The sequence below is a fragment of the Armigeres subalbatus genome, unplaced genomic scaffold (genome assembly GCF_024139115.2).
Source record: "Armigeres subalbatus isolate Guangzhou_Male unplaced genomic scaffold, GZ_Asu_2 Contig611, whole genome shotgun sequence".
Lineage (NCBI taxonomy): Eukaryota > Metazoa > Arthropoda > Insecta > Diptera > Culicidae > Armigeres > Armigeres subalbatus.
In genome coordinates, this window is record NW_026943382.1 from 12,151 (window position 1) to 84,239 (window position 72,089).

At 45.6% G+C, this 72,089-nt stretch overlaps 1 protein-coding gene across 1 annotated transcript; it reads left to right on the forward strand.

Annotated features, from left to right (window-relative positions):
- Nucleotides 1-14,199: 14,199 nt before the first annotated feature.
- LOC134204474 (chondroadherin-like) lies at nt 14,200-53,494 on the forward strand. Its single transcript, XM_062679292.1, is given in 4 exon segments — nt 14,200-14,438; nt 36,622-36,831; nt 36,833-37,105; nt 52,739-53,494. Coding segments are annotated over 4 exon segments (1,356 nt in total). The 5' UTR covers nt 14,200-14,321.
- The last annotated feature ends 18,595 nt before the right edge of the window (nt 53,495-72,089 follow it).

Below are 72,089 nucleotides of genomic sequence, written 5' to 3' on the forward strand. Positions count from 1 at the left end.
CGGATTGACTGGATTGACTGGATTGACCTGGATTTTGGGATTGATCTGACTGGACTGACTGGACCGATCGGACTGGATTGACTGACCTGATTTGGATCGATTTGATTGACTGGATTGACTTGATTGATTGACTGATCGACTTTGACTGATTTGGATCGATTTGGACTGGATCTGGACCGACTGACTGGATTTGACTGGACCTGGACTGGATCTTGGACTGGATTTGGACTGGACCTGGACTGACCTTGGACTGACCTGGACCTGGACTGATTGACCTGGACTGACCTGGACTGGACCTGACTGACCTGATCGATCTGGACTGACTGACTTGGACTGACTGGATTGGACCTGACCTGGGATCGACTGGACTGACCTGACTGACCTGGACCGACCTGACCGATCTGGACTGGACTGGATCTGGACTCGACCTGGACTGACCTGGACTGGACCTGGACCTGGACTGACCTGACCGACTGGACCGATCTGGACTGGATCTGGGATCGATCTGGACTGACTGACTGACCTGGACTGGATCTGGACTGGACTGGACTGGACTTGGACGACTGACCTGGACTGGACCTGGACTGACCTGACTGGATCTGGACTGGATCTGGACTGACCTGGACTGGATCTGACCGACCTGACTGACTGGATCTGGATCGACCTGGATCTGACTGACCTGGACTGGATCTGGACCTGATCTGGACTGACCTGGACTGGACCTGACCGACTCTGATCGACCTGGACTGACCTGGACTGATCTGGACTGGACTTGACTGGATCTGGACTGGATCTGGACTGACCTGGACTGACCTGACTGGATCTGACTGACCTGGACTGACCTGGACCGACCTTGACTGGATCTGACTGACCTGGACCGATCTGGACTGACCTGGACTGACCTGACTGGACCTGGACTGGATCTGACTGGATCTGGACTGGATCTGACTGACCTGACTGGATCTGGACCGATCTGGACTGGATCTGGACCGACCTGACTGACCTGGACTGGATCTGGACTGACCTGGACTGATCTGGACCGACTTGACTGACCTGGACTGGATCTGGACTGACCTGACTGGACTGGACTGACCGATCTGACTGGATCTGGACTGGATCTGACCGACCTGGACTGGATCTGACTGGACCTGGACTGACCTGGACTGGACCTGACTGACCTTGGACTGACCTGGACTGGATCTGGACTGGATCTGGACTGGATCTGGACTGATCCTGACTTGACTGACTGATCTGACTGGACCTGGACTGGATCTGGACTGATCTGGACTGACCTGGACTGGACCTGGACTGACCTGGACTGGACCTGGACTGACCTGGACTGACCTGGACCGATCTGGACTGACCTGGACTGACCTGGACTGGATCTGGACTGACTGATCTGACTGGATCTGGACTGACCTGGACTGGATCTGGACTGACCTGACTGGACTGACTGGATCTGGACTGGATCTGGACTGGATCTGACTGGATCTGACCAATCTGGACTGGATCTGGACCGATCTGGACTGACCTGGACTGACCTGACTGACCTGGACTGACCTGGACTGGATCTGGACTGGATCTGGACTGGACCTGGACCGATCTGGACCGACCTGGACTGACCTGGACTGGATCTGGACCGACCTGGACTGGATCTGGACTGGACCTGGACTGGATCTGGACTGGACCTGGACTGGATCTGGACTGACCTGGACTGGACCTGACCGATCTGGACTGACCTTGGACTGGATCTGGACTGGATCTGACTGGATCTGGACTGACCTGGACTGGATCTGGACTGACCTGGACTGACTGGACTGGATCTGGACTGATCTTGGACTGGATCTGGACTGGATCTGACCGATCTGGACCGGACTTGGACTGGATCTGGACTGACCTGGACTGACCTGGACTGACCTGGACTGGATCTGGACTGGATCTGGACTGATCTGACTGACCTGGACTGGATCTGGACTGACCTGACTGGATCTGACTGGACTGACCTGACTGGATCTGGACTGGACTGATCTGACTGGATCTGGACCGATCTGGACCGACCTGGACTGGATCTGACTGACCTGACCGACTGGACTGACTGACTGACTGGATCGACCTGACCGACTTGGACTGGATCTGGACTGACTTGGACTGACTGGACTGGATCTGGACTGGATCTGGACTGGATCTGACTGACCTGGACTGATCTGGACTGGATCTGACTGATCTGGATCTGACCTGGACTGGATCTGGACTGACCTGACCGATCTGACTGACCTGGACTGACCTGACTGGATCTGGACTGGACTTGACTGGATCTGGACTGACCTGGACTGATCTGGACTGACCTGACTGGATCTGGACTGACCTGGACTGACCTGACCGACCTGGACCGATCTGGACTGACCTGGACTGACCTGGACTGGATCTGGACTGACCTGACTGGACCTGACTGGACTGACTGGACTGACTTGGACTGGATCTGGACTGACCTGGACTGGATCTGACTGACCGATCTGACTGACCTGGACTGACCTGGACTGGATCTGGACTGGACCTGGACCGACCTGGACTGGATCTGGACTGACCTGACCGGATCTGGACTGACCTGGACTCGACCTGACTGGATCTGGACTGGATCTGGACTGACCTGACTGACCTGGATCTGGACTTGGATCTGACTGATCTGGACTGACCTGGACCGACTGACCTGACTGGATCTGACCGATCTGGACTGGATCTGGACTGACCTGGACTGACCTGGACCGATCTGGACTGGATCTGGACTGACCTGGACTGACCTGACTGGATCTGGACCGGACCTGGACTGGATCTGGACTGACCTGACTGGATCTGACCTGGACTGGATCTGGACTGGACCTGGACTGACCTGGACTGGATCTGACTGACTGACCTGGATCTGGACTGACCTGACTGACCTGGACTGGATCTGGACTGGATCTGGACTGGACCTGGACTGGACCTGGACTGATCTGACTGATCTGGACTGACCTGGACTGGATCTGGACCGACCTGACTGGACTTGACTGATCTGACTGGATCAACTGACCTGACCGACTCTGGACTGGACCTGATCTGGACTGATCTGGACTGGATCTGACTGGATCTGGACTGACCTGGACTGACCTGGACTGGATCTGGACTGGATCTGACTGACCTGGACTGGATCTGGACTGACTGACTGACTGGATCTGGACCGACTGGATCGATCTGGACTGGATCTGGACTGACCTGGACTGACCTGGACTGGATCTGGACTGGATCTGGACTGATCTGGACCGACCTGGACTGACCTGACTGGATCTGGACTGGACCTGGATCGATCTGGACTGGACCTGGACTGGACCTGGACTGACCTGGACTGACCTGGATCGACTGGACTGATCTGGACTGACTCTGGACTGACCTGGACTGATCTGATCGACCTGGACTGGACTGACTTGACTGGATCTGGACTGACTGGACTGGATCTTGGACCGGATCTGGACTGATCTGACTGACTGGACTGATCTGGACCGACCTGGACTGGACCTGGACTGACCTGGACTGGATCTGACTGGATCTGGACCGACCTGGACTGACCTGGACTGGACCTGGACTGATCGACCTGGACTGATCTGGACTGGATCTGGACTGACCTGACTGACCTGGACTGACCTGGACTGGACCTGACTCGACCTGACTGACCTGGACTGATCTGACTGGACTGACTGGATCTGACTGGATCTGGACTGATCTGGACTGACTGGACTGACCTGGACTGACCTGGACTGGATCTGGACTGGATCTGGACTGACCTGGACTGGATCTGGACTGGACTTGGACTGACCTGACCGATCTGGACTGGACTTGGACTGACCTGGACTAACGACTCTGGACTGACCTGGACTGATCTGGACTGGATCTGGACTGACCTGGACTGGACCTGGACTGACCTGACTGGACCTGGACTGGATCTGGACCGACCTGGACTGACCTGGACTGGATCTGGACTGGATCTGACTGGATCTGGACTGGATCTGGACTGACCTGGACTGGATCTGACTGACTCTGACTGGATCTGGACTGACTGGACCTGACTGACCTGGACTGGACCTGACTGACTGGACTGGATCTGGACTGGACCTGGATCGACCTGGACTGGATCGGACTGACCTGACTGACCTGGACTGGACCTGGACTGACCTGGACCGATCTGGACCGATCTGACTGGACTTGGACTGACCTGGACTGGACCTGGACCGACTGGACTGGACCTGGACTGACCTGACTGGATCTGGACTGGATCTGGACTGACCTGGACTGGATCTGACTGGATCTGGACTGACCTGACTGGATCTGGACTGACTTGGACTGATCTGACTGGATCTGGACTGACCTGGACCGGACTTGACTGACCTGGACTGGATCTGGACTGGATCCTGGACTGACCTGGACTGGATCTGACTGACTTGGACCGATCGGACCTTGACCGACCTGGACTGACCTGGACTGATCTGACTGACTGGACCGACCTGGACTGGACCTGACTTGACCTGGACCGATCTGGACTGATCTGACCTGGACTGATCTGGACTGACTTGACCTGGACTGACCTGACTGGACCTGGACTGGATCTGGACTGGATCTGGACTGACCTGACTGGACCTGGACTGGATCTGGACTGGATCTGGACCGACTGGACTGGATCTGGACTGACTGGACTGACCTGGATCTGACTGACCTGACTGACTGGACTGACCTGATCTGACTGGACTGACCTGACTGACTGGACTGACCTGACTGGACTGGATCTGACCTGACTGGATCTGGACTGACCTTGGACTGACCTGACTGGATCTGGACTGACTTGACCGACCTGGACCGACTGGACTGGATCTGGACTGGATCTGGACTGACTGGACTGGATCTGGACTGACCTGACTGACCTGGACCGGATCTGGACTGACCTGACTGGACCTGGACTGACCTGACTGATCTGGACTGGACCTGGACCGGATCTGGACTGACCTGACCGACCTGGGACCGATCTGGACTGGACCTGGACTGGATCTGGACTGGACCTGGACTGACCTGACTGACCTGGACTGGATCTGACTGACCTGGACTCGACCTGGACTGACTTGACTGGATCTGGACTGACCTGGACCGACCTGGACCGGATCTGGACTGATCTGGACTGACCTGACTGACCTGGATCTGGACTGACCTGGACTGACCTGGACTGACCTGGACTGGATCTGGACTGGATCTGGACTGGATCTGGACTGGACCTGACCGATCTGGACTGACCTGGACTGACCTGGACTGATCTGGACTGGATCTGGACTGGACCTGGACTGACCTGGACTGGATCTGGACTGGATCTGGACTGATCTGGACTGACCTGGACTGGATCTGGACTGGATCTTGGACTGACCTGGATCTGGATCTGGACTGACCTGGACTGACTGACTGACCTGGACTGACCTGGACTGGATCTGGACTGACCTGGACTGGATCTGGACTGATCTGACTGGATCTGGACTGGATCTGGACTGACCTGGACTGACCTGGACTGGATCTGGACTGACCTGGACTGATCTGGACTGGATCTGGACTGACTCGATCTGGACTGACTCTGGACTGACCTGGACTGATCTGGATCTGACTGACCTGGACTGGATCTGACTGGATCTGGACTGGACCTGGACTGATCTGGACTGGATCTGGACTGGATCTGACCGATCTGGACTGGATCTGACCTGACTGGACCTTGGACCGATCTGGACTGACCTGGACTGACCTGACTGGACCTGACTGGATCTGGACTGACCTGGACTGGATCTGGACTGGATCTGGACTGACCTGGACTGACCTGGACTGACCTGGACTGGATCTTGGACTGACCTGGACTGGACCTGGACTGGATCTGACTGACCTGACTGGATCTGGACTGACCTGGACTGACCTGGACTGACCTGGACTGACCTGGACTGGATCTTGACCGATCTGGACTGGATCTGGACTGACCTGGACTGGATCTGGACTGGATCTGGACTGACCTGGACTGGATCTGACTGGATCTGGACTGGATCTGGACTGACCTGGACTGGATCTGGACTGACCTGGACTGGACCTGGACTGACCTGGACTGGATCTGGACTGACCTGGACTGGATCTGGACTGATCTGGACTGGATCTGGACTGACCTGACTGACCTGACCGACCTGGACTGACCTGGACTGGATCTGGACTGGATCTGACTGATCTGGACTGGATCTGGACTGATCTGGACTGGATCTGACTGACCTGGACTGGACTGACTGGACCTGGACTGGATCTGGACTGGATCTGGACTGACCTGACCAGATCTGACCGATCTGGACTGGATCTGGACTGACCTGACTGGATCTGGACTGATCGACTGACTGGATCTGGACTGGATCTGGACTGACTGACCGACCTGGATCGATCTGACTGACCTGGACTGGATCTGACTGACCTGACTGGATCTGGACTGATCTGGACTGATCTGGACTGACCTGACCTGATTTGACCGGACTTGGAAATCGACTGGACTGACCTGACTGGATCTGGACTGACTGACCTGGACTGACCTGGACTGACCTGACCGATCTGGACCGATCTGGACTGGACCGATCTGGACTGGATCTGACTCGACCTGACTGACCTGGACTGGACTGGACTGGACCTGGATTCGACCTGACTGACCTGACTGGATCTGGACTGGATCTGACTGGACTTGGACTGACCTGACCGACCTGGATCCGGACTGACTGATCTGGACTGATCTGGACTGACCTGACTGGACTTGGACTGGATCGACTGGAATTGACCTGACTGACTTGGACCGACCTGGACTGGATCTGGACTGGATCTGGACTGACCTTGGACTGACCTGGACTGGATCTGGACTGACCTGACTGACTGGATCTGGACTGACTGGACCGATCTGGACTGGATCTGACTGGATCTGGACTGACCTGGACTGGATCTGACTGGATCTGGACTGACCTGGACTGGATCTGGACTGACCTGGACTGGATCTGGACTGATCTGGACTGACTGGATCTGACTGACTGGACTGACCGATCTGGACTGATCTGGACCGGACCTGGACTGGATCTGACTGACCTGACTGGACTGGACCTGGACTGACCTGGATCTGGACTGACCTGGACTGGATCTGACTGACCTGACCGACCTGGACTGGATCTGGACTGACCTGGACTGGATCTGGACTGACCTGACTGGATCTGGACTGACCTGGACTGACCTGGACTGGATCTGGACTGACCTGGACTGGATCTGGACTGATCTGGACTGACCTGGACTGACCTGACTGGATCTGGACTGGATCTGGACTGACCTGGACTGGATCTGGACTGACTGGACTGATCTGGACTGACCTGGACTGATCTGGACTGACCTGGACCGATCTGGACTGGATCTGACTGACCTGGACTGACCTGGACTGGATCTGGACTGGATCTGGACTGGACCTGGACTGGATCTGGACTGGACCTGACCGGATCTGGACTGACCTGACTGACCTGGACTTGACTGACCTGACTGGATCTGGACTGGATCTGACTGACCTGGACTGGATCTGGACTGGATCTGACCGGATCTGGACTGGACTTGACCAATCTGACTGACCTGGACTGGACCTGGACTGACCTGACTGACCTGGACTGACCTGGACTGGATCTGGACTGACCTGGACTGGATCTGGACTGACCTGACCGACTGACCTGACTGGATCTGACCGACTTGGACTGACCTGGACTGGACCTGACCGATCTGGACTGACCTGGACTGATCTGGACTGGATCTGGACTGATCTGACTGACCTGGACTGGATCTGGACTGACCTGGACTGGATCTGGACCGACCTGACTGATCTGGACTGACCTGGACTGACCTGGACTGATCTGGACTGACCTGGACTGGATCTGGACTGACCTGGACTGGATCTGGACTGACCTGACTGGATCTGGACTGACCTGGACTGACCTGGACTGACCTGGACTGGACCTGGACTGACCTGACCGACTCTGATCTGACTGGATCTGGACTGGATCTGGACTGGATCTGGACTGACCTGGACTGGACCTGGACTGGATCTGGACTGACCTGGACTGGATCTGGACTGGATCTGGACTGACCTGGACTGGATGACTCCTGGACTGACCTGGACCGATCTGGACTGGACCTGGACTGGATCTGACTGGACCTGGACTGACCTGGACTGACCTGGACTGATCTGGACTGGATCTGACCGACCTGACTGGATCTGGACTGACCTGGACTGGATCTGGACTGACCTGGACTGGATCTGGACTGATCTGGACTGACCTGACTGATCTGGACAATCGACCTGACTGGACCTGGACGACTGACTGACCTGGACTGACTGGACTGACCTGACTCGATCTGGATCGACTGACTGACCTGACTGGACTTGACTGGACTTGACCGACCTTGGACTGACCTGGACTGACCTGGACTGGATCTGGACTGGACCTGACTGACCTGGACTGGATCTGGACTGACTTGGACTGGATCTGGACTGGATCTGGACTGGATCTGGACTGACCTGGACTGACTTGACTGACCTGACTGACCTGGACTGACCTGGACTGGATCTGGACTGGATCTGACTGACCTGGACTGACCTGGACTGGACCTTGACTGACTCTGGATCGATCTGACTGACCTGGACTGGATCTGGACTGACCTGGACCGACCTGGACTGACCTGACCGGATCTGACCGGATCTGGACTGGATCTGGACTGACCTGGACTGATCTGACTGGATCTGGACTGACCTGACTGACCTGACTGGACCTGGACTGACCTGGACTGACTGACCTGGACTGGATCTGGACTGACCTGACTGGACCTGGACTGGATCTGGACCGATCTGGACTGACCTGGACTGGACTGGACTGACCTGGATCTGGACTGGATCTGACTGACCTGGATCGACCTGACTGGATCTGGACTTCGATCTGGACTGGATCTGGACTGACCTGGACTGGATCTGGACTGACTGACCTGGACTGGACCTGACTGACCTGGACTGGACCTGGACTGACCTGACTGGATCTGACCGATCTGACTGACTGGATCTGGACTGACCTGGACTGGATCTGGACTGACTGGACTGGATCTGACCGATCTTGGACTGACCTGGACTGGATCTGGACTGACCTGGACTGACTCTGACCGATCTTGGACTGATCTGGACTGGATCTGGACTGACCTGGACTGGATCTGGACCGGACCTGGACTGGACCTGGACTGATCTGGACTGACCTGGACTGATCGATCTGGACTGACCGGACCTTGACCTGGACTGACCTGGACTGATCTGGACTGGACCTGGACTGACCTGGACTGACCTGGACCGATCGGGACTGACTGGACTGGACTTGGACCGACCTGACTGGATCTGGACTGGATCTGGACTGACCTGGACTGGATCTGGACTGACCTGGACTGACTGGACTGGATCTGGAACCGACTTGGATCGACCTGGACTGACTGGACTGACTTGGACTGGATCTGGACTGGACCTGGACTGGACTGGACTGACCGGATCTGACCTGGACTGGATCTGACCTGGACTGACCTGGACTGGACTGATCTGACTGACTTGGATCGACTGACTGGACTGACCTGGACTGGATCTGACCGGATCTGGACTGACTTGGACTGGATCTGGACTGACCTGGACTGACCTGACTGACCTGACTGGATCTGGACTGACCTGGACTGGATCTGGACTGACCTGACTGACTGATCTGACTGGACTGACCTGGACTGGATCTGGACTGGACTGGACTGACCTGACTGGACTGGACTGACCTGGACTGGATCTGGACTGGATCTGGACTGGATCTGGACTGATCTGACTGGATCTGGACTGACTGGACTGGACCTGACTGGATCTGGACTGGATCTGGACTGGATCTGACTGATCTGGACCGACCTGACTGACTCTGACTGGATCTGGACTGACCTGGACTGACCTGGACTGACCTGACTGGATCTGGACTGACCTGGACTGGACCTGGACTGGATCTGACTCGACCTGGACTGACCTGACTGGATCTGGACTGGATCTGACTGGACCTGGACTGACCTGGACTGGATCTGGACTGACCTGGACTGGATCTGGACTGGATCTGGACTGACCTGACTGACCTGGACTGACCTGGACTGGATCTGGACTGACCTGGACTGGATCTGGACTGGATCTGGACTGGATCTGGACTGGATCTGACCGACCTGACTGGACCTGGACCGATCTGGATCTGACCTGGATCTGGACTGACCTGGACTGGACCTGACTGGATCTGGACTGACCTGACTGGACCTGGACTGGATCTGGACTGACTTGACCGACTGGATCTGGACTCGACCTGGACTGGATCTGACTGGATCTGGACTGATCTGGACTGACCTGGACTGACTCTGGACCGACCTGGACTGACCTGGACTGGATCTGGACTGGATCTGACTGACTGGACTGGATCTGGACTGATCTGGACTGGATCTGGACTGGATCTGGACTGACCTGACTGACCTGGACTGGACCTGACTGACCTGACTGGATCTGACTGACCTGGACTGACCTGGACTGGACTTGGACTGGATCTGGACTGGATCTGACTGACCTGACCGATCTGGACTGGATCTGGACTGGATCTGGACTGACCTGGACTGACCTGGACTGATCTGGACTGGATCTGGACTGATCTGGACTGGATCTGGACTGGATCTGGACTGATCTGGACTGGATCTGGACTGGATCTGGACTGGATCTGACTGACCTGGACTGGATCTGGACTGACCTGGACTGGATCTGGACTGACCTGGACTGGATCTGGACTGACCTGACTGACCTGGACTGACCTGGACTGGACCTGGACTGACCTGACTGACCTGACTGGATCTGGACTGGATCTGGACCGACCTGGACTGGATCTGGACTGGATCTGGACTGGATCTGACTGGATCTGACTTAGACTGGATCTGGACTGGATCTGGACTGGATCTGGACTGACCTGGACTGGACCTGGACTGGATCTGGACTGGATCTGACTGATCTGGACTGATCTGACTGACCTGGACTGATCTGGACTGGATCTGGATTGACCTGACTGGATCTGACTGGATCTGGACTGGACCTGATTGACCTGGACTGGATCTGGACTGACTGGACTGACCTGGATTGGAACTGGACTGACTTACACTTGACCTGGAGTGGACTTGACTGGATCTGGATTGACTGGACTGATCTGGACTGACCTGGACTGGATCTGGACTGGATCTGGACTGATTTGGATTGATTTGGACTGGATTTGATTGATTTGGATTGATTTGGATTGATTTGGATTGATTTGACTGGACTGACTGACTTGGACTGGATCTGACTGGATTTGGATTGGATTTGGACTGGATTTTGACTGGATTTGGACTGGATTTGGATTGGATTTGGATTGGATTTGGAATGGATTTGGACTGGATTTGGACTGGATTTGGATTGGGTTTGGATTGGATTTGGATTGGATTTGGATTGGATTTGGATTGGAATTGGATTGGATTTACATTGGATTTGGAGTGGATTTGGATTTGTTTCGCTACCTTTTACGTTCAAATTGATTCAAAGTTATGAGATAAGCCAAATCACATGAGTTATAAACTGAGTCCCGTTAAAATCAGGAATGGTCAACTAGCGTAGTTTGCTTAAAGTCCTATTTGTATACTTGAAAATAGACATCGCTTTCCATCATAGATGCGTTTGCAGGCATTAATTCTTGGTTTGGTTCAATATCTCCTGTCGTTAAACTGAATCAGAAATATTATCGATGAACTAAAACCATCAACACGACTTAGAATTTGTTAATTGATGTTTTTTTTGTCAATTTTTCGGTTATCAAATTGCTAAACCTAAACCTTTGACGAGTACCATGAAATTAATAAATAAATACAAGGTATCACCGGAACAGCACTCATACGGTATGATCAAGCATTGCATTGCTTTTGATGCAAAGGCGCTGCTGTTGAAGTGGATACTCAGGGCGTTGTTTCTAGAACGGGAACGTGAAACGCAAATTCATCATGGCTACCATTGATTCGAGTTGATTGTGCAACATTTGGCGCTTGAGTTTCAATATGTTTCGATTACGAGAGTCTTTTAATTAATTTTCTTTAAGAGCTACGTTTGTTTGTCTGTGCTGAGTAGTTTGTTGCCTGGAATCGTTTTGCTGTGAGGCTCGGACCGTTGAACATGCTCTTTTGGATACCTGGACAGAAGCCATGAACAAAATAACAAAACATGATATGGACTTGATTGATATAAAAGATAAAAGAACAGGCAACAATATCAGAAATTAGCACCGAACTATCTTTCTGTAGGATTTCAGTCCCCTTCAAGGGGTGTTGTTCATAGATTCACACCTCAGCATGACAATCGGCGAGCAGCGAGCCACAACTTGGCCACTTCTTGTCATATCTCTGTGGCGTGCTCACGCAACCATCGGAGCCGTTGCCATCCTATTTTGCTTGTTGCTTCGGTTATTTGGGGTCGCACCTTTGGGCGATCCTGCCAGGCTATTTTCTAGATCCTGACCGTCTAAAAATGGTTTGTACTTTGGAAAATTATAAAGTGTTTATGAAAGACCACCGGAAAACGGTGTTCGATCTTAAAAATCTCAAGGTGAGTTCTACGAGCATAAATTTAGTTTAAAATAATTTGGATTGAAATGTTTCAGCTTGGTGGCGTAAGTGTACATGAAGGAGAATTATCGTATGCAACAAAATTGTTCGGAAGGCCCAATATATTATATTGAAGTTTATCTTGGAATAAACTGACTTAGTAGTCATAGCAGGATTACCTGTTGCATCAGTTATCTTGGAATTTGCAAAATCAATAAAGTTGCCGGTTTTCACAAAGCTCTTCAGAAGTTCGAAAATTGTATCCGTAACTTCACCAGTTTACAAGGATTTCGACAAGGTTTACAAGGATAATCTTATAGTAGAAGAAAAATGACTGCTTACCAATATGACAAGCAAACTATGAACATTGTTTGTTGGTATATGATCGACAAACAACGAGCTGGAGTGTAAGCTTGACAAGCAGGAATAAACGAATAAAATGACAGGGGTTCCAGTAATCGTGTCGTGGTTCTGTTATCCATCAGAAAAATGGAACTCACTTCATAATTCTTCGTGTTCCTCTTTCCCCTCATGGCGTTAAGACTTCACCCATAACTGCAAGCATTGCTGCAATGGCACGCTGTTCATCCGTTCGAGTACATCCAGCACCCTTAACTACCCCGATCCATCCGAGTGATGAAAATGTTGACAGAGTCCCAATTTAATTTAAACTTCTTCACTTCCTTCTGGCAAGCCAACCGAAAGATGAGAACACCACCTTGTGGCGGGCGGGAGGATGCTTCTGGACTCGTTAACGAGCACGGTCCGACATCGTCATCGCCGTGTCTTGAGCGGTCTCGTTTGGTTTGGTGTATATTGGAACGACCAGCAGAATGGGCAGACTCGCGACGGGTTTTTGGGGCGGCTGCGAGAGCACTGGGACTGAAGCGAATTTGAATAAATACAAACGAAGCACCCGCGCTGTCGACGGCGTTGCACAGTGTAGTAAATAACTAGTTTTAATCCGGAAAATCGATTCAAACTATCAACGAGTTTTCGAGAGGCTTTCGAGAGTCCGGTTTCTTCTTCAATTTTAAAACACTTTAGTAGGAATGGCTAAACGTGATTTATGAAATGTTTAGAAGATGTTCTAGGATTCTTTCTGCAGACCACTGTGTGCCATCGTACTCTTCTAAGGCGCCATCACATCGTTCTCGTTGATACACCGGAATTGCCATGGACAAAAGACACCGAAGTTACAAAAAAGTGTCGGAAAGCAGATGATGAGACGTGCTTGAAGAAAAGAACTTGCCTCGTCGTCGAAGGCTTCGTCTTTGAAATTCGTTTGACTTTGTTATGTTGATGGAGTTGGAGATGTCTGCAAGCTCGTCTATATGTTTGCGTAAAATAGCAGTTGGTAACGAAAATGCTAATGGTTCATCTTATTCTCTTTTCAATTCCAGATAATCCCCACTGATAAAACTCCCCATGCGGATTGAACCAGTCAAGTGGAGCTGTTTTCCAGAGAGCTGTTAGATATCCCGGAACCAATATTGACGACACCCGGCTATCCTTCTTCCCCCTCCAATCACGTAGGCAGTAGTTGCAACTCTGCTGGAACAAGAAAAGATATGAATGTCGTCTGGCGAGTGTTGGTCTTCATCGGAGTCCTTTGGCGGTTTCACGACTGTGAGCAGTTTTCGCTAAAGCGGTGCCCGGGAGGGTGCATCTGCGTGTCTCAAACTCAGGTGAGTAAGGAGCTTAAACAATTCGATCCATCAGTGGAATAAACTCCATAAAATTGGAAAATCGCAAAAAATTAGGCCATAGAGAGAAAACAAATTGAAAAAGGGCAAATTAAATAAATTAGGTTAATCAGGCGATATCTGACAAATAGAGCTGCCAAAATAAACTGAGGTGGACAAATCGAACGAATAAAAAAATAAAAACCTTATTAGGAAAAATGTACTAGAATTTGGGAAATAAGACAAAAAAAGTAGAATCTTGTAAATTTGGTAAAGCACAGAGATAAAAAAATGAAAAATGGGTAAATTTGTCAAATTAGGCTATTATTTTTGTTTCAAGAATGGATATCAACCATTGTCGCCAAAAAAAAACGGAAAAATTATATTGATCTGGGATGCCGCATTAAGTCGTTTCTTCCAACTTCTGTTTGTTAAAGGGTCCTGACCTTATAACCAATCTTTTGAAAGTTCTCAGAAGCTGGTTCTCGCAGCAATGCACACGGGTAAAAATCAATAACTCATGTTTCTATGAGATAGATCTATGTAATACATTTGTTGTCGAATTCATTTTTATTGCTTAGTTGCAAACCATCAATATGTATTTTTGATAACATATTTAATGTTTGGCCTGTTTGGCCCGTTATCTTTGATTTGAGTTTTTTAAGAGGCATTGGTTTGTTTACAAAAATTGAGAATCTACACACTTAAAATAAATCGCCGACTTCGGTAAAATTTTACCGAAATCTCAACCGCTGAACTGTTCGGTAAATTATTTTACTGATTTTCGGTGATTTTGACAGTTGAGCAATGGAAAAAAAATACAAAAAATCTGTAAATTAATTTACCGAACAGTTCAGCGGTTGAGATTTCGGTAAAATTTACCGAATACTGTAAAATGAGTTAAGTGTGTAGTTGACACCAAGCTCCCTAATTGGTGACTGGTCAGAAGCCAAGCAACGGACCTTATACCTTTCCTCACAACCAAAGCGCTCGTGTGGTGCTTTACAACAAGCCAGACGGTGGACCTCGGATGTTCTTGTTCTGGAAGGAGTGTTGAGGATCATCCTGGGGAACTTGTATTGGACATGATGAATTTTAAGGTGATGAGTTTTAGCGGCTTTGTAACCGGCCCCAGTCGCTTCGATGATAGTTTCACCGGGACTGGTGAAATCTAGCTCGAAGCATGTCCCTTGATACATAAAAGTCAAACTCTGAAGCCACACGGTTGAATGTCCTCTGCAACGAAGGAATAAAATAGATCCCATCTAGCGATCCTTAGCCTCTTATCCAGCAACTCCTATCCCTACCTCCCCGTGCTTAGGGAAGATCGGGTAACCAACCTCGGTGGGAACTATGGTCGTATGCTGACAGGGATGGGGGGTTTGCGCCTCTCTGGAGGTGCAAATCTTTCTGAGCGTCTGTTCTCCTTGTCAAAATCGGCTCACAACAGCGTCTGTTCTCCATGTTAGGGGGGGCTGATCATCGTCCGAGTGCCAGTGAGGGACTCTAAAAGAAACTGTGCACCATGGTCCACCGGGAATGAGGAGGAATGGTTCTCCGGAAATTTAGGGGGTTTGGTGTCAGGCTTTGCAAGCCAGCCTTTAAAAAACATACCGAGCGAACAATCAACAAGAGAGTACGGACCGGAACCATTGGCGATGAAAAGGGACTAGCGATTGGAAACTTGGTTCGTGGAACTGCAAATCTCTCAATTTCATTGGGAGCACACGCATACTCGCCAATGTGCTGAAGGACCAAGACCGTACTCAAGGACCCACACTCCGGAAGCACTGATGATGATAAGGATGCATTCTACGCGCAGCTGGAACGTGAGTACGACAGCTGTCCAAGCCACGACGTCAAAATCATCATAGGAGATTTGAACGCTCAGGTTGGCCAAGTGGAAGAGTTTAGACCGACTATTGGAAGCTTCAGCACTCACCATTCGCAGCACCTACTTCCAATACAGCTTCCCGTATCGGTACACCTGGAGATCACCACTGCAGACAGAATCACAAATCGACCACGTTCTGATTGATAGGCGGTACTTCTCCGACATTATCGACGTCAGGACATATCGTGGCGCTAACATCGACTCTGACCACTATCTGGTGATGGTGAAACTGCGCCCAAAACTATCCGTCATCAACAATGTTCGGTACCGACGACCGCCGCGGTACAACCTAGAGCGACTGAAGCAACCTGATGTCGCCACTGTAAACGGGCAGAATCTCGAGGCAGCGTTGCCGGAAGCAGTTGAGCTCGATAGGGCCCCTCTTGCGGACTACTGGAATACAGTCAAAGCAGCCATTAACGACGCAGCGGAAAACAACTTCGGGTAAATGGGACAAAGTCGACGGAACGATTGGTTCGACGAAAAGTGCAGACAGATTCTGGAGGAGAAGGACGCAGCGCGGGCGGTCGCACTCCAGCAAGGTACCCGGCAGAACGTGGAACGTTATAGACGGAAGCGGGTACAGCAGACCCACATTTTTCAGAAGAAGAAATGCCGCCTGGAAGAAGCGGAGTGCGAGGAGATCAAACAGCTGTGCCGTTCTCAAGAAAAACACAATTTCTATCAGAAGCTCAACGCATCCCGCAAAGGCTTCGTGCGCGAGCCGAAATGTGCAGGGATAAGGATGGGAGCATTTTGACGGACGAACGTGTGGTGATCGAAAGGTGGAAGCAGCACTACGAAGAACATTTGAATGGCGCTGAGAGTACAGGCAGTGAAAGTCAAGGCAGAGGAGGAGATGACTACGTCAGTTCAGCGGACGACGGAAGCCAACCAGCCCCCGCCTTGAAGGGAAGTTAAGGATGCCATCCAACAGCTGAAGACCAACAAAGCAGCTGGTAAGGATGGTATCGGATGTGATCTCATCAAGATGGGCCCGGAAAAGCTTGCCACTTGCCTGCACAATCCTGCACAGTGCTTGCACAGTCAGAATCTGGGAAACTGAGCAGCTACCGGAGGAGTGGAAGGAAGGGGTTATATGCCCCATCTACAAGAAAGGCGACAAACTGGAGTGTGAGAACTTTCGAGCGATCACCATCCTTAATGCCGCCTACAAAGTGATATCCCAGATCATCTTCCGTCGTCTGTCACCATTAGTGAATGAGTTCGTGGGAAGTTATCAAGCCAGCTTCGTTGACGGCCGCTCGACAACGGACTAGATCTTTACTGTACGGCAGATCCTTAAAAAATGCCGCATCATCTGTTCGTTGATTTTAAGGCGGCATACGATAGTATAGATCGCGTAGAGCTATGGAAAATTATGGACGAGAACAGCTTCCCTGGGAAGCTTACCAGACTGATCAAAGCAACGGTGGATGGTGTGCAAAACTGTGTGAAGATTTCCGGCGAACACTCCAGTTCGTTCGAATCGTGCCGGGTACTAAGACAAGGTGATGGACTTTCGTGCCTCCTGTTGTTCGACAATGCGCTAGAAGGTGTCCTGCGGAGAGCCGGGTGTAACAGCCGGGGTATGATTTTCAACAGATCCAGTCAATTTATTTGTTTCGCAGATAACATGGACATTGTCGGCCGTACATTCGCAAAAGTGGCAGAACTATACAATACACCCGCCTGAAACTTGAAGCAACAAAAGTTGGACTGGTGGTGAATGCGTTAAAGACAAAGTACATGCTTGTGGGCGGAACAGAGTGCGACAAGGCCCGCCTGGGAAGCAGTGTTACGACAGACGGCGATACCTTCGAGGTGGTCGAGGAATTCGTCTACCTTGGATCCTTGCCAATGGCTGATAACAATGCCAGTCGTGAAATACGAAGGCGCATCATCTGTGGAAGTCGGGCCTACTACGGGCTCCAGAAGAAACTGCGGTCGAAAAAGATTCGCCACCGCACCAAATGTGTCATGTACAAGACGCTTATAAGACCGGTTGTCCTCTACGCACATGAGACATGGACAATGCTCGAGGAGGACTTGCAAGCACTCGGAGTATTCGAGAGACGGGTGCTTAGGACCATCTTTGGCGCTGTGCAAGAAGACGGTGTGTGGCGGCGAAGAATGAACCACGAGCTCGCCCAGCTTTACGGCAAACCCAGTATCCAGAAGGTAGCTAAAGCCGGAAGGGTACAATTGGCAGGGCATGTTGCAAGAATGCTGGCCAGCAGCCCTGCAAAGATGGTGTTCGCTTCCGATCCGACAGGTACGAGACAGCGTGGAGCGCAGCGAGCGAGGTGGGCAGACCAGGTGCAAAACGACTTGGCGAGCGTGGGGCGCATTCGAGGATGGAGTGATGCGGCCTCGCACCATGTATTATGGCGTTTAGATGTAAACTAAATAAATGCATGAATGTGGATTAGGGTGGCTCAAATTAGTATGGGAAAAACTTTTTGTATTTTTTTTGATGGGCCGACCTCGTATTTGGTTCTATTTGATGCCCTGCCCAAACGTGTTTTGGATGAGCATCGAGTGCGCTGAACTAATGAAATGTGAATGTTTCAAGTCCACCGTGTCGTCGTTTGGCCAGGTACTTAGATCCATGGCCGACCGACATGATATTGCCAATGCCGGACTGAAAAAAGAGATCGCTAAGCACGGAAAATAAATTGCACAGCAGGCCTTGGAAAATTCGTTCAAAAACGAACGAATGCTTCGTTTCTAGCCCACAGCGAGGTTTTACTTTCGGTGCACCGATTGAAGTTCGCTCGATGACGTGCTGCTTTCGGCACGAACAAGGGAAGAGGCAAATACAAAGCATTCGTTTTATACACTAACCCCACATATATGGGTCACTTTGTAACAATTATTAATCACTCCATTTTGCACGTTGATGAAATGGAAATGACCCATATTAGTGTGTGACCCATGATTGTGGGGTCAGTGTACATTGAAAGTGGGGAATTTTGAACGTGGCATCTTCACAAGCCGGCTAGTGCCGAGGATGCATCGTTCGTAGGGCAGCGTGAATTGAGGATGCTTCCTTCGTTCATCGGCAGTGTTTCAGATGCGAGTGAGTGTTGTGTAAATACAAAACCGTATTAGCGAGAAAGAGAGAGCCTGCATTATATACCTCTCTTTCACACATTCATTCCAACAGATATCCGCAACTCAGTATAAATGACGCAAGAGAGTTAAATATTCTCTGCACTAAGGGGTGCTTGATTTCACTCTCCAACTGTTGCATACAACAGTGTCATATGGAGCGAGGAACCATTCTTCACTAAGCACTTTGAAACTGTTATCTCATGAAGCTACCTTCCTCGGGAGTATATCTGGTGCTGAAGTATTGGTCATCATCTTCATTGCTACATTCATCCAAGCCCTGTAGCACAGTTGTCCAAAAGAATAGCATCCTAGACCCATGAATTTGTCACCAATAGAAATCATTCGCCCACCATCTCTAAAAAGACGCCGCAACCAAGGATCTGTACATATTAAACCCCTCGTGTGTGGTACAAAATGTCCGGATGACAGTGTTTTTGCAGATGTTTTTGAGCCCAAGGAACTATTTTGGCTATACTTATCTCGAATTCACCCCAGTGTGAAATCGGCGTGCAATTCGAGGATCCAGTAAAGAAAAGGACTGGCATAAGTAGGATGAATTTCATCTCATACAAAATCGGGATGGATTCCAAATTACGCGATGTTGCTCTCAGATCGGATACATGGCCGAAAGGCATTCTGTTCCGCGAATTTGAGGACAGCGGATCAAAAAACATGTGGATGCCACCATTGAACACGCCTACCGTTGTAATATCTTCTGCATCAGGCCTCTCTCAATTGTCGGCTCCAACTTCCGGACTAGAAATGTATTAACACCGATGCTGCACAACACTGCCAATGTGGCTTTGCAGGCTGCAATATCTCACATCAAGTTCTGATTTGCCTATTAATGAGGATTCATATCGCAGCTCATATCAGTTGTCGGTACACACCCCTGCCCCATGCATTGTGGAGGTCTCTGAACCCCCCATCACCTTCGAGCTCCTCCAGCCAGCGGCCTGCAGTCGCCCCGGTCTTATGCTTGGGATCGGTGAAGAGGCCTTCGAGAATCAATACGAAGGGAAGTATCCAGCTCATCAGAACTGTACATGCTCTCAAATGCATATCGCTTGAGGAAGCCTCTAGTTCACTCATCACAGTCGAGCCCACCCAGCCAGCGACCCACAGTCGTTCCTGTCCTGTGATGTGTTTGAGCTGGACGAGGAGGTCTTCCGCACACCATTCGCAGGCAGTAACTAGATCTTCTCTGCCAGAAAGATTTTCGACTTCGCCTCGAACGCATCGAACGACGAGACAAACTGTTAGTATACTACCAAAATGTGGGCGGCATCAATTAATTCTTCCATCGAAGAATATCGTCTAGTAGTCAGTGATCAGTGCTGACATCGTCGTCTTAATCGAAACATGGCTGGCTATGAAACATGAGAACAGGCTATCTAGTCAGGTGTTCGATTATGGATATGGAGTTTTCCGTTGCGACCAGAGTCATAGCAACTGCCGAAAAACTACCGGAGGAGGTATGTAACTCACTGCGATTCCGTTTCGTCGATCCTTGAGGCTGCTAATGGTATTGATCACATTGTCGTACTTGGTGACTTTAACTTGCTAGGTATCTCGTGGGAACACTCTTCCAACGGCATCCTTTCTACGAATGCTGCTTTCTCCGTTTACCACGCTGAAGCTTCTCGATGATTACAGTTCACCCACGCTACAACAGATCAATTCCGTTGCTATTTGGACTTATGTTTCGCTAGCGATGAAGGGACATCTCCAGATTCCAGTTCGAGACAGCAACACGTACGGACGTGTTTTTTGCTCGCGCATTTTTTCCAAGTGTTTTTTCTCGTTCGTTCGCTGTTTACGTTTTCGCTTGTCGCGTTGGCGTTATTTTCTCCCGGACCCGTCATGGGAGACTCGGTGGCCGATTCGGTCGCTGGAAAAGTGCCTAAGCGCACTGCTCTTGGAGGCGCGGGTAACCCCTCCAAGCAGCTTTTGCAGAGCAACGTGTTCTCGCCGTTGCCGCTTGATGACGCCGGCAATCCGCAGAAAAAGAGGAAAAGCAGCAATCGCAGCTGCCGCAGGTGCAACCGGAGCGGAAGGAGAAGGATCCGACGGACGAGTGCGACAAAATGGAGGTGGCCGATCCCAAGTGCGCCAACTGTGGCGACAAACATCGCGCCACCACAAAGGGCTGCCCAAAGCGAGCCGAGTTCCTGGAAATCCGGAAGAAGGCTTCCACCAGGACTATTCCGAAGAAGAACCGTGTTCCGGAATCAACATCCCGGACTTCCGCATCGTGCGACTCGACCGGCCGACCAGGGGAGGTGGTGTGGCCATCGCTCTTCGCTACAACATCAACTGTCGTCTGCTTCCAAGCTTCCAGCTCAGTGTCATCGAGGCCATCGGTGTCGAAATCACCACTTCGGTCGGCACAATCGCGCTCATCGCGGCGTACTGTCCAACGCAAGCCAAAGCCGGCGATGGATCATCGGCTGCCCTTCGGAGGGACATCGTCAAGCTGACGCGGAGGCAAGGCCAGTATATCATTGCCGGCGACTTGAATGCCAAACATCAAGCCTGGGGCAACAGTCGCGGCAATCGAAACGGCACCATCTGGAGCAACGACATGGAGGAAGGCAACTACACGATCCTGAGCCCGGATTCCCCCACTCGGCTGAGTCGGTCCGGTGCCCACGCAACGCTCGACCTGTACATAACAAACCTGAGTGACCACGTCTCGCAGCCGGTTGTATACCAGGAGCTCAGTTCGGATCACTATCCGGTGGTGGCGGAACTGGGCTCCTCGGTCAATCGGCACCAGCAGTTACGGCGGAACTACCACCGAGTGAACTAGCAGCGGTTCCAGCAGTGCGTCGATAACACCGTCGACTACGAGGTGCGTCCGGAGACGCCGGAAAGTATCGACCGCCAGCTGTGCGCTATCGAGAAGGCGATCACGGCGGCCCGAGAGCAACACGTACCGACGGCTCGGCAGGTAAGCAACTCCTTAAACATTGATACACTCACCAAAGATTTGATTCGATTGCGGAATGTCACTCGCAGGCAGTTTCAGCGTACTGGACTGCCTGAGCTTAAGGCACGCTGCAATCGAATCACTAAAATTATCAAGGCCAGAATGGTGGACCTCAAAAATAACGACTTCTCGAATAAGATCCGCACTCTCCCAGATTATGCTAAGCCGTTCTGGAAAATGACCAAAATTCTAAAATCCAAGCCTCGGCCCATTCCACCTTTGATCCCACTAGACAATAATGGCTCTAAGGATCGCTTGATAACTCCTGCAGAGAAGGTCGCTGAAATAGGTCGTCACTTCGTCAGCTCACACAATCTTGGGCAGAACATCGTCAGTCCACACGAAGCAGCCGTCAACGAGTATGCTAACAACATCCATTTGATTCCCAACGACTTCTCGGAGGAGTTGGAGATCTCAGCTGACGTATTGACAACCTATATCAAATCGTCGAAGAACATGAAGGCCCCAGGCTTCGACAGCATCCTGAATCTCGAGCTCAAACCGATGAGTGCTCCGTTCTTTGAGCACCTCTCGCTGATCTTTAATCAGTGTCTCCGACTGAGCTACTTCCCATCGTCCTGGAAGTCAGCGAAAGTCATCCCTATCCGGAAGCCTGGGAAGGATCCTTCCTCCCCCAAAAGTTATCGACCCATCAGCCTTCTCTCAGGGTTATCCAAACTATTCGAAAAAGCTATTCATCATCGGTTACTTGAGTCTGCCGAAAATCTCAACATCTTGCTCGAGGAACAGTTTGGTTTCCGACGCGGTCGGTCAACTATACACCAACTGACCCGAGTTACCAACGTCCTCAGACGGAACAAGTTTGTCTCGAAAACATCCGCCATGGCCTTACTCGAAGTCGAGAAGGCATTTGACAATGTATGGCATGATGGCCTGGTGTACAAACTACAACGCTACAATCTTCCCAGCTACCTGGTGAAAATCATCAACAATTACCTGTCGGCAAGGACATTCCGGGTCTCAATCAGTGGAGCGAGTTCCAATGCGCACAACATCGTCGCAGGCGTCCCCCAGGGCAGTATCCTCGGACCCCTGCTGTTCAATCTGTTCACCTCCGACATGCCCGAACCTCCAGAAGGCGGCATTCTGTCTCTGTTCGCAGATGACACATCCATCGTCTACAACGGTAGAGTGATCACAGCGCTAGTGGCAAAACTCCAACGAGGCCTGGATGCCCTGACAGAGTACCTCACCAGCTGGAAGATCTGTATCAACGCGGCGAAGACCCAGGTCATCATTTTCCCCCACTCCAAATCCCTGGGGACTGTAAAATCATCCTCAATGGCACGACTGTGGAATGGGCCAATGAGGCTGACTACCTTGGCTTGACCCTCGACAGCAAGCTTATTTTCAGGCAACAGGTTGACAAAACGGTGACAAAGTGTAACGTTTTGTTGAAACTACTGTACCCTTTGATCAACCGCCGATCGTCATTGTCCCTGAAAAATAAGCTTGCTGTCTACAAGCAAATCATCCTCCCTGTGATCGAATATGGCATGCCGGTCTGGGAGAGCTGCGCTAAAACCCACCACCTCAAACTTCAACGGGTCCAAAACAAATTCCTGAGGATGATCCTCAACACTCCTCCCAGGACAAGAACATCCGAGGTCCACCGTCTGGCCGGAATAAAAACCTTGCATGAACGCTTTGGTGAGTGTAAAGAAAAGTTTAGGGTCCGTTGCTTGCACTCGGACCAAGAAGCGCTTAGGGCGCTAGTTCCAATCTAGGTTATCAAATTTTTATTGTAAATATTAGTGTACATAGTAGTTAGGTTATCAAATTTTAAAAAACACACTAGCGCCTCCTGAAGGCCGTCATGATACATTATATTTTAAAAATTAAGTAACAATATAATAATAATATTAATAACAATAATTTAAATTGAAGTTGGAGGGCCAAGCCGGCCGATCACTGTACATGTTAAAAATGATTGTAGAACAAAAAATGTTTTAAATAAAGAAGAATTTTACTACTACTAGAAGGGACATCTACATCCGTAACTATGGCTCCATCGCCATTAGTGAAGCTGGTTACACATCATCCCCCAAAACAGTTTCAATCGACCACAGTTTTGTGGAGTTTATTATTGCCGTATGCAAGCGGGAGCCTCTTGGAACACCTTACGTCATTGATTGTTCGCTACATGTGAATGACAGACAACACATTGTCCGATTGCTTTGATTGCTCATAATGTGACTATAGTTTAGATATATATTAGGGTGGTTCAAAAAATCGATTTTGCTCCACAGTGCTTATCTGATTCTTTATCATGTTCTGAGTGTCATCTGAAAATTTGAGCTCATTTGGATTAAAACTGATTTAGCACAAGCCGTTTCAAGTTTGCATGCAAATTAGTATGGGGAAATTTATTTTTTCATTATACTGTTAATGACGCTTCCCCATTAAGCGCAGGTTAAAAGAAAACCTACATAGCTAGAAGGAATACTCAACAGCTTTCACCCAACGGAATATTATAGTGATTTTTTTAAATTTACTTAAAGTTCATCACTTATAGAATGCTAGTGGCGCTGTGGTCATTTAAATTATTTTGCCAAATTATGCTTCAACAAGCTTCAAGGTCATGATTTATGGAGCATGTTGAAGTGCATGTTTGGTTTCATCACCAACATCGGTTTAACACTTTTAGTACCGATACTTTGAGTGCCAGGTCAAAGTAACCTAGATGTTAGTCACGCGAACAGGAACGAAATTAGCAATATTATACTTTTGAATCAACTGCATTAGCCCTACTTCGATCGTCCCGAAACTATTGCTTTATATAGTAAACGGCGTGTGCTATTTCACTGCTAGGGTAAAAGACCCAATAGTGGAGGAACTAAGCACGTTCCAACGGTTGTCTACTATTTCGCCGAAAACCATTTCGCGGAATGTATCAACTCTCCGAAACACATTTCGCGGAATGCACATTTTTTCCGAAAGACATTTCACGGAATATACCTTGTAACGAGCATGTCGTTTCATGTTTTATTGTTCAATATATGTTACTCGTAATATCCGTTATTTATTTAAATTAATTTAGTAATTTGCCAAAACAGTTGAACCAGTCTAGAGCCCAAAATACAAATTCACTACATTAGCGTTCATTCTGTTCATGAGCGACACTCGCAAGAAGCGCAAAACAAAATTGATTATGTGAGTTCCTACTGACGTTGTGAGCGGCCGTGGGAATTAATTGCCCATTAAAACTGATCAAATCTGCCGGGTGGCTTGTAGCACATGCTATCGCCCGCATGCATCGACCCGTTGGGAATCCTTTCAGGATGCGTTGACCTTTGGCGTTTTCTTTCCACCCAAGATTTTGGGGCCAAACAGCGAGATGGATGATTGAAGTTGTTCGTGGAAAGAGACGCAAACATGCGCGAATATGATTATTTAGAGCCCGAGAGTAATTTTCGGAATCACGAAATTAACTTCGTTATGTCCGGTGATGCAATTGACAATTTGGCGGTTAATCTGAGGATTCCCAAGTTGATCAAGTTCACTTCGAACTAATCCGTGGAAGAGGCAGGAGTGGCCCAAAGTTCTCGTGCCGTGGTTTTTTAAAGGTTGCATGAAGAATAGTCAGTTAGTAGAGCTTAATTAATACCTATTTAAATTCCTTTCCCTAGTTTGTAGAATCGTGTGTGCTATTGTGAAAAGGCGGTGTGTTATCGTGTGTGGCTTCGTGCAATTAAAGGTAATTCGTGCTAATTTGTGCTATTTGTATTGTGAAATTAACACGTGATACGTGTAACCAACTATTTGAAGGTTTCTTGCCAAGCCGTTCAACCGTCCGTGGCACCACAACCGGACTCCCAGTGGCCATTTCTGACCCCACCATCAGGCTCAGAAGTCTCCCGGGGCACGCCGGAAGAGGGACGCTTCCGTTTTCTACGCTCCCTAGGCAGGACGAACAGCAAGCGCATACGTTATTTCCGTTCCCCTAGTGACGACTAGGGAAAGCTCGACGCACGTGTCGCGTCGCGCGCAAAGAAAGTCTCCGATGATCGAGTGAACCGACCGCCAACCAGCAGCAGAAAGGCAATCAGCCTACCCCCGGCGGCAACAGAGCTTCATCGCCGAATGAGAGAGCAGCAGCGAATTCACCGCCATCCCCTTTCCGGCGGCATCATCGTCACCGAAGAAGGTCTGTGAGTACCCACCCATTCAATATTCATGCGCATGACGACCAGTTAATTCACGCCGCAACATAGCTTACGTTGCGTGGCGTGCACGGCTAAATTTATAAGACCGTGAATTGAACATTCCGTGAATCGAAAACCCGTTGCGTTCGCAGGGCGAACGAGAGATTCGTAAATAGCCAGGCTATTGTCATCCTATTGTTTAGCCCATTGCCAGATCGTAGCCAGGATGTCCCGGGCTATAATTTTTTTCATACTGCGTTTCAATGATGACAGCGGTCTATGTCTATTGATGATGATGACACCACGCTTGTCACCGGCTCGTAAATTAGGTTCTGCAGCGTCTGTATCTAACCTCAAACTGATGACTGATTAGTAGTACTTCGCGTTGGACTCGGGGGCAGCCAACCAATCACGAACTCGAACCTTGTCGGAGTCAGTGGAAAGTACTACTGAACTGTCAAAAAAGTTCATTCGACGAGGACCGAATTCATTCGTGACGTCATGCTGCAGAACCTAATAGCACGTTGATAAATGCACACCTAGCCAAAGCACACACACGATAGGTAGACAGGGACCATACACGCTTAAAGTCAAGTACACATCGCATGAATAGCTTTCACACATCGCGGCGACGCCTTGGCCAACTCTCACAATGAATGTAAATTTTGAGTGAAACACGAGCAGTCGCTGTGTACTGTCTCACATGTGCATGATATGTGTAAGTGAGTATGCCTCGAACTGTCAAAGTCCGTTCGAGTTGCTATGATGGCAAACGTGTGCAGAATGTGCCGCAGGAAATCGTACTTTTTCGCCGGTTTTTCCTTTTGCTTTGATGGCGAAACAAAAAATGTGCGAATACAATCAACGCACTTTGTTTTGTTGATCGGAACGATTGGAGAAGCCTCCGAATAAGTATGGAAAAGTTGGCTTACTTTAACATTAACAATTGAGGTTAGGTTCGATTTCCGACTGCTCTCTCGCTGTGTAAAATGAACTCACCGAAAATCATCGGCCATCGGTTACACAAAAATGAGTAACATCGTAATTACTCATAATATGAGTTGTTCCAGGAGAGGCCCGTTTTGTGTGAACGGAACACAAAAATATGTAAGTCATTTTAAGCGTGTAGAGCATGGGAAAGGTTGAGAGAGAATAGGAAGAGAAGAGCGAAGAGAAAATGAACACTAGTGTAGGATAATTGTTATGAATAAAGCTTGTATTTGTCTGGATAAAAGCTCGTTTTTCCACGCGTAATGTAGAAACATTTCAGCTGTACCGTATGAATGTTAAGGAAGCGGACAGATAGATTTACGCAATAAATGTTGGTCCCAATTAAGTGAAATGAGTTGAGTGTTTTTCATGTCACACGTGTCCCGTTTGTAGTTTTTGTTGTAGAAATTGTTTTACTGGGGAGGTTGGCTCCGAAACCAACCGGGCAACTTTTTAGTCGGACACGGGTCGGTTCGATTGGGAATTTCGGGATACTTGCCGGTGATGATAAAACCCCCTCTACATAATTCATCACTGGCCGTTAATTGTAATCTTGTTCTAGATAATTATACTCAGAAACCGCATTAGTAGCGTTTCTTTTTGTGGACAGTTTCAGTCAGCCATCTTCCCGACCAGTGGATAGTAACAGATTTATATCAGACCTTGTTATTCTGTTACAGCAGTTTTTTATAACAGCGGTTGTTATAAAACATGTACCATTAGTAGTTAAAATAACAAAAATTGTAACAAAATCTCTTCTAGTTTTAACAAAATTATTACTAAATATGTTATTAATTAAACAAGAATATAACTCGTTGTGTTACATAAAAGTGGTGAAAATAGCTTGTATTATAGCAAATTATGTTCCTGAAAATACTATGATTATCCATAATGTAGGCAATTAAGTTTGTCCAGCTGGTTCAACTTTGGATGTAGATTCAAGTTATACTGCAGTTGGTACCTCACTTTTTTTTCCAATTCCTATCTACCAAAAATGTAGGCAATATTTTTTTCGGTAGAAATAAACATAACACAGTATGTTATAATCATGTTATGACGATCATGAAATTTCATTTCCTCCATCTTTGGCAGAGAATTTATAACAAAATTATTGCAAGTTTTGTTATTTGTAACACATATTGATATAATTGTGATAAAATTTTGTTATGACTAACTAGTCGGGTTACTTCCCGGACCAAATTTAAAAACTGAGCCTTCTTCCCCTGAAAGGTCTCAACGGTCGGGCAACCCAAATATTGGTGGATGGTCTCCCTCGGGAGTGGCGCTTAAGCCATCTCACTTTTAAGCCGGGAAGGTCAGGAAGGCTGACGGTTATAACCTTTTTACCGAAAGTCATTCCGCGGAATGCCATTTGGCGGAATTCAGTTAGAATAATTATCATTGAAATATTTACAGATTTGCAATCCGGGCTAAATTCTATTAAATTGTGATTTAAATAATGAATGACCTTTGAATGACCGCATCCGGTCGATATAACACAAAGTGAGAAAACAATGCCTTCCTGAAATGGACACGTTTGCTCGGTATAAAGAAACGAAATAAGGTAGTCCCTTTTATGGATTAACGCATCAGTCCAGTATAAAGCAAAGGGAAAGGTTATGCCTACTTTGAATGGATGTGTCTGCCATACAGATGGTCGGGTTTCACGTTTTGCAAACCCGAACCCGATTTGTAAATATCCTTCAAACCCGGACCTGACCCGAACCCGGAATAGTGTTCACTCGAGTTCCCGAGAATTTTTGTATTCGTAAACTCATACTTAACCGAAGGGAAAGGCGAAGGGAAGAGTAACGACTACTTTAAATGAATGCATCTGCTTGGTATATGGCGAAGTGAGGAGTTGATAATGCTTTCATCAAAAGAACGCGTCTGCCGGTATAATGCAAAGGGAGGGGTAACGCCTTCTTTAAATGAGTGAGTCTACTCAGTATAAGGCGAAAGGAGTTGATAACACCTTCTTTGAATGGATGCGTCTGCCTGGTATAAGGCGAAAGGAGTTGAAAAAACCTTCTTTAAAAGAACAAATGTACCCGGTATAAGGGGAAGGAATAAGTAATGCCGGCTCAAAGCTGGCAGACGCTACCATTTTTTGGTATTAGGTGAAAGGAAGAAATAAATGAATATTCATAAAAACGTCTATCCGTAACAAAGTAAAAAGAGGAGATAATCCCTTCACTATATCTGGCCCGTCTACCAGATATAATTAAGGAATTGTAAGAGGCAATTGAAATTTTGAAAACTGCTTCTGCATATTCTGGGAGAACTACCTTATGCATGTAACTTGGCTTAGCAGGTAAGCAGATAATAATTGTGTACGTACTTAGCTATTATTATCAATATTCCGCGAAATGGTGCATTCCGCGAAATGGTACATTCCGCCAAAAGTCATTTGGCGAAAAGGTACAAACCTCCAAATGTCGTACCGCGAAAAGTTACAAACCACCAAATGTTATTCCGCGAAATGTTCAACCGCGAAAATGAATTCCGCGAAATAGTTTTCGGTGAAATGTTATACAATCATTATTTCAATTTTATTCAGAGCGTGCCATAATTAATCCTTTTCTGTTACCTGAAATCAATCCTCCAATTATTGGTGCAGTGTTCCAAGTTGCGAATCCCATAGGTTTTATATGTGATTCGCAACTATTGGAACACTACCGCAACTATTGGCGCAAGGGGGAGAAAAAAATAAAGTATTTAAAAGATACTTTACCAGTTTAAATGGAGTTCCAATGTTGTTTTTGTCTCTATCATGTAATGACAGGTCAACTAATTGACTAGCAATGTGGGTTACTGCGTTTAATTAGTTGATTCCCTGCAAACCGTACTACCGCAACTATAGGAACACCCACGAATCTCGGAACTTTTACCCTTCACAAGTTTGCCTCATGATGTCGTGGTTTCTCCTGTTTCATTATACTACAACTACCGCAAAGTTGATCACTGTTATATTGCTGAATTTTTCTCCTCCTTAGATTGGGAGAGCATTTTGGATCCAGAAGATGCCTGGCAGAGAATATCTATCAAAATTGTAAATATAATGTCTTTTGAGCCAGTTCAACAGTGTCTAATGGACGACATGATTCTTGTACGGTTGGAGAACTGCTTTAAAAGTTATTAACATGTCATTTTTATAAACCGGGGACGGAATACTTTCTTTCTACTTTTCGCGGGCAGCAGGGACTATGTCCAAGGGCTTGACGATCCCTCCCCAGGCCATCTGCGAGTTGTGGGGCTTGCCTAGGATGTGGTGGGGTTTGACAGTGGGCCCTGTTAAACCTCTATAAAAAGCTGCAGGTATCCGCAAGTAGGCTCCACCAAAGCGCACAAGCCCAAGTCCTGGTGTTAGGTGGGACGCTAAACAACCCTGACACAACGGCCCTCCGACGAGACAGGAGGTTTGCGCAGGCCCAATAAGCCGCCTAGAAAACCAATCATTACGAACAATATAAGAGATAATGCGACTCGATATAATCGGCAAAGACCTAGGCGACGAATACAGGATCACGATTGGAAGCTTGGAACGTGCAATTGCAAGTCGCTAGGTTTTGCAGGTTGCGACAGGATGATCTACGATGAATTACATCCCCGCAACTTCGACGTCGTGGCGCTGCAGATGATTTGCTGGACAGGACAGAAAGTGTGGAAAAGCGGGCATCGAGCGGCTACCTTCTACCAAAGCTGTGGCACCACCAACGAGCTGGGAACCGGCTTCATAGTGCTGGGTAAGATGCGCCAACGCGTGATTGGGTGGCAGCCAATCAACGCAAGGATGTGCAAGCTGAGGATTAAAGGCCGTTTCTTCAACTATAGCATCATCAACGTGCACTGCCCACACGAAGGGAGACCCGACGACGAGAAAGAAGCGTTCTACGCACAGCTGGAGCAGACATACGATGGATGCCCACTGCGGGACGTTAAAATCGTCATCGGTGACATGAACGCACAGGTAGGAAGGAGGAAATGTATAGACCGGTCATCGGACCGGATAGTCTGCACACCGTATCGAATGACAACGGCCAACGATGCATAAACTTCGCAGTCTCCCGCGGAATGGTAGTCCGAAGCACCTTCTTTCCCCGCAAAAATATCCACAAGGCCACATGGAGATCACCTAACCAAGAAACGGAAAACCAAATCGACCACGTTCTAATCGACGGTAAATTCTTCTCCGACATCACGAACGTCCGCACTTACCGCAGTGCGAATATTGAATCCGACCACTACCTCGTTGCAGTATGCCTGCGCTCAAAACTCTCGACGGTGTACAACACGCGTCGAAGTCGGACGCCGCGGCTTAACATTGGGCGGCTACAAGACGGTAGACTAGTCCAAGAATACGCGCAGCAGCTGGAAGTGGCACTTCCAACGGAAGAGCAGCTAGGCGCAGCGTCTCTTGAAGATGGCTGGAGAGATATTCGATCCGCCATTGGTAGCACCGCAACCACTGCACTTGGCACGGTGCCCCGGATTAGAGAAACGACTGGTATGACGGCGAATGTGAGCAGTTAGTGGAAGAGAAGAATGCAGCATGGGCGAGATTGCTGCAACACCGCACGAGGGCGAACGAGGCACGATATAAACAGGCGCGAAACAGACAAAACTCGATTTTCCGGAGGAAAAAGCGTCAGCAGGAAGATCGAGACCGTGAAGAAACGGAGCAACTGTACCGCGCTAATAACACACGAAAGTTCTATGAGAAGTTAAACCGTTCACGTAAGGGCCACGTGCCACAGCCCGATATGTGTAAAGACATAAACGGGAACCTTCTTACGAACGAGCGTGAGGTGATCCAAAGATGGCGGCAGCACTACGAAGAACACCTGAATGGCGATGTGGCAGACGAAGATGGCGGTATGGTGATGGACCTGGGAGAACGCGCGCAGGACATAATTCTACCGGCTCCGGATCTCCAGGAAATCCAGGAGGAGATTGGCCGGCTCAAGAACAACAAAGCCCCTGGGGTTGACCAACTACCAGGAGAGCTATTTAAACACGGTGGTGAGGCACTGGCTAGAGCGCTGCACTGGGTCATTACCAAGATTTGGGAGGAGGAAGTTTTGCCGCAGGAGTGGATAGAAGATGTCGTGTGTCCCATCTACAAAAAGGGCGATAAGCTAGATTGTAGCAACTACCGCGCAATCACATTGCTGAACGCCGCCTACAAGGTACTCTCTCAAATTTTATGCCGTCGACTAGCACCAACTGCAAGGGAGTTCGTGGGGCAGTACCAGGCGGGTTTTATGGGCGAACGCTCCACCACGGACCAGGTGTTTGCCATTCGCCAAGTACTGCAGAAATGCCGCGAATACAACGTGCCCACACATCATCTATTCATCGACTTCAAAGCCGCATATGATACAATCGATCGGGACCAGCTATGGCAGCTAATGCACGAACACGGTTTTCCGGATAAACTGACACGGTTGATCAAAGCGACGATGGATCGGGTGATGTGCGTAGTTCGAGTTTCAGGGGCATTCTTGAGTCCCTTCGAAACCCGCAGAGGGTTACGGCAAGGTGATGGTCTTTCGTGTTTGCTATTCAACATCGCTTTGGAAGGTGTAATACGAAGAGCAGGGATTAACACGAGTGGTACAATTTTCAATAAGTCCGTCCAGCTATTTGGTTTCGCCGACGACATAGATAATATGGCACGTAACTTTGAGAAGATGGAGGAAGCCTACATCAGACTGAAGAGGGAAGCTAAGCGGATCGGACTAGTCATCAACACGTCGAAGACGAAGTACATGATAGGAAGAGGTTCAAGAGAAGACAATGTGAGCCACCCACCGCGAGTTTGCATCGGTGGTGACGAAATCGAGGTGGTAGAAGAATTTGTGTACTTGGGCTCACTGGTGACTGCCGAAAATGACACCAGCAGAGAAATTCGGAGACGCATAGTGGCTGGAAACCGTACGTATTTTGGACTCCGCAAGACGCTCCGATCGAATAGAGTTCGCCGCCGTACCAAACTGACAATCTACAAAACGCTCATTAGACCGGTAGTCCTCTACGGACACGAGACCTGGACGATGCTCGTGGAGGACCAACGCGCACTTGGAGTTTTAGAAAGGAAAGTGCTGCGTACCATCTATGGTGGGGTGCAGATGGCGGACGGTACGTGGAGGAGGCGAATGAACCACGAATTGCATCAGCTGTTGGGAGAACCATCCATCGTTCACACCGCGAAAATCGGACGACTACGATGGGCCGGGCACGTGGCCAGAATGTCGGACAGTAACCCGGTGAAAATGGTTCTCGACAACGATCCGACGGGCACAAGAAGGCGAGGTGCGCAGCGGGCAAGGTGGATCGATCAGGTGAAAGATGACTTGCGGACCCTCCGTAGACTGCGTGGTTGGCGACGTGTAGCCATGGACCGAGCCGAATGGAGAAGACTCTTATATACCGCACAGGCCACTTCGGCCTTAGTCTGAATAAATAAATAAATGGAATACTTTCTTACAACTATAATTATGGCTTCTAAAAATTTCAAACTAGATCAGTTGCAAATCGAATAAGCTAGGGCAAAGGATACCAAATAAGTTGGGACCCAAATCAATCCAATGCAATCGTTCATTGGCTACCTCCAATATATTTTTTTAGATTTTTGAATGGAGCGCCTTCGCCTGTCTATAAGACGAAGTACACGCAAAAAAAAGCGTACCTGAATTCGTGAATCAGCAAAAGTACACCGTGATTAAATTCATGGATTCGGGAACATCAGTCACGTTTTCCAGAACGTTCCAGAAAACGTGACTGTGTTCCCGAATCCGTGGTTGTTGTTTACGAAAAATACACCGTGAACTTGTTAGTTCACGAATTCATGAACGCTTTTTTTGCGTGTAGAACTATATATGCCATTACATTTTTCCAAATTATTTTTACTTAACGTATTTTGATCTCAACAATAAAACTATCTTCTAGTCCTCTTGACTTGAAACTATCAGTGGCTCTGAAAATATACTTCAAGGATTCATTCTTGTCATATTTCTATAAAGTGGCTATGAATCAGAAATGGGAAACAACGAGCAGTGAACATTTTATCGTCTCCACTTCCATACGAGCAATTTCCATTTTAAAATTTGCGAAAAATTAAACAATCACTCCCAGGGGTAACCGACCGAGTGCTTTTGCAAACTCTGCGAGTAAAAAAAAGTCTCACTAACAACATCAAACCTGGCAATGATGACGGCCCGACCCAACAAGGATGTAGACGTAGGTAGGCTGTCTGCATGTGAAACATTCACCAAGCGCCAAAGCCCACAGCTCCTGGGACGGGCGAGGTGTGTAGGCACTTCAGACTTCTCACGTTGCACTCTTGATAGGCGCCAGGTTTTTGTAGCTGAAAACAAATCCAACTGTTTGTGTCACAGAGCGCAAAAAAACAGAACCCAAAGCAGAAACATATCTTTTCCATAAAAGGTGCCCGAGCTGGGAGCCGGAAAAGCGTTCTCCCGAGACAGATACTCATCTGAAAAGGGAGTTTCTCGCCTCCGTAGTTCTGCTGGGCGCACACGAGCACAAAACATTTCTGGCCTGGCACGTGGCGTATGAAATCGGAGAGTGTTTGCCACTGGCTTGCACCTTTGTAGCATGAGAAGTCTGATGTGGGATTATCATCTGACGAACTTACAGAAATAATCCGAGAAATGTCAAGAAAAGGGAAAAAATATGCTTTTTGTTTGCTACCAACTTGGGCGACGGAGTTTTGTCTCAAAACAATCAAATACGACTGTTTTCCCCTTTTTAGTATGTGGAAGATAGCACATTAATTGTCCATTTATATTTGATATAACGGTGTCCATGGTTTAGTTCGGAGTATCCGTAATCCGTTTTAAGCGAATTAAGAGCAAAGTGACTTTACAGAATAAGATTAAGATAAGAAAAATTTCATACAAATCTAAGATGGTGCTAAGACGTTGAGCTTAAATTCAACGCAACCGTTTCAAAACTGTATTAGCTTTAATATAGGTCGATAGATAAAGCAAAAACTGAAAAGGACTTACGAATATTGACATTCCATCTACTTTTACAACTAAAAAGCTTAAGGCGCTTGACCCGCATCTCAGGTATCGTTATTTCGTTCTGAATAATAAATGGGTCGAAGCCAAAACGAATAACCTTTTTATCGCCCTTTATGAGGTGAATTTTGTTTTCCTTGCCGTCAAATTCCTTCTCAAATGGCCATCCAAAAGTTACCCGCAGTCTCAGCGGAAGCGAAAATACGAAAAGCATCGTCTGTTGTCAGCTAGAGCCCATTCGCCCTCCTAGCCGGGTTGTAATGCTTCAACACGCTTCGGCTACCGGTGAAGAAGGGGTCGTCTGTTCCTTAATTTCGATGCCTCAATTTCGGAGTGCTCTCTCAGCCAGTGCCAACTACCAGATTGCAAAAGGAGTAAATTTCCGAGAATGAGCCATCGCATTAAGAGCCGAGCCCGAGTGCTCAGAGGACGGATCTCGAAATGGAAACGCTGCTATGCGAATATCGCACGGGCGGACGGACCGTGATTAGATGGGGCCGAATCAACATTTCAAATTATGACATCTGTTGTTGCGTCGGTCGTCCATTCCAGCCTCGAGTAACTGGAAGGATCAAAGCTAAAGAGGGATAACCAGCTCAAAGCCCGGAAGGCTCTGTGTGAAAAGTTTTCCAATTTGGGTAAATCGCTTCAAAATGTGTTTGGGTTGACTAGACAGGTTAGCTGTAACCGAACCGGAGGACCAGGCCAGGCGTCATCATGCAGGTCAAATTTTTCGCTTTGCTTCGTTCTAAGATTGGATGGCGGAAACGCAGAAAATCGCTTCGAAATCGATCGACCTTGAAGAATTAGGGTAACTCACTTAGATTATATGACGCTCGATGCCATACCCACCGAAACAGGATGGATTACAATTATCGTATATTTTCTATCGAAATCGATACCAATTCCAATGACCCTCATAGCACACCGAAACCAGAACGAACTCTAACGAATCGACATGTTTTCTCTTCTCCCCCAGGTCATGTGCAACAGTGGCTCACTGCGGGAAATTCCCCTGGCCCACATGCCCCCGACGGTGGAAGTCCTATCACTGCAGAAGAACATCTTTCCGATAATTAAAAGCGACGCGTTCCTGGGACTGAAGGCACTCAAAAAGCTCTCGCTCGACAGGAACAACATCAGCACGATAAAACCGTTTGCCTTCCGTGGGCTTCCCCGGCTGCGGAGCTCTCGATCCAGCACACCCGCTGGCGACCGTGGCATCGTTTGCCTTCGCCGGGTTGCAGAACGTTTCGCAAATAACCCTTTCCCACAACAAAATTTTGCGCATCGAAGCGTACGCGTTCGCCGGATCGGCCGGCATCCTGCTGCTCAATTTGGCCGACAATCCGACGGTGCTGGTCGAGAAGAACGCATTCTCCAATTTGGGCTCGGTCGAACGGTTGACGCTGCCCTCCGGGATTCGCAACATTTCACAGGACGCGTTCAACGCGCTGGACATGGTGAGTTTATGGGCGACTTGGGGGGTTTCGATTAGCTGCACAGATTTTTCCGAAGTGATGAATTTTTAAAATGATTTTTGACCATTCCTGTAACAACACAGTTGCACTAAAATGTGACACTTATTGAGTTTTTGTCTATAGACAAAATTTTCATATATTATATATTCATGTTGACAATATATTCATGTTATGAATTTCTGGATTGCAAAGTTGTTTCTGGATTATACTTTATTTTAGGTAAGGAAATCTGGAAGAGATTTTTCTTAGAAAAAAAAACTCAAAATGTGTACTTTAAACATTTTAAGAATGCCGAAAAAATCACGGGGATGACAAGCTACGCCATCTTTGTCACATCTTTTCTGAGTCACCAATACGAGTGCACTGCGAATGCAACACAAACAACTTCCAGGGTGAAAATGATATAAAACGAACGAAGGCATAGACAGTGCCTTACGCAAGCAGCATTCTAAAGAATTGAGCAAAAAAGTTTAACATTTTAAAGTTTAAAGCATGGAATCGAGTCTAAAATTTTTTAATTTAATAGTTCGTTCATTTTTTCTCTATTTTCTCATGATTGTATCATGTTGCATTATTGAGTGAAATGGGCGTTTTGCATCATATTCTCCTGTAAAAACGTAAACATTCAAAATTCGCGCACATACTATTGCAAAATAAATCAGTATTGGGGTGATTTGACACTGGGGGATAAATTATCACCCAAAAAAGCACGAACAGGCAAACCTGTCAAAATCCATAGTGAAAAAATTGGGTGTCGTTCCCCTGGAAAAAATATAACGCCTTAAAGATGTTTCTACTCAATTCGTGCCATGTACGAGTGCTGAAGAGACAAACGCCCATACTTATTCTTATTTACTAAATCAATTGGACAGACGATTCGATTCCGCTCGAAAGTATCGGTTCGTCCGTGAACAAGCAAAAAGGTGAAAACCGGTGTCTAGAAAACCGCAAGGTCGGCGTATAGCCAATCTGTCTAATTGAGAGACTGACCCCGCACGTTAACTTTCATTTGAATCAAGATTTTCGACCAATCTTCCATTATGATTACATTCCAAATGTCTCCTGATACGTCAACAATGAGAAACCAACCAAAAAGACAGATCCTGAAGTCGCTGGGGTGCCCCCTAGAAACTTCTAAAAGGGGACGATTCAGTTTTAGCACCAAAGCTAGTCATTCGGCGGCTCGTTCCCCATGGTTTTCGAACAGCAAGCGTAGTCTGAATATAAAATTGACAATTGATGACTCTGACCGCTTCCGGGACTTACGGATTACTCCCAAGGGAAACTGTAGAATGGGTCATTTCTCTTTTAGCGCACAATCTAGTCATTAGACGGTTCTTTTTTCATAGTTTTCTTTCAGGAAGCAAAGTATGAATATAAAATGGTCCGTTGACGACTTTGATCGCTTCCTTTGACCAACTGCCTCAAGGGATCCTGTAGAAGGGGACATTTAAGTTTTAGCGCCAAAGAAGTCATTCGACGACTCTATTTTCATGCATATAAGCCAATCATGCATATAAAATGGATCATTGACGACTCTAAACGCTTTCAGGTTTAAGGTTGCAGTGAAGCCGAACAAAAATAGGAATGAATAAATATATATTTGATCAAGATAAAAAAAAATTCAGCTCGTCACCCTACATTTGTTCTTGGTCATTTGCTGTGATTTTTCCTATTACTGCTCAACCGTTGGACAAAGAAACTAAGGTTTATATTTTTTCTGCGGGTGTAACTATGTTATAATATTAGACAAAATATATTCAGTTTCAGTTCGATTAATCAACCCTTTCGTCTTGAGAAAGATTGATTCAAATCAGAAGCTAGAGGATTTGAGTACTTGACAATTATTTATTTATTTATTCAGACTAAGGCCGAAGTGGCCTGTGCGGTATATAAGAGTCTTCTTCATTCGGCTCGGTAGATTTGAATGCCCACTACGAAGCGTGGGGCTCCAGGAAAAATGATGGGAGAGGAAAGACGATGCTTGAAATTGTAGTAGACAATGGGATGATACTGATCAACTCTGGGGAAGCAACACGAATCGATCCCTCCAATGGGTCCTTAGGGGCAATTGATCTAACGATAGTTTCAGGACTTCATCGATCGGAGTAGTGATAACATCACTAGTGTAGCAGAATTCACAAAAAAATAGTTAAAACAAGTGCTCAGAAGTTCATACCGCGAACAAGTGCGAAGGTTGGAAAGAATTCGGATCTTTGGTGGTCTGAGGAAGTGAGAGCGAATGTGAAATACCGGAGGAAAATGTTACGAAGAGTTAAGAAATTATCCGAAGACCACCCTAACAAGAAAGAGGCAGTGAAGCAATTTCAGCTAGCAAGAAACAACTGTAGAAGAGTTATTAGGAAATCGAAAAAAATAAAGTTGGGAAGAGTTCGTTCAATCCTTCAATCCGGACACACCGATGACCCTAATCAGGCAGAATGTACATAGTTTAAGCGGAAAAAAAAGCCGTAACACCTACACTTCGACTTCCAGGGGAAAATAGTGGAGGATCCCAAAGAGATCGCTGAAGCAATAGCGGACCATTTTGAAAATGTCTACGAACCTTCAGACTTGCCAATGGCCGAACCTTCCGCTGAAGAAATCAAGACAGATGGTCAGATCAACCAAGATATCACTATGGACGAGCTAATGTGGGCCATCAGTCACGGAAAGGGTCAATCCGCTGGACCGGATTCCTTGGGTTACCCTATGCTACAGCATCTTCCGCTCAAGACAAAAGCAGTTTTCCTAAAACTGATTGACGAGATCTGGGAGTCTGGAAAAATTCCGGAGAGTTGGAAAGAAGGTACCGTTATACCTATCCCTAAGCCAGGAAAAGATCCTAAAGTGCTAGGAAATCATCGTCCAATCACCCTTACGAGTTGTGCAGGCAAAACTATGGAAAGGATTGTCAATAGGAGACTGGTCGAGGCCCTCGAATCAAATGGATTTCTGGATTCTAGACAACACACTTTCAGACAAGGCAGAGGATTAGACATGTACTTGGCTGACCTCGAAGCATTCATTGACGAGGCGATGGGAAAAAAAGGAACACACTGGTTTGTGACACTGGCCTGGCTGTGCTGGACATCAGCAAAGCATACGACAAGATATCCAACAAAGCAATCATGAAACAATTACAACAATGGGGATTCTCTGGCCGTATCCTGGACTACGTACGGGATTATCTAAAGCAGAGATCATTTCGGGTAGCAATTGGAGGAACATTTTCCACAAGAAAGGAGCAAACAAACGGTGTACCGCAGGGTTCGGTACTGATCGTAACTCTGTTCCTAATTGGTATGAGCTCAGTGTTTAACCGGTTACCAGAATGGTCTGGATCTCGCATAGTAAAAATCTTCATATATGCCATTTATATCGTTCTGCTGGTATCTGGACGGAACCAAGAAAAATAAAGAAAATGCTACAAGAAGCCATCAATATGATATCAGACTGGGCGAGAGACAGAGGATTATCTATAGCCGCCGAGAAATTCAGGCTTCTGCATCCAACCTTACCATAATTGATTCTCAATGGAGACATCATCGCAACAGTGAACAGTCTCACAGTCTTAGGTGTTACTATCGACCGTAACTTTGACTTCAAACAACATGCCAGAAACGTCAAGAATGCCTGTACAAATCGATTAAACTTACTCCGCATCATCGGTTATCGAATGTTTGGCGGATCTAGAAAGACGATTATGCACATAGCAAACGCTACCGTGATACCCAAGATGGATGGGGCCTGGTCAGTAGAGGAAAAAATCGGGTTGAAAAAATACTTGAACCAATACCTATATAACGACATGATCCGTATTTGTTCCGGAGCCAGTCAAAACCAGTCCCGTAGTGGCTTTATACGCTGAACCTGGAGAGCTATTTGGACATTTTGCATGTCAGAAACTGGTGGCAAAGGCTTCCAAACTAGAGGAGAAGAAAGTATTGTCAAATTAAGGAGGTGAATGGCCGATTACCGAACGATCGAAGAAAAAGCTTGAGGAGAATACCGGGGAGAAACTTCCACCGGTAGCGAAATTCCCCCTTCAGCTGAGGAGCGGTTGGGCATCAAAAGAGATCCCAATTGATTGGACGGTTAAAAATAACTTCAAAGTTGGAGAAGGAAGTAGCGTTATACGCGCGAAAGCGGAAAGCGCTATACAGAGAACTGGAGCAAAGGAAATACGCGAGTGTCTAATATTTATTTACGGATGGCTCAGTGGATGTAAAGGAGCAAGTCGGATATGGTATCTGGTAATTGCGGAGAAAGCTATAGTTTGCCAAAGAGTTGCACCATCTTTTCTGTTGAAGCGAAAGAATTGTATATCGCACTTCAAGCCATCAATACTGGAGAAAAAGCGGCAATCTTCTCGGACTCCGCCAGTTGCATATCAGCCATAGAATCTAAACTCACTAAACACCCATGGATTAGAGCAACACAAATGGAAATTGAGAAAAAGCAAGTCGGGATCTGTTGGATTCCGGGACACTCGGGTATACCTGGCAATGAAAAGGCGGACACACTGGCTAATATGGGAAGAATGGTTGAAACGACGGAGATGGAGCTTCCTGCAGTAGATCGCATCTCATGGAGCAGGAAAGTTTTGGAGGACGTTTGGGAGAATAGCTGGTACAAGGAGCGTGATGTACGGAGGAGGGTTAAACCCTCGGCAGCTGCATGGTCAGACCGGAAATCCAGACTAGAGCAAGTGCTCTTAACACGTTTGCGAGTAGGCCATACTAAGGCCACCCATGAGTGGATGCTAGAGAAAGGAGAGAGTCCCAAATGTCAATTTTGTGAAACAGCATTATCTGTGGAGCATAGCCTAATTGAATGTCAGGAATACGAGAACATCAGGAGACAGTTACAGATGGAGGGTAACACCTGCCAAGTTCTGTGCTACGAGAATCTGAAAACAATAATATGAAGGGAGGAGAACAGTCGAAAAAAATGAGATGGGAACAGTGTTAAGAAAAAGGGAAAGTGATAATAAATGATGGGATGGGAACAGTGCTAAAAATATACGAGAACATCAGGAGACAGTTACGGATGGAGTAACACCTGCCAAGTTGTGTGCTATCAAAAGGGATGGGAGAAGTTAAAAAAAAGAAAAAGTGATAATAAATGATGGGATGGGAACAGTGCTAAAAATATACAAATGGAAACAGTGATTGAAGAAGAGAAACAGTGAGACGCCTATAAGAAATCATTGAAGGAAAGAATTTCATCAATTAAATTCAAGAGGTGGATGACTGCAACCATAGTAGTTAATACCTCTATAAAAACATGAAGAAGAAGAAGGCTCGGTCCATGGCTACACGTCGCCAACCACGCAGTCTACGGAGGGTCCGCAAGTCATATTCCACCTGATCGATCCACCTGATTGCCCGCTGGCACCTCGCTTTCTTGTGCCCGTCGGATCGTTGTCGAGAACCATTTTCACCGGGTTATTGTCCGACATTCTGGCGGTGTGTCCGACATTTTCGCGGTGTGAACGATGGATGGTTCTCCCAACAGCTGATGCAACTCGTGGTTCATTCGCCTCCTCCACGTACCGTCCGCCATCTGCACCCCACCATAGATGATACGCAGCACTTTCCTTTCGAAAACTCCGAGTGCGCGTTGGTCTTCCACGAGCATCGTCCAGGTCTCGTGTCCGTAGAGGACTACCGGTCTAATGAGCGTTTTGTAGATTGTCAGTTTGGTACGGCGGCGAACTCTATTCTAACGGAGCGTCATGCGGAGTCCAAAGTATGTACGATTTCCAGCCACTATGCGTCTCCGAATTTCTCTGCTGGTATCATTTTCGGCAGTCACCAGTAAGCCCAAGTACACAAATTCTTCTATCACCTCGATTTCGTCACCACCGATGCCAACTCGCGGTGGATGGCTCACATTGTCTTCTCTTGAACCTCTTCCTATCATGTACTTCGTCTTCGACGTGTTGATGACTAGTCCGATCCGCTTGGCTTCCCTCTTCAGTCTGATGTAGGCTTCCTCCATCTTCTCAAAGTTACGTGCCATAATATCTATGTCGTCGGCGAAGCCAAATAGCTGGACGGACTTATTGAAAATTGCACCACTCGTGTTAATCCCTGCTCTTCGTATTACCCCTTCCAAAGCGATGTTGAATAGCAGACACGAAAGACCATCACCTTGCCGTAACCCTCTGCGGGTTTCGAAGGGACTCGAGAATGCCCCTGAAACTCGAACTACGCACATCACTCGATCCATCGTCGCTTTGATCAACCGTGTCAGTTTATCCGGAAATCCGTGTTCGTGCATTAGCTGCCATAGCTGGTCCCGATCGGTTGTATCATATGCGGCTTTGAAGTCGATGAATAGATGATGTGTGGGCACGTTGTATTCGCGGCATTTGTGCAGTACTTGGCGAATGGCGAACACCTGGTTCGTGGTGGAGCGTTTGCCCATAAAACCCGCCTGGTACTGCCCTACGAGCTCCCTTGCAATTGAAGCTAGTCGATGGCATAAAATTTGGGAGAGTACCTTGTAGGCGGCGTTCAGCAATGTGATTGCGCGGTAGTTGTTGCAATCCAGGTTATCGCCCTATTTCTAGATGGGACACACGACATCTTCCATCCACTCCTGCGGCAAAACTTCCTCCTCCCAAATCTTGGTAATGACCCAGTGCAGCGCTCTACCCACCGTGTTTAAATAGCTCTCCTGGTAGTTGGTCAACCCGAGGGGCTTTATTGTTCTTCAGCCGGCCAATCTCCTCCTGGATTTCCTGGAGATCCGGAGCCGGTAGAATTATTTCCTGCGCGTGTTCCCCCAAGTCCATCACCATACCGCCACATCGCCATTCAGGTGCTCTTCGTAGTGCTTTGGATCACCTCACGCTCGTTCGTAAGAAGGTTCCCGTTTATGTCCTTACACATATCAGGCTGTGGCACGTGGAGAACTTGACAATACACCTGTGAATTGAATGTTTGCTAATTCACTTTAGAGGAAGGAGGTTTTTGGATTGGATTAGTTGATTTTTGAGTATTTTGGAGGGTTCCGTTTGGGTGGAAAATTGTGGTCGGATAGGTCGGACTCGCTTTTGATTACTTCCGCGTATATGATGGACTCGCCCTGAGTCTCGCCGGGCATACAAATATTGCTGGTTTACAAGCAAACAATTTAATTGTCTGCTTGGCGCTTAAGTGAAGTCAGTCGAAGGAAACCAGAATTGAATCAAATAGATCTTGAACCGTTTCATTTGGCGCCCAACGTGGGGCAATTTGAGAAAATATGGCTTGCGAACAAATTATAGGATATTGAAATTGAATTGGAGTATACATTGTGCTTGCGAGTGCATTTGGGCTAAGACTATTGAAAATTGAATTGGAATCATATTTGATTTTGCTAAATTATTTTTGGAACTCGTAAATTACACTGCCAAATATATCTATATAAGATATATGTGTCGCCGTTATAAATTTTTGCAATAGCTCCACCCTAATATAATCGATATAGAACCAAACATAAATTAAATAATTGCTAATTCGAGACCACACAAAGTTTATTTGGATATATATTCGCGTGGAGAATGATTATGTGTGCGCTGATATACATCATAAGTTAAATCTATGGATTTTTGCCAATAAATATGTGTGGATTTTTAGTAGTGTAGGATTAGTACTTAAGTTGGGTTTTTGGTTGAAATCGTCGAAATGGGATACGTAAGAAATTGGCTGGAATAATTAATCTATCGTTATGTATTCGCGGTTCAATTATTCGGTCATACCTAAAATAATAATATAGTATAAGTAAATAGGATTTTTGAATTGAGTTTGATTTATATTTATAGCCAAAATGACTCTCGCACTAGCCCTGTACAATCTCTCTCCAGGCCATCTGCGAGTTGTAGGGCTTGCCTAGGATGTGGTGGGGTTTGACAGTGGGCGCTGTTAAAACCCTATAAAAAGCTGCATGTATCCGCAAGTAGGGCCCACCAAAGCGACCGTGTGCTGCTCAAATCGCACAAGCCCAAGTCCTGGTGTCAGGTGGGACACAAAGTAGACCTGACACGACTAATTACGAGCAATATAAGGGATAATACGACTCTATATAATCGGCAAAGACCTAGGCGACGAATAAAGGATCACGATTGGAAGCCTGGAACATGGAACTGCAAGTCGCTAGGTTTCGCAGGTTGCGACAGGATGATCTACGATGAATTACATCCCCGCAACTTCGACGTCGTGGCGCTGCAGGAGATTTGCTGGATAGGACAGAAAGTGTGGAAAAGCGGGCATCGGGCGGCTACCTTCTACCAAAGCTGTGGCACCACCAACGAGCTGGGAACCGGCTTCATAGTGCTGGGAAAGATGCGCCAACGCGTGATTGGGTGGCAGCCAATCAACGCAAGGATGTGCAAGCTGAAGATTAAAGGCCGTTTCTTCAACTATAGCGTCATTAACGTGCACTGCCCACACGAATGGAGAACCGACGACGAGAAAGAAGTCGTCGCACAGCTGGAGCAGACATACGATGGATGCCCACTGCGGGACGTCAAAATCGTCATCGGTGACATGAACGCGCAAGTAGGAAGGGAGGAAATGTATAGACCGGTCATCGGACCGGATAGCCTGCACACTGTATCGAATGACAACGGCCAACGATGCATAAACTTCGCAGCCTCCCGCGGAATGGTAGTCCGAAGCACCTTCTTCACCGCAAAAATATCCACAAGGCCACATGGAGATCACCTAACCAAGAAACGGAAAACCAAATCGACCACGTTCTAATCAACGGTAAATTCTTCTCCGACATCACGAACATCCGCACTTACCGCAGTGCGAATATTGAATCCGACCACTACCTCGTTGCAGTATGCCTGCACTCAAAACTCTCGACGGTGTACAACACGCGTCGAAGTCGTCCGCCGCGGCTTAACATTGGGCGGCTACAAGACGGTAGACTAGCCCAAGGATACGCGCAGCAGCTGGAAGTGGCACTCCCAACGGAAGAGCAGCTAGGCGCAGCGTCTCTTGAAGATGGCTGGAGAGATATTTGATCCACCATTGGTAGCACCTAGAGTTTACATTTCCCGGCCTTTTTGGCTGTCCCGGGAATTTTCGATGTTTTTAAAAACATTTTTTTTTTTTGAAAAAGTTTTTTTCGAAGCTTAGGGGTAAAGTTCATATTTTAGAAATGCCAGATGATACAGAATTCAAACTGAAACTAAATTCAATTTCAATTTAAATCGAATCTTGGTTTGACTTCAAAAGGCAAATAGTATTTGCGTTTGTATCAGGGAGTAGGGTTTCTGGAACAAATGTTCGCCGTGTTTGAAAAGACGCGTTCGCTGTCCGTCGAAGTAGGCTTGATTGTTTGTATTATATATTGGATTTAGACCATTTCTAAGTATTCATTCAAGCAGCGTATTTTCTGTGACAATACTAGGTAATGTCAGAAACCTCGCTGTAGACGGAAGATGCGCAGTGGAATCGCATAGCTCACGAGTCACAACCAGTTTTTTGAGAATGATTCGCAAAACCATGCTTTGAAAAAATGATTTAAATTTGGATAAATTTGCATCACGGTGTCAATTGCTCCTTTGCACACTTGATTGGAAATATCGCATCATTAATTCAAATTGTTTCAGGTGATGATCTACCGCATTATGAAACGAAACATCAAATTGCCCTTTAAAAGCTTGGAACTCAAAGGTGGCTTTGTGGTTAGTGGCTAGTGGCTAGTGGTGTCAGAATTCAATAGTGTCAATCTCTTGAGTGAGAGTTTGATTCTCCCGTCGAACTTTCTCATTTTTTATACTTTATTATATGGATATGAATCGAGTGTTAGGACACACATGGTTATGCTGTGTCGAATGAGGGTAATAACTGCTTATTTTGACGAACAAAACTTCTAGCTGACAGCAGCAGCGAAAAATGTAGAAAACAACCTTTCGAGCACCAAATCTATAGAGCTCATCGTGATGATACTGGCAACTCTATCTGTTGCATGAAATCTAATATGTAATATTTATTTTGAAACTTTCATCATGTAAGAATTGTGGCTGTGAATCGACAAAATGTAAGAGAAAATCTGGAATTACGCAAATTCATGACAAACGGGATAGTTCGAGTGGAAAGTAATGGAATGGAATTATGTTTGACTGGTTTGAAATGCTAGTCGGCACCTGATGTACTAAATATGTTTATATTCGGGAAAATAAGTAGGGAAATTAATTACTCAGCACAATTGATTGAAGTTTTGATCTTCGAACTTCTCACTTTGCTTCTACAACCGTATGAGTTTCAAATGTAATTCCTATTACAAAAGCAAAATATGACACAACATCCAGTTGCTAACAACAATCGTCTTTGCGGCGTAACAACGAAGTGAAAAGCAAACCGGTTACTAATAATATTCACCACGTGTTTGCCTTTGCCTAGAATCCTAGAATAAAATGAAAGGATTCAAAACAATGATGTAGTATTTTCCAAAATGATGCAAGTGCATCAAAGCAATGATCACTTGACAAATAGGGAGCATTAATTCTCCTGCTCCCTGGATTTTGCATCAATGCAACGAATTGCAAAGGAACTTTTGAAGACTGGTCACAACGAAAACACAATAGTAGAGCTCCCTATACTTCATTGCAGGTTACTGACTGATACTTCTACCAGGAGTTACAGCTCCCCCTATTCATCAGCGGGTTATAGGTCCAGGAATGGAAGATCTACAACTTCAAGATCTACAACTTAGTGTTGATAAACTGCCATGAATCGCATATCTGTTCCATCTTTGCTGGGTTTCCTATTCATATGGGACAAATATGCGATTCACGGCAGTAAACTAGTCCCAAAGACTTTATCAAAGACCAACTAATTAAGTACCGTCGTCGAGGGGAAAATGGGTCTGGGGATGAGAATGGGTCAGCGCCTTCACCGACAGTCTGGTGGTCGGATGACAGAATCGTTCAAAAAGGTCTCTTATAATTAGGTTTTCTTGTCCTCAGATATATTAAACCTATTCTACAAGCATTGTATGTAGTTGAAACAGTGACCCATTGTCACCCCCGTTTGACCCATTGTCACCCCCATTTGACTTATTATCACCTCCGACGACGGTAACTAATCTTTGACGTTATTGCAGTACGGGATCTATGAATTGGTTGTATAAGTTGCGTGGCGCCATGGGATCATGAATTGGCTGCGTTAATCATAGGTAGCGTCGTACCGAATTTATAGGGGCAGGTCAGCAAAAGTCTAAGAAGAGCTTTAATCCAAAACATTCAGAAGCTGATCAGCCTAAAAGTCCTGAAAAGTCGGACCAAAACATAAACATAGGGGATGAAGAGCTCAGGATGACTAGCTCGGTGTTAGGAGTGCAGAGGAAATTAACGAGGCGTGCACACTATGTAATGAAAATTAAATTACGCGTAAAATAGAATCGGAAAATAAAATAAAATAGAAATGTAAATATAAAGTTTATTAGATGTATTAAAACCCCAACAAACAACGACAAGCTACAAACAAGCATCTAGGTTGAATTATTGTTTATTTGTGATCTTTGTAGCTGAATAAAATGGATGCTGAATAATTTGCTAGACAGATTTCATTTCAGTATTTAATCTAACTAATATTCGACAAGGTCTATTTATTTGTTTACTACCTTTATTTGAAGTCGAACTTACGTTTTCGTTTAATCACATTTCAGCACATTGGGGAAGTTTAACAATGTACTGAACTAATGATTTTTAAAGTTCTTTGTTCGACTATGATGTGATGCTCTAAAAGGGTGGTCAAATTGAGTTTAGTAAGTTGATAAGCAGGCATTAGACATCCTTCTTTACCTTTGTCCTTCTTAACCATTGGATTTCACATTTATCTGATCTATCGCACAGTGGGAAAAACATGCTTTTTCAGTTTGAGAGAAAATCTGGATTCTAGATCTTTTAATTTATAGAAAAATAATGATTTATTTTCAAGACATGCTTTTTATTTTCGTGATTTATTAAACTGTCGGAGATTATAACGAACGAAACTGCTGGAGCAATAAAAAAAATCATGCATTCATGCGAAACTAAATTTACTAAAAGCCGGACATAACGCCGTTGAATAACATCAGAAAATTATTGAATCTTTTATGTGTGGAATCCCAATATTATCGCATGGATGTTGATCTTTATTGCTGCGAAATTGGAATAATCTTAGCATTTGACAATCATATCGCAACCGATTATCAAGAGATTCTGAGGAAGGCCGAATATACATTGATTTTATTTTCATAAATCCATAAATAGCATTAGGGACGGATTTTATTTTATCGTTTATCGACATTATTTTTACGTAATTTTCCTAGTGTGTGATGGTTATGACTTGCTGAACAATGGTTGAAATAAAAATCTTGTACAGTTATTACCAAACTGTAGTTTGACAGATCGACTTATTGAATAAGAGTCCAATTATGATTCATATTCAGCAATAAGATTATTTATGTTATGCACTGAGTGAGCCATATCTAACAAATCAAGGATGGCGTGGATGACAACGTTCCCGGCGGATGATCAAATGACAGCAGTTCGAGACCCGATTTAGGAAAATTTTAAAATGATTACATATATGAAAATAGCAATTGCTTCAAAATACGTTCATTGGAGATCTTACTAATGTTACCTTCTATGCGTTATTATTTTCGAAGAATTCACATGTAGCTGAATTGAGGCTTAGTAAAATGCTTATTAAAGGTTTAACGAATCAGTTAATAAAGTTGTTTTTCAAAATGAGATGTTGTAGTTGTATAACTTCGCCAAAATTGTGTGAACAAAGCTTGAACAGAAGTTGTGATAAGAAATAGTACAGACATTATTCAACACAGCGCTGAATTAAATCATCACACTGATGTTAGTTCAACTAGTGAATGTTTGTTGGGACTATGTTCACATCAGTCAATGAGTTAAATCAATTTAGATTTCAAATTAAATATGTGCATGTGCATGTGCAATATGTGCATCAAAATGAATGTAAATTTACTAAATATTTCATGCTGTGTAGAGAAATGCTGAAATATGTATCGGATAGTGTGCCACTCCTCGTTGTAGGCGGAAGATAAATAGGAATCTGCTCTTTTGTAATATCAAGAAATATTGTTAGCTAGCGTTATTTTGTAGCTACTTGTTGTTCAAATATAAGAGACCTGCAGATGCTGGCAGAAGTATCAATCAGTAGATCGCCATAGAGTAAAGAAAACTATAGTCTTGTGTTTTCTTTGTGAGGGAGATCCCCTTGGCGTTGAGCGTTCAATGCAAATAAAAATTGTTAGCATAAAGCCTGAAGTAAAAAAAGATTTTTTGTCCCGGGTATCCCGGGTTTTTGGGGTTTCAAAAATCATATCCCGGGAATACGGAAATGCCGCCGACTAGCACCAATTGCAAGGGAGTTCGTTGGGCAATACCAGGCGGGTTTTATGGGCGAACGCTCCACTACGGAGCAGGTGATCGCCATTCGCCAAGTACTGCAGAAATGCCGCGAATACAACGTGCCCACACATCATCTATTCATCGACTTCAAAGCCGCATATGTTACAATCGATCGGGACCAGCTATGGCAACTAATTCACCAACACGGATTTCCGGATAAACTGACACGGTTGATCAAAGCGACGATGGATCGGGTGATGTGCGTAGTTCGAATTTCAGGGGCATTATCGTGTCCCTTCAAAACGCGCAGAGGTTACGGCAAGGTGATGGTCTTTCGTGTCTGCTATTCAACATCGCTTTGGAAGAGGTAATACGAAGAGCAGGGATTCACAACTTAGCAAAAAAGTGAATTTTAGGAAATGACTTCTGGAAGGTTTTCAAAATAGCTCCAGCTGTAGAGAGAAATGAAAATCTTACACGACTGGAAACAAATTCTATCGGTGTCGAGCGACTAGGCATAAATTGTGTCGATCAATATTTTGCGGAAGAAAATGTCGAGATCAATCTAGTTCTTGAACAATCCACTGACATTTTTCCACCAATTTCAATTGAGGAAGATACGAATCTAGATTTGCCGTCAATTGAAACTCAGAAGAACAGCGAGCTAACCAGTATCAAAACTGAACATGACCTTACTGAAAGTCAAAGACGTGAACTCTTGGAAATTGAGAGCCATCTACCAGTTCTGCAGCACAAAATTGAAATTCTGGAAGGGGAAAAACCGAAGAGACCGCCACGGTATCGTTGGTCTCCGGCGATTGGAAAGGAAATGCATAGGGAAATATACCGGATGAAGGAACTGGACGTGATAGAGCCGTCAATCTCATTTGATTAGCCGAAGGAGCGAAAACGCTACTTATTAAGACTGCTTTTGCCAAACTAATTTAATCGTTTCTGGAGAAGTTCTCGTGAAAATTATCGGGGCCGAATAAGACATTTGGCCGAATAGTGAGTAGTAAGAAATAAGGAATGAGAATGAGAATGAGAATGAGGCGTCTCACTGCTCACTTCGCGCTTCTCACTTTTTACAGTGAGAAGAGAAAAATGAAGAGTGAGAAGTGAGATGTCTCACTTCTCACTTTCCATTTCTCACTTCTCACTGTGAAAAGTGAGTAGTGCGAAGTGGGTAGTGAGACGTCTCACTACGCATTTCATGCTTCTCAATTTTTACAGTGAGAATAGAAAAATGAAGAGTGAGAAGTGAGACGTATCTCTTCTCAGTTCTCATTCCTAATTTCTCAACTATTCGGCCAAATGGCCTATTCGGCAAAATGACCCTCTCTGTCAAATGTCCTATTCGGCCAAATGACCCTTTCGGCCTAATAACCCTTCCGGGCAAATTACTCTTTCGGCCAAACGACCCTTTCGGCCAAACGACCCTTTCGGCTAAACTACCCTTTCGGTCAAATGACCCTTTCGGCCAAACGACCCTTTCGGCCAAACGACCCTTTCGGCCAAAAGACCCTTTCGGCCAAACGACCCTTTCGGCCAAACGACCCTTTCGGCCAAACGACCCTTTCGGCCAAATGACCCATTCGGCCTAATGACTTTCGGCCTAATGGTCTGTTCGGCCAAATGGTATATTAGGCCAAACAACTTTCGACCTAGTGGCTTTCGGCCGAATGGGCCGAATGACCCTTCCTCCTTGGGCCCTGTACTATAAGCTCTTGGAAATTAAAATTAGGGTGGGCGGGCCAACCCGATTCGCCTATTCTAAGTGTCTGGTTGCAGATTACCATCTAACCGTAGAAAAAATGGAGCATCCAAATGAATTATAAATTGTTTCAGTTGCTGAGATAACCGAGAGAGAGATAGATGGCGATATGCAGTTAGGTACCATAATTTATGCACTGACCAGGAATTTTTAGTCTTGATTTGCTAAGTGCTACTCCAAGTTTGATTTCCATTGCAACACAAGCATAAGGAGTTCGTTTATTTTCTGCGCCGGCCTAGGTTCTTAGTCCCAGCTTGATTACATTCACGCCTAAAACTTCCTGGTAGGGATTCTACGTTTCAATATAGTTCAATCATTCATCTTACACCAAATCCATTCAATGATCACATACTCTCGTTCTACAAAACTGAAATAATAGAATTTCGTGTTCTCAATAGCATTTTTAAATTGATTTAAAAGCTCAACAATAACCACGTATTTGATTTTCTGCTCCTTCTCCCAGGTCGGACACTTAAAACTCTCGTTCATGGACCTCACCGAAGTCAGTGCGTTCACGTTCCGTGGGCTGACCAACGTAAAGCTGCTTTCCCTCCAGGAGTCCGACCTCGGTGTCATCAGTGCCAACGCCTTCGACGGACTGGACCACGTCGACACGCTCAGCATCCTGAACAACAAAATTGATGCCATCCAGGAGCTCAACATCACGTACGCCAATCACATCAAAACGCTCCGATTGCAGGGCAATCACTTACTGGAAACGCCGGAGCCGGGCAGCATCGTCCTGGAGGGGCTCAGCCAGCTGCACGTGGTAGGTAACTATTTCCCCTGCGGTTGTCACATCCACACCCTGCTGGACAGCCCGCTGGCGAACGGGTCCTACCCGAGCGGGGAGGACTTCCTTTCGAAAAACTACTGCATCTCCCCGCTGGAGTACAACGGTCGGAAGATGAGCAAGATCGATATCTTCGCCATCGGCCGGTGCCACGAGCAGGTGACGCGCGAAAACCTGGAAGCATCAGGAGCGGCCAGCCGGCAGCATTATTGGACTATTCTGCTAGGGAGGAGACGACCGGAGGTGACCGGTGGCGGATCCAGCTTTTCCAGCGGGAATTGCTGCAGCAGTAGTGGCAGTGGCAGTAGCTGGTGCGGTTGGCATTGGTGGAATCGAATCAATTATTCAACAGCCGCACTGCTGCACCTGCTTTCCGCACTGGCACTATTAGGCTATTTTAAATATTTCAGGCTGAAAATCAGTTGAACAGAATAGGCACGTGCAGCTGCCGCCAGAAGCCAATTGTTTATATTTAGTTGTCACACGCTTAGGAGAATTATATCCTCGTTGGGTGGGCTCGCTTTCGTGATGAAAAGGGTTGACCCCGCAGGATGCGCATAGGTATAAAATAGGTAGGGTTCTTGGGTCATTCCACGTTGGTCTACACAATGTACACAAGAGGGTTTAGGTTAATTTCGAACCGTCGAAACAGTGCGAACGAATTGAAACCGGTCAATGACTGAGAGCAATCAAACAAATTATCGACCACGGAAATACTGTCAGTGTTGGAAAATTTTAACCACCCCTTGGGCGCCAATTGTAACAAAGTGCTTCGACGTGGAACGACACAACACCACCAATCAACCGGCAACAACTGTAACAAATGTAGAATAAACGCAAAACGACTGTAATAATTATGCTGTGCAACTAATTTTCTCCCCGGATCCCGGATGCGGACAAAATGCAGCCGTTGCGCAAAACTCCTAAAATGTCATGCCCGTAATTGGCGGCACACAATGGATAAATACAGGGCACCTGAACAGGTATGGTACGGCGGTAGCAAATAATAGATCAGTTTAAAATTGTTGAATGTCGGTACGGGAGGGAGGCGTTCCACGCGGATGGAACACAATAACGCAGGGCTTAAAACTAATGACGTGAAATGCGAAAAGCTTTAGAAATAATGAGCATCCCATGCAATGCAGTCCACCATTGACTATGGGCTTATGGTTGGTTGCTACAACGAATAACAACGGAGAGTAAGTACCTGCCTAGTAGGGCAGATTGGGCGACACAATTGACTTTCGAGCGGATAAATTGGGTGGAATTAATTGGTTTGAAGATTTAACAATTTAATAATTAATGCAATTTCAAATATGAAGCTTTTCTGTCACTATCAGGCATCAGGAAGGATTCCTGGATATGTTTATGTTGTTTTGAGATCCCAGATAGTTTAGTCGGTAAAGGCACGGCATTACCAAGCTAAAAATGACCTTTTTTCGACATTTTTCAATTTTCAATTTAACGTCCTATATGTTTGTCAAACTGAATCGAAAAGGTTGATGATAGCAGCTTTACTTCGATGAAAATCCATATGCACGGTGGATTTCTGTTTACCTACAGAAACATAAAAAACACCAATTGCAAGTGTTACATTTTCATTACCATGTGATGTGGTTTTTTCGCACCATCATTTGCGGTTTTTGCGGATCTGTACAGCGAGATCAATTGCATCGGATTTTGATGCTAGCTGTTGTGACTAAATGATTAAAATGCAGCATATCAGTCGTAATCCAGCGGTTCCGGATGGAATTAAAAATGAAGCGACTTTCAATTAGTTTGCAGTGCTGCATCAATGTCGGATGCAACATTCAGCCACAGAAAATAGATCGGCAACTTAAATTTGGGAAAAAGCGCAAAAAGGAAGCATCTTTTACCAACTAAAATAATATGCCACCATGTTAGCACCACCAAAATCTGCATTTTTTAGCATTATTGATTCTTTTTGATAATTTTTTTTAAGCCTTTCTTCTCCTTCATGAACCTTTATTCTCATTTCATTTTGTTTTTCACCAACGAACTATAATTTCAAAACTTTACATATTTTCACTGGCAGCTTCATTCTAGTTTGGACGTCTGTTCATTGTGGTTCAACTGCGATTCTAACGAAGTGGAAATGGCTCGTGCCGCCACCATTCTCCTAGGTTAGATTCCCAACATTTTAAGCGTTTCGATCGGTGGGATGACATCAAAGTTGGTCGGAAAATGGGTAGCAGACCTCCCGAAAATGAAATTGAAACAGAACTAGGTATGAGGAAAGAAAAAGTATTTGGGAATATTTTAAATTGTCTTGAGAATTCAAAATATGTTTAGTAGTCATCAAAAAGTCACACCCCTGCCTTGTAGAGCATGAAAAATGGAATATTTAGGAATAATGACCTTGAGAAGTTCTCGAAAGCGCGAAAAACCTAACCATGAGTTTGAGCTTGATTGTCAACCCGTAGTTGCTAGGTTCTCCATTATGACCGGATCAGTTGTCCTTGCACAGAGAACCAACAGATGTTTGCTTGGGGCTAGCACTCATCTTCAATGTACCAGTACTGGTGATCATATTTGTTGGGCCATACTGGCGCCTACCACGTCAGAATTCTAGTCAATGTAGGGAAGAAAGAGGAAATGGTAATACAATTGGTCGCCCACTGCAAGCCGAATATGCCTCTGCACTTTGCACGAGTTCATGCAGAATTTATTGGAATTTTTGGTTTCGGTTCGAGGGGCAGAGGTTCGTCTTGGCTAACGAGTTGCCAATGTGATAGGAAAGCAGACGATGAAATTTTTTTTAATGCTTTTCAACAAGCTTTTCGTCTATTTACAAATTTAGCAATTACTGATCGAATAGTCAAGTTAGAGGTTTTTTTATAGAGAAACGGAAACGGTATGGATGTCTATTTCCAGTTCTAGCGATTGCTAGAACTGAACATGAAGCATATATAGAAAGAACCTTACTTGATACTTGATGGGCTACAGCTCTTCGATGAACCTTCGCCGAATGGAGTATCCTTCTCCATTGGACTCGATCCTGAGCCAATCGCTTCCAGTCGCCCTGAACATTGAGCGCCCTCAGGTCCTCTTCAACTGCAAAAAGCCATCGAGTACGCGGCTTTCCACGAAGCCTGCGGACTCTTCCGGGGTCTCTACTAAATATCATCTTTGCTCGACGTTCTTTCGGCATTCGATCAGCCTCTTTCAACGTCCATGTTCCATGGCCGTATAGAGCCACCGGAAGAATCAGAGTAGTATACATCGCAAATTTTGTCTTCGTTTGCAGACTACGGGACTTAAGCTGCTTACGAAGTCCGTAATAAGCCCTATTTGCAGCTTTTTATTTATCATCAGACTAAGGCCGGAGTGGCCTGTGCTGCACATAAAAGACTTCTCCATTCAGCTCGGTCCATGGCTGCACTTCGCCAACCACGCAGTCTGCGGAGGGTCCGCAAATCGTCCTCCACCTGATCGATCCACCTTGCCCGCTGTGCACCTCGCCTTCTTGTTCCCGTCGGATCGTTGTCGAGAACCATTTCACCGGATTACTGTCCGACATTCTGGCTACGTGCCCGGCCCACCGCAGTCTTCCGATTTTCGCGGTGTGAACGATGGATGGTTCTCCCAACAGCTGATGCAACTCGTGGTTCATTCGCCTCCTCCACGTACCGTCCGCCATCTGCAACCCACCATAGATGGTACGCAACACTTTCCTTTCGAAAACTCCCAGTGCGCGTTGGTCCTCCACGAGCATCGTCCAGGTCTCGTGTCCGTAGAAAACTACCGGTCTTATAAGCGTTTTGTAGATAGTCAGTTTGGTACGGCGGCGAACTCTATTCGATCGGAGCGTCTTGCGGAGTCCAAAGTACGTACGATTTCCAGCCACTATGCGTCTCCGAATTTCTCTGCTGGTATCGTTATCGGCGGTCACCAGTGAGCCCAAGTACACGAATTCTTCAACCCCCTCGATTTCGTCACCACCGATACAAACTCGTGGTGGGTGGCTCACATTGACCTCTCTTGAGCCTCTTCCTATCATGTACTTTGTCTTCGACGTGTTGATGACTAGTCCAATCCGTTTAGCTTCGCTTTTCAGTCCGATCCTCTCAAAGTTACGTGCCATGATATCAATGTCGTCGGCGAAACCAAATAACTGGACGGACTTCGTGAAAATCGTACCACTCGTGTCAATCCCTGCCCTTCGTATTACTCAGTCCAAAGCGATGTTGAATAGCAGACACGAAAGACCATCACCTTGCCGTAACCCTCTACGGGTTTCGAAGGGACTCGAGAATGCCCCTGAAACTCGAACTACGCACATCACCCGATTTATCGTCGCCTTGATCAACCGTATCAGTTTATCCGGAAATCCGTTTTCATGCATTAGCTGCCATAGCTGGTCCCGATCGATTGTATCATATGCGGCTTTGAAGTCGATAAATAGATGATGTGTGGGCACGTTGTATTCGCGGCATTTCTGCAATACCTGACGTATGGCAAACACCTGATATGTGGTAGAGCGTTCACCCATAAATCCCGCCTGGTACTGCCCCACGAACTCTCTTGCAATTGGTGTTAGTCGACGGCATAAAATTTGGGAGAGTACCTTGTAGGCGGCGTTCAGCAATGTGATTGCGCGGTAGTTGCTACAATCCAGCTTATCGCCCTTTTGTAGATAGGACACGACATCTTCCATCCACTCCTGCGGCAGAACCTCATCCTCCCAAACCTTGGTAAGCACCCAGTGCAGCGCTCTAGCCAGTGCTTCACCACCGTGTTTAAACAGCTCTCCTGGTAGTTGGTCAACTCCAGGGGCTTTGTTGTTTTTCAGCCGGCCGATCTTCTCCTGGATTTCCTGGAGATTCGGAGCCGGAAGTCGCATGTCCTGCGCGCGTGCTCCTAGGTTGCAGCTGCAATACGCTTTTTCACATCGCGGGTAACATCATTATCTGACGTGCTATTAATCTAATGTTCCAAGATACACAAATTCTCTACCACTTCAAATTTTTCACCATCCAGCACCATTTCACTACCACCACCACTAATTTATTTATTTATTTATTTATCTATTTATTTTATTTTATTTCATCTGACAAAAAATGTCTTAACACTAGGATTCATTCGTTCAGAAAATCGTTGTAACTAAATTTTCAAATGGCTACATCTCAGTGGTTTTTCAACCGATTTTCTCAGTTTTTTCACCAACCTCTTAGCCATCTCTTCTAGTTTCTGGACATTGCCAAATATTGTATCTAGGAGTGTTCAATTTTTCACTAGAGCTATGGGAGTAAAGACATGGAAATGATAAAATAACACATAAAAGACATCACCTGGAACATAAGAACAAATTTTGAGCATCCCTACTATGCATACGATGATAATTCGGTGCCTTTAGGAACCACTTTATACTACAGGATGTATGAAGCTCCAGAAAATGTTTTCAAGCATATTGTATACTGTGAACTTGTTAAAATAAATGTAAACTATATGCGAAACATGTGGGATAATAAATTATGATGTTCTAGGATCTCCGAACTGTACTGGAATTTGAATTAAATGGTCTGAAAAATATATAAGGCTCTTTTAGCGGAATGTATTCAACCGTCTAAGACGAATTAAGTACTGTCCATTTAATTCCACCAGATAATTTTCGTTATCTTTGCAGATACGTATTTCGACCACAACTGTGTGGTCGTCTTCAGTGTCTCGTACTTGACTCGACTTGAAGAAAACAATCGCAACTTACACTATTTATACTACGCTAGGTACCTAATCTAATCTTATTTGCCTACGAGATCTACCCTATTGAAATCAAACGCCACAGGATCTTCTATGTTTTCGAACTGAATAGTGATGGAAATATCAACTAATGTTTCCAATGGATGATCAGCATCAAGTCCTATTAAAGGCTCAGTGACATTCCAAACCACTCCAGCTTGATTATAGTCACCATACAAATACTGAACCGATCGAATTGATGTGATTCTCGATGTACACCATGTCATGTTTACGATTTGGAGGAAGACACATTGCACCGATACTAATCCTACGATTGGATGCTGTAATCCTGACCCAAAGTTGCTCAACTGATGTGCTAATAACAGCGGTGTCCAAGCAACAATCTAGCCACTTAGATACTGCAATTAAAATGCCACCTCCACGTGTCTTCGTAATATTTAAATAATTGCGATCGATACATTGAACTGATTACCGAATAGTTGTGTGGAATGTATTCGGTCATCGAGCCAAGTTTCAATGAGAACCAAAACATCATATTCCGATACCGTAGCAGCCGTGAAGAAGTCATCAATTTTGGTTCGTAGTCCACGCACATTCTGGTAGTAGACCAGGAGACCATTAGAATCAATCAGATGGGTTTCGCTAGACTGCTGGGAAAGGCTAACATTTCCAATGCAGCCTTTTAGAGCCGAGGCTGTCGGGGGTACATTGCATGGTATCGCTCGATCACTTGTTGCTAACGATGCATTGTAGCGAACAGGATTGTTCAGAGGCTCGAATTGAAGTACCGTAGTGCTGCTACTATTAGACGAGGAATAACTGCAAACGGGACGAATATCAGTGCTATTTCATGTCCTGAGATTACAGTACTTGCCTAGGAGAGTAAGGTGGGAAACCACATTACCAAATCCGAGCACAAGGAACGGAACGACTTGTATGACTGGAATCGACATCAGGAATTGGTGAACGCAGAAGCTCGACTGTGACGGATGGCTTAGGGGTTCCCATAAGGCTGTTTGGTGCGCGTTCCGTTGATGAACTCAGATGAGGACTAGAGTCGATGCAGCTGCTATCGTTCCCAAACGGGATATCGCTAGGATCAGGGCGAGATTCAGGGTTCGAAAGTTTGCTTAATACATTGTACTTGCCTACGCAAGTGTTGCGTACCATCTATGGTGGGGTGCAGATGGCGGACGGTACGTGGAGGAGGCGAATGAACCACGAGTTGCATCAGCTGTTGGGAGAACCATCCATCGTTCACACCGCGAAAATCGGAAGACTGCGGTGGGCCGGGCACGTAGCCAGAATGTCGGACAGTAATCCGGTGAAAATAGTTCTCGACAACGATCCGACGGGAACAAGAAGGCGAGGTGCACAGCGGGCAAGGTGGATCGATCAGGTGGAGGACGATTTGCGGACCCTCCGTAGACTACGTGGTTGGCGAAGTGCAGCCATGGACCGAGCTGAATGGAGAAGACTTTTATGTGCAGTACAGGCCACTACGGCCTTAGTCTGATAAATAATAATAATTGCCTGCGCAGGCCGGATGGAAAGCCCCATCACCAAATGCGAACACAGGTACAGAACGGCTTATCTGACTCGTGCAATTGTCAGGAAGAGAGGCATTACAAAACTCGACTGTGTCGGACGGCTTAGGGGCTTCCATGAGGCTGTTTGAAGTGCGTTCCGTAGTTGAAAGAATTCCATTACGACAGGGGTTGCATGTGAGCTCAACGGCGATGTGAGCCCACGTTGGTTGTCAGCGACCATGTACTTCGTTTTGCTGGTATTGATCATGAGTCCAATCCTCGTTGTTTCCCTCTTAAAAGGCGCAAAAGCCTCTTCCACGACACGGCGATCAATCCCGATAATATCGATATCGTCCGCAAATCCCAGGAGCATATGCGATTTTGTGATAATGACACCGCTTCTTTGCACACCAGCTCTCCTAATCGCTCCCTCGAGCGCTACATTGAACAGTAGATTCGAGAGTGCATCACCCTGCTTCAATCCATCTATGGTAGCAAATGAACCCTTACACTTGACTTCGATCCGTCCAACGTTATACGAATCAGCCGTATCAGTTACGCCGGAAAACCATGTTCTAGCATAATTTGCCATCATTCATTCCGTTTCACTGAATCGTACGCCGCCTTGAAATCAATAAACAGATGATGTGTCTGCAAGTTGAACTCCCAGAATTTATCAAGGATTTGTCTCAGGGTAAACATTTGATCCGTCGTTGATCGCCCCTCACGAAAACCTGCTTGGTATTCACCGACGAAGAACTCTCCAAGCGGTCTCAATCTATTGAACAGAATACGGGAGGGCCCTCCTTAGCCGTGTGGTAAGACGCACGGCTACAAAGCAAGACCATGCTGAGGGTGGCTGGGTTCGATTCCCGGTGCCGGTCTAGGCAATTTTCGGATTGGAAATTGTCTCGACTTCCCTGGGCATAAAAGTATCATCGTGCTAGCCTCATGATATACAAATGCAAAAATGGTAACCTGGCTTAGAAACCTCGCAGTTAATAACTGTGGAAGTGCTTAATGAACACTAAGCTGCGAGGCGGCTCTGTCCCAGTGTGGGGATGTAATGCCAATAAGAAGAAGAAGAAGAAGAATACGGGACAAAATTTTGTAAGGAGGGTTATTCTTCGGTAATTGGCGCACTCCAGTCTGTGCCCTTCTAAAAGATAGGGTAAATGAGGCTGTCCAACCAGCTACCAGGCAATTCCTCGTCTTCCCATGTTTTCGACATAATATGGTGCAGAACCTCATAAAGCTGCTCACTGTCATGTTTGAGAAGTTCAGCCGGGAGCTAGTCCTTCCCCGCAGCCTTATTATTTTTCAGCTCTATAATAGCTTTTCAAACCTCATCTAGTGTAGGTTGTTCCGTGGCCCCGGGCCCCACATATCTTATATACCAGAACCAACCTATTTTGTAAATTTTTGGGCCCCCACAACCTGTTGGCCGCGGAGCCCCATTCCGGCTAAATCCGGCCCTGTCAGCAAGTGTTATAAGGTGAGCCAGAGCTATTGTTTGCCATTGATTTGTCGATTGCAACATGTTTTGAGATGCACAACGTGTTTTGGGTCACACTGCCGAAGCCGATCCCAAATTACGCGACGGTTATTACAGCGTGTTGCAACATACCAAAACACTGACATTTGTAAATTTCTTGAATAAATATATTGAATTAAAATGAAATTTAACTACAAACAAAAACAAAACAAAAGTTGAAACGGTCTCTACCTGTCATGTGCTGTGAATTTACGTACTTTGTTATGGTTCGTATTCTTTTTATTCGATACGTTAGTCCATACGATACGATACGGCTGGTGTGTGACGTCACGTCACGAATGATTAAAACACCATTTTAAATGCAAAAATTAGGTGCTTGTTTTGAAGGTTCTATGCATTATAAATATGGCTAGTGACTGGAAGACCAGGATGAGGAGCCGGTGCCTAAATACCGGCTTCATCTGGTCACGGGATGTACCGATTGGGACCAGAAGGCCGTAACGCCGGTGCTCGTGACCAGATCTTTTTCTTCTTCAATGGCTCTAAATTCTACCTGGGACTTGACGTGCTTTTGCTAGCAATTACTCATTTATTAATTGAAATCATTTCCATGCCCGCCATGTCATGAGTATGCATCCTGTGTGGCAAAGTCAAATGGACACAATATGCCAAGGGTTTCTAGAATGTTTCCAACTCGAAAACATCCTAGATCGGACCGCGAATCGAACTCGCCATCTCCGGATTGCCAAGTCTACGCCTTTGCTCGCAAGGCTACTGGAAATAAAGTGTGATAAGTGTGAGAAGTGAGACATATAACCCCGCTTTTCACCGTGGAAAAAGAATAGTGCAAAGTGAGAAGTGTAACGTCTCACTACTCACCTCTCACTTATCACAGTGAGAAGTGAGAAATGAGGAGTGATAAGTGAGATGTCTTCTCACTGTTCACAGGAAGAAGTGAGTAATGAGTAGTGACGAATGAGATGTCTGACTTCTCACTCCTCATTTCTCACTGCGAAGCGTGAAGTGAGTAGTGAGGCATTTCACTACCCACTTTTCACAGTTAGAAGTGAGAAATGAGTAGTGAGAAGTAAGGCATCTTACTTTTCACACCTCATTTCTCACGTTTCAAATAACCTTCCCGGCCAAATGACCTGCCCTGTTCGGCCAATTGACATGTTCGGTCAAATGACCTATTCGGCCAAGTGATCTGTTAAGCCAAATAACCTATTCGGCCAAATGTCCTATCCGGCGAAATGTTCTATTCTGCCAAATGAACTATGAACTATGTTCTAATCGACCAAATGACCTCTTCAACCGGATGACTGGAGACCGGAGACCTTCAACTCGTCTAAAATTTGTCTTAATGCCACAAAATAGGTACTTGCACCGGGACTGGAGGAAGGCCGAATAAGGTAGATCACCACACTGAGCTAGCCTCCCTGGACAATGGACATCTCTCAAGCCAAAATCCAGACCTGGACTCCCGGTGTTTTGGTTTTAAGGGACTTCCAACAAGGATGCTTCTTTCGAGTTCAGTTTGCAGCTCAAACATCCAAGAGTTATTTATTATATCGTTGTATTTTTGTTTAAGGAAGTCGATCAGTTTGAATTCAAATTTAACAATTAGGACCCTGATGGAATCTTCAGGACCCATATTTAGCGAGAATCAACTAAGTGACCCCTAACGGTTGTTCCCTAAACTAAATGTTATGCAGTGATAATCGTTTAACTCCTATAAAACATTATTCTCACTTGAGAATTGAACTTAGAATAAATTTATTGATTAAAAATTGTTAAATCGAGTCGTACAAATATTTGTCGAAGGAGAAGCTTGGAGTTGGCCAGTTTGACTTTTTGTTGAAGGCCAATCAGCTTGAAGCAAAAAGGAATGTAATGTGTATGCGTACATAATCGTTACGCACATATGGGAACGTCCACAAATTACGTAACGCTTAGAGGGGGGAGGGGGGGTCCAGTAAAGTGTGACAACCCATACAAAAATTTCAGACGCTTCATACAAAAAGTGTGACAAAGGGGGGAGAGGGGGTTGAAAATTCCCAATTTTTGCGTTACGTAATTAATGGATCTTCCCTATGTCGTCGGACCGATGCGCGTAAGACATAAGGAGGATCGAATTACGCTGTGTATTGATCGTAAAGGTGAAGGACAATCCGGAGATGGCGAGTTCGATTCTCGGTCTGGTTAGGATGTTTTCGGGTTGGAAACTTTCTCAATGCCCTTTCTCAATACCATAGCCATAGAATAAGAAAAAGCAACCGTGATTCAAACTGCAACTGGAATTCTAGAACGACGTGAATTCAATTCCGATTGCACAGAAATAATTCATACTGACAATTTGTCACAAATCCTACAAACAAGTTCAGATTTTGCAACCTTTTTAGGCTCGGATCTCTGACAGCACTCAGCATCCGGCGTTTGAGCACCGCATACCGGACCGCCCGTGACAACACAGGCAACAGGATGAACCACATCATAAAGTGCAAACCACACTAATTCCACATCCATTTTAATTAATAATAAAAGCTAAAACGCTTCGACTCCACGATAGAACCGCATGGTGCAGGGCAACAAATTACAATGACAAAAAACAACCCAGGAAGTGTGGAATTACTTTCATTATTCACGCTTCATGTAACAAGATACCGAATGAACAATAAATGAATTAATTTCCAATGACAACAATATTGCCTTCAATATGCCCAAAGCACGACGTAAAGATAGAACAACTACAACAAGTGAAAACCATTATATTTTATTCCGATTCACTACGAAAAAAAACCGAAACCATCAATCCATTGTTATGGCTTGTAAAAAAATCGAACTAAAAGCACAGCCATTAAATTTTCAATCGCATTCCAGTGATCTCATTACGATTATATCATCATTTCCGTTGCAAAACAGCACAGCGAGGAAGCGAGAAATAAAAAATCGATGCACCTGTCATAAAACAAATTGAAAAATAAACACTGCAAAACCTCAAACGGTGGCAAATGAAATGGCGGTGGCTTTGATCGTAGTGCGGTCGCGTTACGGCGTGAAAGTCACGAACAGCGATTTAAACACGCACATTCCATTTGAATCGGAGACGTGCTTTGCCGCTCCTCACCGACCGGCTGCAACGCGATGCAATGCAATGTAGTGAACACTAATGTTTACTCAAGTGAAAGGGCTTTCGTTGTTTGCTAATTAATTAGTATTGTCATTGATGTTGATCTTGTAACGAGATAGGTAACTTTGTAAAGAAATGTGCGACGGGAAGAATGATTTGTTTGTGGCCAGTGAGTTTATTTTATTCGGACAGTTCCATCAATGTTAATTGCCGGTTTTCCCGGTATTAACCACCCGACATGGACATTAATTACTATATTTACAGTTGAAATTACGATTACAATTGAAAACTTGATGCGCATAGTGTGTGTAAAATTTCCATAAGCCAAACCTTAATTTTTCAGCTTCATTTCCAATAATAAAATGCTATATCAGAATCAACCTTGGACCCATCCATAGGCAAAATTGAATAAAAGCATATTTCTTAAGACCAATATTGATAAAACTTAGAACTAACTTAGAAAGTTCAAAATTTAGTTTGTAGTTAAAAAGTGGTCGACAAAGGTAACATAGACGAACCACTTTCGTGTATGTTGATCCAGAAACCCGGAACCAATCGTACAATGGAGATCCAGGTATCCATTGGTGGCCTTGAAGCAGGAGCTGATGTCGTTGAATGCGCTGGTCTTTACCCCAAAAGTCGAGAGACTTCCGAAAGTTGTGCTAGGATGAAAGTTGGATCATCCCGGTGGTCAACTAGACTGAACAGAACGCCGGGTAACCTACCAAGGCAAATATAAAAGCAGAGCGCTGTAATCCAGCTGGAGAATTTAAATTGAAGTTTTCGATGGCAGAATTTTCAAACTTGCGGTGCTGCCCGGCTCAGAGCCTAAGTCAGTCCAGGCCGATGTAATCTCTTTCGTTTTTCGCAGTTGTCTCGCACTGTCTTTCTAATCCCCCGCTGGGACAGTCAACGCTAATCGTCAACCTCAATATTTGACTCCGACAAGGTGATCCGAGATCCAAGCAAAGGTCGTATTTGGGACCATGTCGGGCTAGGATGCTCTGGATCCATGGGCGGTCTAATGTCCTGACACCGTTCTCTGACGCACTTACTAGCGGTCAGAGTGAAGCCTAGCTGGCTTAGCGAAGAGCAGCCCTGACGGCGGATTGTATTTTTATCCACGTGTTATATTGTCGGCATAGACGAAAATGTAAATGTTCGGGGGACCTGAACGACACACTGTTCATGGCGACAAGGAACAACGTCACTGTCAGAAGAAGATACCCCGCTCTCCCCCGGGAAATTCCCCGAGCCCTCATGCAAAACGTCTCCTAAGTTTGCAAAGAATGTATTGTAGGGTATCTGTTCCCATATTAATAACAGCCCGTATATTAATCCCAACCGTCGATAAAGCAAATAAAAAATCAATTTATTTACAATTTCTCACATCGTACGTACACAATAATGGATGGAACACATTCTTGAATGTTTGATATATTATTCAAGATTTTGTTTAAGTAATGTTTTAATTCACAAGAATCAAATCAAATTATTAAAAGATAAAAGTATAAAGCACTTTTATTTTCATTTTCCTACCTCTGAACTGATGGTTTGATGCACTGCTCGATTGCTACTAGCAAATTCACCTGTTTTCACGCCGTTGTTTTCCGCTCAATTTCAAGCTAAAACAATTCTATCCCTTCAAAATTCACTTCACAGCACATAAAGCACATCACATTTTCACTATGAATATAATTATATTCAAAAACCAACGCGATTTCCTATAGTTTGATATAGGTTTATTTCGAACAACGTCTAAATTATCCTTGTCCGTATTCCAAACTGTTTACATGGCTTGCAGTACTCTCAAGGGTTGCCGACCTAGATTTTTATTTCAAAGCGCTTGAATGAACTTTCACTGTGAAATTCAACTCTTATGTTTGTAAAATAAATTATATCGAAAAGATAAATTATGACAAACACAAAATTGAACTGATAAGATGAAAAACTGCAACAAAAACAACAATTTTGTAATTATATTTCAACTGAAATACAAAACATTGAAGAATTCGGCATCACTGCAATCATATCGTTACGTATACACACAAGTAATAGTGTGCGTATTTTATGTTGGAAACAGTATTATTGATATAGGTACAGGCATAGGATTAACTGTTTTTGAATGTTATTGAAATAGGTACATGGCGGTGATGGTAATTTTTAGTTAAATACTTCTATAATGTGATGAAAATTTCATTTTTGAAGTTGCCAAATTGTTTTCAATTAAAAATTACATGAGCCGAGCATAATTATTCTCATGTTTCTTAATTATTTGGTGAGAAATCAATGCATTTCATATGCGCATTGCCTTATTGTTATTGATATAGGAACAGATACCCTATATGTACCGTACCCTTGTGCTTCTAATGTGTCACGCAGTCGGCGGTTCACCAACCTCTCGACAACCTCAGCCAGATGGGATGGTACTTGATGACTTCCCGGGAGGAGATGCTGTTCTCAGGAATGGGGATGACTAAACTTTTTTACCTCTCATTCTGGAGGGTTTGGTCAAACCACCAGGTTGACAAACTCTAGGAACCGGATCTTGGCGAAAGGCGATAGTTTTTTTAGTTTTATATTATATCCAATCCCGCCAGGACCGGAGGACTTCTGATCACTGTTGGAGAAGGTGAGTGACAGCGTGGAATAGTCGTTTACCGGAGATAGCCTGACAAGGTAATCTCCAAGCATGTTGCTTACCTCGGGGGGATTGGTAAAGGTACCACCAGGTGTATCGAGGTGGATTGGAGGATGGGAGTAGATCCTCCCACTGTTTCCCATTGGCTTCAAGTATTACTGATCTGCATTCGTAGTGCTTTTCTTCATAGACTTGAAGGACACTCACTTCATTGGAATGTCCAACGGGAGTCTCCCCAGCACTTATCGTCCAACCGCCAGCGGAGTGCTTTTCGTCCTGGCCGGGTGCTGGCTTATGGAATGTAGGTAACAGCGGCATCAGGGACGGTTTGGGTGAAGTCGGGCGTGTTTCGTTGAAATTTGCATCGAAGGTGGTAGTCATATGCCTCCAATCGGTGGCATCATCGTATCGCCATCTTGCCCCCCGTGTGATATCCGGGGATGAGGCATGGGCGGTGACCGAAATCGGAAAGTAGTAGCTCCCGAATAAGTCTGCAGACATTTCCCACTTGAAAGCGGAAAGTATAGACCAATGAGAAGTTGGGTGAACCGTTGCACTATGGGGAAAAGGTTGGCCATTAATCGGAAAATTTACTGTTTCCAATTTGTCTAATTTATATATCATATGAAAGTATGTACCCTAGATAAGAGAATCGGAAAATATTGAAGCGCTGGGTTTATTTAGTCAAAAGATATGGGCTGGCGAAGTGAAAAAACTGATAAAAATAAATTCACAAAATCATTACCTACTTTGATTTGTATGTTATGAAGTTACCTTTTCACCAAATATAAGGATTTATATACCATTTCAAAGCTTAAAACTTTAGCTTACCGATAGATTGGTTTGCTTTGCACGCGCAGTTTAATATCAAAAAGATGTAGAAGAAAAACTTTAATTATCATAATGCTTTGCTATACAATGGTCCCGCAAACCTAATGTCCCCGAATGTCCCCTGATCTGTAAATGGGGTATTGAAATATAACCCTAGTACTACCTTCTAGTGAGTGATTTGCGCTTTTACGAGAACGCTGCAATCAAAGTTTTCTTGAAAATTCTGGTTTTTACTCTCTATACATGGTAATGATTAGAAAATGAACAACATTATTACTAGAAATTAAGTTGTTTGCTATTTTATGCATGCTGTATTGGAAACAAAAAAAAAATTACCGAAATTTTTTTAAAATTTTTTTTTTGCTTTTTCGCGGTTGACATTTTTTGAAGGGTTAACAATGGCCCTTAAAGGGTTAAAAAAAAGGTTCTTTAATATTCCTGCACATAAAATATGTTGCATAGAAACAGTTTTCATTGAAAAAATATTTTTGGCCGCCCATTTGTATCAGAATTCCCCATAGTGCGTTGTTGAGAGTTGAACGATTTGAGCAAGGGCGGTACCTCGCGGATCAGACCTAGAATCACCTCAGACCGGGTGGTGCACGCTCATGACCCAAAGAAGAAGAACAAAGGAAGGAGAATCGTCAATTACATTGCTTAACTTTCTCATGATGCCCGGTAGATTTCCGCATGGTAGATAGACGTTTACCATGTCCACTGGAAAGGTAGCTTCGGAAACGGATTCCGATAACTGGGTTCATTGAAATGGAGAACGTCAAACGGGATATCCCGATGGACACCTATCGCCACGGATTGCTGAATAATTAAACCCACCTCAATAGTTCACTTGTACTTCCTCACAGGGGGTGATCCAAGGAGTCAAGTGCGATCCGATTGATCTCCTGCAGGCTAATAATCGTGCTTTAATAGCTCAAAATTGGAAAGGTTATTTCAGAAGCCGTTGATGTCCTTTGGGCGACAGAAGTTGATCTCCAGCAAAAGTATGGGATTGGGAAAGGACCAATGTGTTCGACATACGAGTCGAAATATGCAGGTCAGGGGAGAAGAAACCAAATTGTGTGTTGCGTTGGTGTCCCTTGGATGTATCCGGAGGAGTGTTGTTATCGACAAGAGATTCTCGTGTGTCAGATTTTGGAGATTCCCGTACCTGGAGATAGGGTCGGAAGAAGATGCTGGAAGATGTAGGACTTACAACCCAGATTAGAGTGTGCTAGGGAGGTTAGGTACACTGTGTTTGTTGGGACGTATTGCCCGGGTTGGAGTTCTCGTCTTTTCCCGTGTTCCCATGTTCTGATTTGAATTGACGTTTACCAGTGCCCTGACTAACCAGGACACCGTGGCTGTTTTCTTTGTCCGATACCGCCTTCAGACGTCGTGGTCGGTCCAAAAGTGTTGGTACGTTTGAGGCTGTAGCGTGTGGTGTATTTTGGGAATCTATGACAAAAGGTCGAGAGATAAAAGGTAAGGTCGAAAGAACAAAAGGACGAAAAGACAAAACGTCTAAAGGAACAGAAGGTTGAACGGACCAAAAGATCGAAAAGGACAAGAGGTCGAAAGGGACAAAAAGTCGATCAAGAACAAGTTGATAACAAGTTGGGTGTATTACCGTTAGCGTTAGCGTTGATAACAAGTTGGGTGTATTCCAAAAAAATATGAAATACATTTAACTTCAAGCAGAAATAACACACTCATCACATCAATCAAAGTTGAAGAATGAGCAATGAATGAGCAAAAAGAAGGTGTAATTACTATGAAACAATATTATGAATATCTAGATAGTTCTAGATAAAAAAGATTGTTGATTTAGGAAATGAATAAAACTTGCATTGCGCGAGACAGAGTTGTCCTATACAGTTGGAAAAAAGCTGCTCTTTTATTTTAAATTATTTTGAGCAATTAAATAAAATTCATTCAATGAGTGCAAATAATAGATGAATATGATTTATACACAGACTTCTTTCCGTTCCCGTCTTATACACTGTTTCCATATTCGCAACGTTAGGATCCAGCTGCTTCACGAATCCAGCAATATCCAACCAGGATGGTTTTCTGAATGTCAAAACTGGGCACTACGCAACCACCTAGGTGCACGTATTGAAAATATACCAGCGTGTAATATACGCCTGTGCATTTGATGCGCGGCATGAACTATTTTGACAGACCAAAGTGACATTTAGAAAACTCAACATCCATCTGTTGGTTGTACTCACTGAATGAATTTTATTTAATTGTTAAAAATTGTGAAAAATAGAAGAGCAGAGTTTGTGTTAACTGTGTAGTGCAACTCTTGTGCTAGACTGACTCTCTCTTGGTCTCTGTTTGAATTCTTTGGTTGTGATGGATCAAAGACGTCCTAACCTAGTAATATGTTGAACGTGTAGGCTAGGGTGGCTCAAAATAGTATGGGAAAACCTTTGTTCAATTTTTTTGATGGGCCGCCCTCTTTTTCGGTTCTATTTGATGCCCTGATGCTCTGGACAAAATTTCAGCCAAATCGGTCAACGTTTGGGCGGTGCTAAACTCGTTGGAAGTTTATATGGAAAAATGTATGCAGAAACATCCAAAAACAGTAAATTGCAGCTGGACTACACAACTTACGATGAAGAACTATGATACTCATTCAGAACTTGGAGAATTTAATACAGAATGTTATGCAGAAAACCGCGAGAAGATTCGAATTTGCCCAGCTAAGTTATTAGGATTTCTCTGCAGTGGGGTTTGAGCAAATTTCGTTTCTTTTACCTTTGAAAAGAAATAAATTCACCCCTACAACACTCCAGTAAAATGCTAATATCTTTGCGTAATAAACTCTAATCTTCTCGCGGTTTTCAGCATAACATTCTGTACTTTATTTTACAAGAACTGAATGAGTATCATGGTTCTTGATCGTAAATTGTGCCGTCCAACTGCAAATCACTGTTATTGGATGTTTCTGCATACATTTTTCCATATAAACTTCCAACGAGTTTAGCACTGCCCAAACGTTGACCGATTTGACTGAAATTTTGTCCAGAGCATCAGGGCATCAAATAGAACCGAATAAGAGGGCGGCCCATCAAAAAATTTGAAAAAGTGTTTTTTGAGCCACCCTAGTGTAGGCGTTGTCGTTTTGCGAAGACTGGGAAACTGAGCGAATAGTAGGAGAATCGCTGTTGATTGCCGCTTCAGATGGATTGATTGCTTGGACGTTTGAATGGGAATGGGAGCATGAATCGCAGCTATTTTTGGGGAAGCAACTCTGCTGTCTCTTTACCTTTTTATTTGTTCGTTTTCAATACTGAGTGTCTATACCTCGGGGCGAAGATATTTCACCTCCTTGCTGGATCTCCTTGCTTGGATCTTAATTAGTAGGGCAGAAACGTCGTCAAATACTGGATTTGGCTAAGTTGTCAGGTTTGTGGTGATGTGGGATGTGATTTCTTTGGACAGCTTCGGCGTTGACCATCTTCTCTTTTTAAGGCAGCGGTTATCAACCTTGGGTACATGTATATCCCATGTTTTGATAATTATTAAAATTTTGATTCTGAAACTTTGTGTTGTACATAATATCCCAGGCAACACGGGAAAATAGCTGTTTGCTCCTAATAAATTGCATTGAAGACACTGGCAATATATCGAGTCACATAAAACCCCTTCCCAGTTCCAGGAATACA